This window comes from Triticum urartu, chromosome 3 (assembly GCF_003073215.2).
Source record: "Triticum urartu cultivar G1812 chromosome 3, Tu2.1, whole genome shotgun sequence".
NCBI lineage: Eukaryota > Viridiplantae > Streptophyta > Magnoliopsida > Poales > Poaceae > Triticum > Triticum urartu.
In genome coordinates, this window is record NC_053024.1 from 32,815,311 (window position 1) to 32,887,399 (window position 72,089).

The following is a 72,089-nucleotide window of genomic DNA, read 5'->3' on the forward strand; positions in this document are numbered from 1 at the left end:
GGTGGCATCCTCGACCACCGCCCCGGCCGCTACCCCGGCCCCGATGCGGCCGTTTCGGCGCCTCACTCAGGCGGAGCAGCTGGAACGCAGGCGCTTGGGCCTGCGCTTCAACTGCGATGCGCCCTATGCGCCGGGCCATGTTTGCCCGCGCCTCTTCTACCTGGAGACGACGGACGAGACCGAGGATGACACCCCGGAGGCTGACCTCGGCGCCCCGACTCTTGCAGAGCCCGCAACGGCACCCGCACCGGCCCCGGCTACCGCCCTCGTGGTGTCCCTTCACGCGCTGGCCGGCATCCGTGATGAATGGACGATGCTTTTACCGGCCATGATCCATGGCGAGCGCCTGGTGGCCCTCCTGGACACAGGTTCCACGCATAATTTCCTGCCGGAGGCCACCATGCGGCGTCTTGCGCTCCAGCCGGCCGGAGGGGAGCAGTTGCAGGTCACTGTCGCTAATGGCGACCGCCTACGCTGCCACGGGCTCACCCGCGATGTGCCCATCACTATCGGCGACGAGCACTTCACCATCACCTGCGCCGGCATCGATTTGGGCTGCTTCGACTTCATCCTTGGCGTCGACTTCTTGCGCACGTTGGGTCCTATTCTTTGGGACTTCGACGCGCTGACGATGACCTTCTGGCGTTTGGGTCGTCGCATTCGGTGGGAGGGCATTAGGGGGGCCGCACCCGCACCCCCTCTTCAGCTGGCCGCGACAACCACGGAGGCCGAGCATCCGCTCTTAGACGGGCTCCTGCAGCAGCACCGGGATCTCTTTGAGGAGCCACAGGGTCTGCCACCGGCCCGGATCTATGACCACCGTATTCACCTCCTTCCGGGATCGGCCCCTGTGGCCGTACGGTCTTACCGGTATCCACAGCTGCAGAAGGACGAGTTGGAGCGGCAGTGTGCACTCATGCTTGCCGCCGGCATCATCCGCATCTCCACGTCCCTGTTTACAGCACCGGTCCTCCTCGTTCGTATGTCGGATGGCACGTGACGTTTCTGCATCGACTACCGCGCCCTTAATGCTCTCACATTGAAGGACAAGTTTCCTATTCCGGTTGTCGATGAGCTTCTCGACGAGCTACACGGGGCGCGCTTCTTCACCAAGCTGGACCTCCGGTCGGGGTATCATCAGGTGCGCATGCATCCAGACAACATCGCCAAGACGGCGTTTCGGACTCATCACGGCCACTTCGAGTTCTTGGTGATGCCCTTTGGCCTCTCCATCGCCCCGGCGACATTTCAGGCCTTGATGAACAATGTCCTCCGGCCCTACTTACGTCGGTTTGTGCTCGTTTTCTTTGACGACATTCTTATCTACAACGCCTCTTGGGTAGAGCACCTCCAGCATGTGGCCATCGTCTTCAACGAGCTTCGGGCGCATCATCTTCATCTTAAGCGCTCGAAGTGCTCGTTCGGGACACCTTCGGTCGCTTACCTTGGCCACGTCATCTCGGCCAAGGGAGTGGCCATGGACGCCGACAAGGTGGCGGCCGTCGCCGCCTGGCCGATCCCGCAGTCTCCGCGGGCTCTTCGCGGGTTCCTTGGCCTCGCGGGGTACTACCGGAAGTTCATCCGGGAATTTGGCCTCATCGCGGCCCCGCTCACGCGTCTCCTCCATCGCGACGCCTTCTCTTGGGATGCGGAGGCCACTTCAGCATTCGAGGCCCTCAAGGGGGCCCTCATGACGGGACCCGTACTGCAGATGCCGGATTTCGACCTTCCCTTCACCGTCGACTGCGACGCTTCCGATGCGGGGTTCGGTGCGGTCCTACACCAGGGCGAGGGACCCCTCGCTTTCTTCAGCCGCCCCTTTGCCGCACGCCATCTCAAGTTCGCAGCGTATGAGCGTGAGCTCATTGGGTTGTTGCAGTCAGTACGCCATTGGCGACCCTATCTTTGGGGTCGCTCTTTCCGGATCCGCACGGACCATTACAGCCTCAAGTTCATGCTGGATCAGAGGCTCTTGACGGTGCCCCAGCACCAAAGGATCAGTAAACTCTTTGGCTTTGACTTCACCGTCGAGTACCGCCCGGGTCGCCTTAACACCGTCGCCGACGCCCTGTCTCGGCGTGACGCCGATGTGGACGACCGTGCGGCGGAGGGGGCGGCCTTCTGCATCATCACCGGGCCCTCCTTCGCCCTCTACGCCGACATCCGCCGGGCGACCGCTGCCGCGGCCGACTCCCTCCTCCTGCAGCAGCAGCTAGCGGCGGGAGAGCTGGAGGAGCCGTGGCGCCTCGCCGATGGCCTGCTTCTCCATGGGCACCGGGTCTTCGTTCCGGCGCACGACGATCTTCGCCAGCAGGTGCTGCGCCTCGCTCACTCGGCGGGCCATGAGGGAGTGCAGAAGACGCTCCATCGTCTCCGCGCCGACTTCTACATTCCTGGGGATCGGGCCCTGGTCCGTGATTGGGTTCGGTCGTGTGTGACGTGCCAGCGCAACAAGACAGAGACTCTACGGCCGGCTGGCATGCTTCAGCCCTTGGAGGTCCCATCTCAGGTTTGGGCGGACATCTCCATGGACTTCATCGAGGGCCTCCCCAAGGTGGGCGGCAAGTCCATCATTCTCACGGTGGTCGACCGCTTCTCCAAGTATGCTCATTTCATCGCGCTTGGCCATCCATATTCAGCGGCATCTGTCGCACGGGCCTTCTTCGATGGCATTGTCCGTCTCCACGGGTTCCCTTCTTCGATCGTCAGTGATCGGGACCCCGTGTTCACGGGACACGTGTGGCGTGAACTTTTCCGGCTGGCGGGCGTGAAGCTACACCTGAGCACCGCCTTCCACCCTCAGACGGACGGCCAGTCTGAGATCGTTAACAAGGTGATTGCCATGTATTTGCGTTGTGTTACAGGTGATCGCCCTCGCGCATGGGTGGACTGGCTTTCATGGGCGGAGTACTGCTAGAACACCTCTTATCACTCCGCCCTCCGTGCTACGCCCTTTGAGGTGGTGTATGGCCGGCCACCCCGGCCGATCCTTCTGGTTGATCCGGCCTCGGCACGGACCGAGGTAGCCGGGGCTCTTCCGAGGAGCCGTGATGAGATGCTCACGGAGGTCCAGGAACGACTCCTGCAGGCCCAGCAGTTGGCCAAACGTTACTATGATGGCCACCATCACGAGGCGGAGTACGCGGTGGGTGATTGGGTATGGCTGCGTCTACTTCACCGCTCTACGCGGTCCTTGGACCCACGCGCGAGGAAGAAGCTCGGTCCTCGCTATGCCGGTCCCTTTGCGATCCTGGAACGCATTGGGAAAGTGGCTTACCGTCTGCAGCTTTCGACAGGCGCGCGGATCCATGATGTCTTCCATGTCGGGCTGCTCAAGCCATTCCGCGGCGAGCCACCCGCGGCGCCGCCGGCCCTTTCACCGATCACGGACGGGCGTCTCCTTCCTGAGCCAGAGAAGGCGCTGAAGGCTCAGCTGCGCCGAGGCTCCTGGTACGTGTTGATCCGGTGGATTGGACTACCAGAGGAGGACGCTACTTGGGAGCAGCGCGAGGAGTTCCGCCAGCACTACCCCGACTTTCAGCTCGAGGACGAGCTGTTTGCACAGGCGGGGAGAGATGTTATGACCGGCCAGGTCTATGGCCGCAGGAGGCCCAACAGGCAGGCTTAGGCCCGCAAGTTATCTTAGTTTTATTTTCAGATTATGGTTATATATACGAGCTGTAAGACTATTTTGGAAATTAAGCAATAAGACTATTTCTATTGCCCGGCTCCCAGAGGAGCCCGAAACCCTAAACCCTAGGCGCCTCCTTCTCTCGCTGCCGCCGCACCGCGCCAGGACGGCGCCTCGGCGCCGGCCGCCGCGCTCAAGCCCTCGCCCTTCCCCCTCCTTTCCCTACTGTCTCCGGCCAAGACCGGGCAGAACCCTAGCCGCTAACAGAATTGTTGTAGTAAAATGCTAATTGCACAAAGCTGATTATGAGATATTTCACGCTATATTCCCACGAAACTTTTCTTGTAGGAACTGCCCAAGCCAAATGCTTCTCCCAGTTCTTCAGCCAGTGTTTTCCTTTCCTATTTATAATATCATCATATAGTGAGAAGAAAATTTCTTTATTCACATGTGTCAGTGTCAAGGCTTTGACGTCCATGGTGATTATTTTTCTCGATGTAACTAGCTACGGATAGCTGTACAATGGTGTAGTTGTGGTGGAGATAAGAAAGGTCACTGGGAGGAAAAATAATGTCTTGGGTAAAAACTTAGTTAACTCGCTACTCATGTCGCCATCACTATGTTCAGGGACGACAATTAGTTGCCTTAAATGTAGTCTGAAGACCTAGCGTTGTATCCAATTCACTTGGGTGAGAAAGGAACAACAGAAGTATGCCCACCACATGTGCAGATGTCCATTAAGTTGTACTGCTTGCTATACCATTAATTACTTTCGCCTTGAGGAACATAATTAATAAGATGACAAAGCTCAGGCAGTAGTGTAAATCACTCTTCTGGATCGCTATATAATTTTGTATTATTATAAAACAAATATGATTTTCTTAAAAAAACCTTCATATATTAAACAAACTGTCCTAACTTTTACTAAGGTCCCTATAGTCCCAGTGATGATAGCATAGTCTGAACCTAGCTGAATGTTTTGCGTCTCCTGGTGATTATTTACCTAAATCATTGTTATCATTGGTTTGATCGTTTTCTACCATTCATTGGATTACTGTTGCCAGGAAATTGAAGGGGGTGGAGGAGGGAGGTGTTGAACCTAATTTCCTTAATAACAGTTATACCTTACATAGTGGAGAAAACATTCGCTCATCGGCGGTGGAAGTATTTGGACGCATAATCACTTCTGGGCAGATGTTGTATGTGATAGGTTATTTGTTATCTCTAGTTCTCCATTTTTTTGCGGGGAATCTCTAATTCTCTATTAATTTTGTAGGTTGACGGGTATCTTCACTATAAGGAAGAGACACGATACAAAAAGATAATTTGGGAGGAAATGAACAAAGAATACCTAGGGGTAGGTATTGTAACTCTAGCAACATGAGGCGCTTGCTATTCTCACAAGAGCATGTAGTGTTACTGACTGCTGCTTTTTTTGCGGGAAAACAACTCAAGTCAGCATCGCGTGCCACAATTAGTCAAGTATTCTAACTGTGCTTGCATATTTTCCATGACACAAACAAGAAAATGAAAGAGGCGCATCTCTACCTGGCGCCGTCCTAATTTCCCCTCTCAAGAGGCCCGCAATAGCGGGCCCCAACCACTAGTGGGAAACCAAACCGGGAGCCCATCCACCAAGTCTCCGCACTCACTCATAGCCATAGGGCATCGGATTCCTCAAAAAAAAAAAAACCATAGGGCATCGAATTTGCTCAAAAAATAAAAAAACCTCATAGGGCAACGAAGATCAATCAAGGTAATGAATGCATGTACACAGAGACCCTATCTCTATGAGCACCTCCAAAAGATTGAGCCGATGGGTCTAAAGATTCACGAAGTCTTTATAAACGTCTCGCTACCGATAAAAACATTGCCTCTCATTGAAAGAATATTCCACCAGAATAAGACACAAATCAAATTTGCCATGTTTTGATCCCTAATGAGCTAGGGCATGATCCACACAAAAAAATACACCTCCCTAATCATCCAATCAATGGTTGGTTCTCATGCCCCGTTTCAACTAGCACACGCCCCCTCCATTTTTTCAACAAGAAAACAAAACACACTTACCCTACATTAAGTGATTGACCAATAAGATTAGTGATATTGCGCAGCAGCATCAGGCCCTCCTGCGCACAACTGTGTCATGCAGATTCCAAAAAAGAGATGCTTGGATAGAGTTTCAACTAATTGGAAAAATCGGTACCGATCTGCAAAAAATTGAAAACCAGTACCAATTCACTGACCTAGCCCCAATTGTTGGTACTATCTTTCCAAACTGGTTCATATGAGTAGCATTTGGTTAATTAATAGAAAATACCATCCGATCCATATTACTTGTCGCTGATTTGGAATCAGGGACAATTACTATGGATCAGAGGGAGTAGAACAATTCATGCTAAAAAAAGCATTTTCGTTCCTGCTTTTGGTTGCAGCTGCGTGTATGCTATCTCCTGTTGTTGCTGCGTTTGATCCCACCTGATGTTTGTGGGGATGGGGTCATTGTATTTTGGCTTTGTGCCTGCTGCCTGTCCACCTGAAGCTGATGGCGTTATTGCTGCTGAACCAGACCAGAGCCAGGTGTCGCTGTCACTGCTTGTGCTGCTACTGCTGAATCTCATTCTCTCGTAGTATGTGCTAAGTCTGATGCTACCATTCTATGCTGAACCAACTGTGAACTTAATATGTTCGACGTGCTGTTGATTTTTATACCTATGATGCATGTTGAGACGTCGCCCGTAGCTCGTAGCTCCTCCTGGGCTCCTGGCGAGTTAATTGTAAGGCAGTACCATACTTCGGCACATTGTGATGAATCAGTACCACTAGTCAATTTTTTGGCTATGCAGTACCAACTCTAAGCCTAAGTGTTGCAAAACGGTCTGACAGCCGTATAAGCGTGTATTGACTACGTATCTGACCTATCGGCCCCACGTGTCAGCTGCCACGGTGGCTTACCCGCGCGCACCCGCTCGGTAACTCTCGCACCCGCGCGGTCGCTCCATGTAGCTGGGTCCGGTCGAACCCAACCAGAGCCAGCCACACTCTGTCCCTCTCCTCGCCTCATCACCCTCGTCTCTCCAGCCGCCGCCGCCGCTTGCCGCGCAGACCGCCGCGTCCGCCACCGCCGCCGCGCCATGGTCTTCGAGGATGAGAGCAGCGACGACTTGTCCGGCCTGCAAATCTCCTCCTCCGACGACGGGATGCATTATCAGGTCAGTGGTAGAGCTAGGGTTAGGGTTAGGTGATTTGGGGATTTTGGGATTTGATGATCTGGTTTTCTGATTTGAGGATTTGCTCCCTGTAGATACCTGCTAGCATTGAAGACCAAGACTACAATGGCTTAGAGAATGCACCAGAGGGGCTCTGCGTGGAGCATCGTCTGCCAACTGAGCGCTGTGTAGCTTTTCAATCATTTGAGACGGGCAGGAGGTTTCTAGTATGTGCTCAGCCTGTAAGATTGATGCTCTCTCATGTTCACTGTAATATAGTTACTACTACTGATGATGAAGCACATTGTTTACCATTTAGTAGTTTTGATGAGGTAAAGCTCCAGCTTGCTGTTCAGTTGAAGTCACTGGAGAAGAGCAAAGAGAAGTTGAAGTTGATCCATGACATCTTGAAGGAATGAGGTAGATGAAGATGATCTAGGTAGATGAAGCAGAACATACCTATCATGATATAAGTTGCTTTGATAGAAGGCTTTGCTAATCTTTTGTGAAGGTTGATCCTTGTTAAGTGTAATGTATGGATGTAGTAGTTGTGAACAATGTTGAACTCCACTATGCTATGGTCTTTAGCTAATGTTGTAAGAATCTAGTAATTATGGCTGTAAGAATCTATGGTTATGTTGAACTCCGGTATGTATGCTACGTTATTTAGCTAATGCTCAAATTATATCTCCTCTTGAACCTCTGGCCAAATGCTCAAGTTAGATGACCAAATGCTAAAAAAACGTACATTAGAGCAACAAAAACGCTGACGTGGCCACTGTCAACAGGGATTGCCCTGAGTGGTGGCCCTAGTTATTAAAGCAATGCGCGGGGCGAACAGGAAACAGTTGAGTGAAACAGTTTGTGCATTTGGGCGGAAAACTAGGGTTACACGACGGCAGAGGCGATTCCTGAGCGGGCTTGTGGTGGAGGCGATCTCGCAGGCATCGGTGATTTCGCAGGCGGCGGCTGCGTCCAAGTGAATGTCAATGTCGTGGTCTTCGGGTCGTTCTCAGGTTCCCAGCTTCCATCGAGCCTCTGGAAGGAGAGGGGACGAATCGAGGTCGCCGGTGCCCTACCGTGAGAGCCCGATGGCGTATGAGCCGGAGAAGCTCTGCTGGTGCATGCCGCATAGGAAGGCGCCGAGATGGATCTCATGGAGCCGCCAGAACCCAGGCAGGAGGTACTATGCCTGCGTGGATGCCATGGTAAGTTTCATTTTTGTTCTACTTTTCTGTTCATTAGATCTTCTCCCCTCTCAAACCCTGATTTCTGTTGGTACAGCATGGTGGTTGTGGCTTCCTTGAATGGCATGATGATCCTCTGCCTAAGTTTTTGAGTGATTTGATTGGAGATTTGCGAGATGAAGTGCGTAGGCTGAGAGGTGAATCAAGTGTTGGTGTGTTTGAAGATGACAGTGCAGTTGTGGCTCTGCCTGAAGCTCAAAGAGGAAGAGAGGTGGTGGCTTTGGAAGATCAGCTCAGGGAGAAAAATGCAGAGCTAGATGCACTGAAGGCCAAATATCAGAATGTTGTCTTTCTTTTTCTTATCTTTGTGGTAGGTTTGGTGACAGCCAAGATGCTGCCGCAGAGCTAGATGCTGGTGCAGTAAGATGCTGCTGCAGTTAGTGTCAGTGGTTTAGACTCAAGCTTATTTTGGCACTGAAGATGCAAGTAGTGGTCAGGTTGATCCTTGTAAGTTAGTGTCAGGTTGATCCTTGTTAAGGAGAGATGCAAGTTAGTGTCAGTTGTGGTCAGGTTAATCTTTGCAAGTTAGTGTCAGTTGTGTTCAGGTTAATCTTTGCAAGTTAGTGTCAGTTGTGGTCAGGTTAATCTTTGCAAGTTAGTGTCAGGTGTTACTAGTTAGTGTCTTTGTAAACAATATTTGGTATGTTCATCCTAGTAATGAAGTATGTGGCCATTGTGGTAGTAGCATCCAGTACATGCATGGTTTCTTGACACATGTGCATTGTGTTGTTTCTTGACACATGTGCATTGTGTTGTTTCACAAAAGTCACATGAGCATGGTTTCTTGACATAATATTTACACGAGCATTGAGTTGTTCACAAGTGCCAAATGAGCATTGAGTTGTTTCAGAAATGCCAAATGAACAACACAAAAAGCATTGAGTTGTTCATAAGTGCCAAATGACCAAATATTGCAGTTCACATAAGACTCAACTTAGTTCACATCAGACTCAACTAAGGACACCTGTTATAACATACATCAGTTTTGTAGCATCACGCAGACTAAAGTAGCAACATTCTATCACTCAGAAGTTACCACTGGCAGTAAAGAATGACATCAAATGAGTATAATTCCCTGTGGCACTTGAAGGAGCACCAGAATTAGAAGGACCAGAAGATGAAGCTCCTTCGCCCAGTTTTGTTCTTCAACAAGCTGGTAACGGTCAGCGGCATCTTTTAACTCTACAACCATCTTGGCTATTTTTTTCCTGCTATCGCAATGCGCGGCCTATTCGGCCCTTAACTCTTCGGTCGCCTTTAAAGCGACCGCATTGCTACTCCTTGCTTGCTCCTTGGCTCGGGCAAGCTCCGCCCGAAGGGACTCCACGGTGGCAGCTCCATCTGCAGTCACAACATATTAAAGATACTGGCATCACGCTCCTCTTATTATGTGACGATTACCAGAAAAAATCACTCACCCTGTACCTTGTCAAGCCGCTTGTTGACAAGCATGATGTCGGCATTTGCCGCATCAAGTTGCCGCTTTAGCTCGGCAAACCCGTCAGTCCGGCTAGCCACCGGAGCTTCAGCCACATCCACATAAAGGCGGTCTGGTTGTTACCTGGGACTATGATCCTCTATTTGCCGCCGTTTTTGACAACAACCAGAGTCTCAGGGGATACTATCTGCATAGGGCATACCTAACGTATGCAGTATTGTTAAAAACATACATTATTTCACGTACCTCGAAGCCTTTCAGCAGACTCATAAAGGCTTCATGCAAACCGCTTTCAGCGGATGAAATCCTTTCAATTAACATACCCATTAGCGTACGATGCGCTTCCGAGACGGCCGCTTGCCCCAGAAGATCCTTCAGTGTGTCCGACCGCACACTATACGGACCCTTGCTGTCGCTCTCTTTAAGAGCCGGATACTGGGAATCCCGGGTAGCCAAAGGGTTATCCTCCGGCCTTAGTGGATTCGGAGATACCCTTCGCGACGACACTTCAAGGTCACCCGCTTCGTGAGGCGGGGTGTGGGGGGAGGCGTTTCGTTCTCCATCATCTCCGGAAGAAGGTCCCCCGAAGACGAACTCTGTTGAGACGGGCTACGATCCGGACTGCAATTTATAAGCAACGGTTATTGTCTTCGGAAGTAAGGTAGGACATTTCCACTATTAAAGTGCTTTTCGATTACTTACAGCTCGGTAGAGGGCTGATCTCCACGCGGACACTGTGCGGCAAGAATACCCTCCGAGGCAGGACACTCTGATGAAGATTTCTTCTCCTGCTTGGAAACCTTAGTTTCCGGATCTTCAGAGGTAGTCCTCTTCCTTCCTCGAGGAGAGAGAATGTCAGATTCTTCCCTTTGATTGTCCTCCCTCGAGGAGGTGCTTATCCCCCCGGCTGGAATAAGTAGCGAGTGAGGGCCTCTTTCGCCCTCTTTATTCCCCCCATCATCTTCCTTTGAGGACACTGGATAAGGCACCGGCTCGAGCATCTTGTCCAGTACCGGATTGTCCAAGCCCTCAGGAAGGGGGGGGCGAACACCTGATCATCATCGCCTTTGTTATCCGATCCTGGTCAAAAGGCGGCTCTTTAGAATGATGCCATGATAAATAAAAGGACAGCAGGTTCGGCATGGGATTACTTACTTGGGCGGCGGGGCGGTTGCAGCTCAGGCCCACGTCCTCACTGGTGTCCGGACACTCTATTTGGGGTCCGAAGAACGATTTGTACATCTCTTTGTGCGTCATGCCGAGGAAATGCTGAATAGCACTCGGTCCTTCCGGGTTGAACTCCCACATACGGAGGGGCCGGCATTTGCAAGGTTGGACTCGACGAACCAGCATAACTTGCATTACCATAACCAGACTGAAATCTCCCTCTAAGAGATCTCGGATACGGCTCTGCAGTATTGGCATGTCCTTGGCTGGACCCCAGCTCAGCCCCCTGCTGATCCATGACATCAGTTGTGGTGGGGGCCCAAGCGAAAGGTAGGGGCAGCTACCCACTTGGCACTTCGGGGAGCTGTGATGTAAAACCACTCCCGCTGCCACAATCCGGACACCTCTGAAAAGGATCCCTCTGGCCATGGAGCGTCAGCAATTTTTCTTATTAAAGCACCTCTGCACCCTGTGTGCTGCCCCTCGACCATCTTCGGCTTCACATCGAAGGTATTGAGCCACAGGCCGAAGTGAGGGGTAATGCGGAGGAAGGCCTCACATACGACAATAAATGACGAGATGTGAAGAAGGGAATATGGGGCCAGATCATGAAAATCCAGCCCGTAATAGAACATGAGACCCCTAACAAAGTGATCCAGAGCGAGGCCTAGTCCTCGGAGGAAGTGGGAGATGAACACAACGCTCTCGTTGTGTTCGGGAGTAGGGACGACCTTCCCTCAGCCGGGCAGCCTATGCAAAATTTCGGCGGTTAGATATCTGGCCTCTCTCAACTTCTTGATGTCCTCCTCTGTGACGGAGGAAGGCATCCACCGACCTTGAAGGTTGGATTCGGACATAGTTGAAGGTCCGAAGCAACTGACCTGAGCTTTGGATGTTAGAACTCGAGGCGGGGGAAGGATTCGATTGAGCGTGGGAGGGAAAAAAGAAAAAGCCTTGTCCCCTTTATAAAGAGGGTGAATATCAGGCATCCTCCTCGTGGCCGTTTGAGACTTACCTAAGATCTAGGGGTCATACCAACAGGCACGGTTGGGTTACCCACGTTTGTATTGATGAGAATCACATGATAAGGGGAACACGGTCTCTGCTTTGACAAGACATGTCAAGAAAACCGCCTCGCGTTATGTGCGGAGCTGGTTGAGAGAAATGGTTCGAATAATGACCGGGTCATGGCGTGATGTCATGCTGTCAAAAGGTGTCAGCAGATTAGATTTGTGGAAATATTATTCTCTCTACAGTGGTATATGGAACTTATTTTGCAGGGTTGGACACTGTCCTTGTATTCAAACTCTTCCATGGTGTATTCGGAGGAGGAACCCGCCTTGCAATGCCGAAGAAAACACTGCGCGCCGGACTCATCGTCATTGAAGCCTGGTTCAGGGGCTACTGTGGGAGTCCTGGATTAGGGGGTCTCCGGACAGCCGGACTATATCCTTTGGCCGGACTGTCGGATTATGAAGATGCAAGATTGAAGACTTCGTCCCGTGTCCGGGTGGGAATCTACTTGGCGTGGAAGGCAAGCTAGGCAATACGGATATGTATATCTCATCCATTGTAACTGACCCTGTGTAACCCTAGCCTCCTCCGGTGTATATATACACCGGAGGGTTTTTAGTCCGTAGGACAACATACAATCATACCATAGGCTAGCTTCTAGGGTTTAGCCTCTTTGATCTCGTGGTAGATCAACTCTTGTACTACTCATATCATCAAGAACAATCAAGCAGGACGTAGGGTATTGCCTCCGTCAAGAGGGCCCGAACCTGGGTAAACATCGTGTCCCCTGCCTCCTGTTACCATCTGCCTTAGACGCACAGTTCGGAACCCCCTACCCGAGATCCGCCGGTTTTGACACCAACACCCCCCCCCTTGGCGCGCCCCCTTGGTGGCCGGCCTCCTCCTCCCCTCCTTTATATACGGGGACAGGGGGAACCCCAAAGCACAACAGTTATTCTCTTAGCCATGTGCGGTGCCCCCCTCCATAGTTTACTCCTCTGGTCATAGCATAGTAGTGCTTAGGCGAAGCCCTGCGCGGATCACATCACCAACACCGTCACCACGCCGTCGTGCTGATGAAACTCTCCCTCGACCCTCTACAGGATCACGAGTTCGAGAGACATCATCGAGCCGAACGTGTGCTGAACTCGGAGGTGCCGTACATTCGGTACTAGATCGATTGGATCATGAAGACGTTCGACTACATCAACCGCGTTAACCTAACGCTTCCGCTTTCGGTCTACGAGGGTACGTGGACACACTCTCCCCCTCTCGTTGCTATGCATCTACTAGATAGATCTTGCGTGATCGTAGGAATTTTTTTGAAATTGCATGCTACGTTTCCCAACGAGAAATCATATGTTTGGCCTTTGCCGGGTCTAGCGACGGCGATGCCCGTGGGCGTCGTGCTCTTTCTTGGAAGCGTTGTTGCTATGTGGTGCTCCTCTCGGCCCGTCCCCGCGGTCTTGTCTCCGGAGGGAAAGCTCAGATCCTCAGGATCGGACGACAAAGGGGCCTTCACGTCTTCTTCCTTCTTTGGGGCATTGTCTCAGAGTCAGCCACTACCCGGAGACTGGTGGATGGCAGCATGTTCACTGCATGCTTTGCAGCATCTTCACCGTGTAGTTTGTTGAGGCAGCCATTTTGGGGGGGCGATGGTGTCTGTTTGGCAACGATGATGGAGTCAAGAGGAGCTTCATTCGTGGCTCGGGCTTCGGTAGTCAGATCTTCTCGACGTGTCTGAGATGCTCTTTCGCTGGTTGTTTGGTTGCTTTGAAGTCAAAGCTGCAGCGCCGCAAGTCCTTCACATTTCCCTTGTGATGCTCGTCGTCAGAGTCGGAGTTGTCGGTTGTCTGCGCGTGTGGCCTTCTGTTGACATCTGTCGTCATGGTTTTGGTGCAGCTACTTGCGGGGTTGGCTTCGACGAAGAAGGACTATGCTGAAGTCGGAGTTGCTCGTTCGGAGGTAACCGGTGATGACGATGACGCTTGCGACTAGTCGCCAGATGTCTTTTCCTCTTTGTAGCTTTATGTTCTATGTCGATAGCCAGGTTGGCCGGTGTACCGATGTTATGTGGGTTGGATATGTCGGTTTTAGCCTGGTTTCTCATCAATTAATGGGCAATTCTCACTCTCTAATCAATGAAAATGGCAAGTCTTTTGCCTCATTTCAAAAAAAGAGATAAAGGTGAATGTGGAGGAGGGATGACAAGAGATAGGCTGCTTTGTTTTTCACTGATGGTTAAGGAGATGCTGCCTCCGCGAGAAGAAAGACAAGGATAGAAAGAATTGGGCTGCGTTCGATCTGGAGGTATCCAAAACATAGGATTGGAAGCATGTGTCGGAATAGAAGATGATTGCAGCAATAAAATGGAGGAGCAAGAAACCAGAAAAAAGCTTACAACGAGGCCCGCGGCAACGTTTACAACGGAAGATGATTGTAGCTATAAATTGAGCATTGTTTACATATTCATTTTCGGCCCGTGGCAACGCACGGGCAGTCTACTAGTTCATGTAGGTTCAGACGAAGGGCATCTCCAACGTGGATCAGCAAACGGACTTCATCAAATGACAACATACACGTCCGGGCGTGTCTGTGAATAGGCCGTCCATCCAACCATGTCTCTCAAATCCAGAACGTGGGCTATGACTTAAAGTGGGCCAGGCGAGCCGATAGGAGAAAGAGATGAGTGGGAGACATGTTGTGGGGTGACGTGATCCAACCGACGTTGGAGCGAAGGAATGTCCGAACTTGTCCATAGCTTCTCCAATTTGAGAATGGTTTGTGGGATTTTGGGTGCTCTTTCCAATCCAGACCGAATTTGATGATCCGTGTTGGAGGCCTAATAAGTGTCCAGACCCTTTCGGCCCGACATTTGGGACGTTTTGAAGATTCGCATCCGAGATGCTCTAAAATCTAGAGCCCAGTAGGTGAGCATGTAGAATAATCGATCTTTTGGTGTGTGAAAGGTGTGAGAAAGGAAAAAGTAAAAAGTACGATACTATGCATGTGAAGAAATTAAGAGGTTTTTTTTGTGGCGAAGAAATTAAGAGGTTTCTGAAGTGGTGTCCGCTAGAGTGTAGTCTTTGTTGGCCAAAAAACTTCACAAAGGCTTAGCTCTTTTGGCCGATTCTCCCATAAACTTGAGAATCGATCCTCCACCCAGCTTCTTTCAGAATCTTGTACCCATTTTTTCTTACAATCCTAATTGTTCACATCCTAACTAGTTCGAATTGTAAAAAAAATATTTGGGTTCAAAATTAGGATGGTGCCGATTTGTGATGTCATCCGTGACATCAGCAACTATGTGTTCTCATTGATACAGGCTCTCTTTGCAAGCACAAAACTGTATTCTATCGAGCGAGCGCGTGAAATACCTTTTTCTCTGGGGTGAGCGCGTGAAGCCAACCACAACGTCGAGGTTATAAAAAACTAAAAAGCTGATGGCGCCAATAATAAATCATAAAGCCGACATGCTTTATTTTAAGCTGGCTTTTGGCATGTGGGTTCAACCAATAAAGCTCTAATCGAATATATTCCTAGTACTACTAGTACTACTATAATACCTAAAGTTCATGTAAAGTAGCACTCACATCGAAGCTGCTAGCACTAACATCGAAGCTGCCGAGCTGGTCACAGGCGTGCAGCCATTCGGGACCCAGCCTCTAGCTATAAGAGACAACTAACAGAGTTGGCAAGCCGTTCTTGTACATCAGCAAACCTTATTTTTACCACCATCTCATCCTCCTTAATTAGCAAGCCTTATTTTCCCTACTATCACCAACATATCATCCTCCGATTGAGATGCAGATCTTGGCCTCTTCACTCATCCATGTGCTTCCTTACTTTAACGTCGACGCCGGCCGTTGCGGGACACGGGGGCTGAAGAGCTAGAGTAGCAAGTCACCGGGGTACGTGCTGTGGCTGGCCGGACGTCCGGCGAGGGAGGCAACCAGAGGGATGCATGTTCTCTCTGCCGGCACGCGCACGAAAGCAGCAACACCTAATTTCGGATTACCATCGAGGGGGGCGACAATCAATTTGTAGCCCATTTATGTGAGTATTTCTTTTCCCTTTCGGTCCACTGGTTATACGATATATATTTTTCTTCTTCATTCTGTTGGGAGATATGAGGCTAGCTGTACGCCGGGTGATGCAAGTTTTTTGAATTAAAATTCTTTTGTGTCTGTATGTGTTCTCTATGCCTGAAAAAAATTTTGGTGACGATAGTTTACCATATTAATATTTGGGCCAGCTTAATTAATTTGTCAGATCTATCAAACTATTGAACCAGTAAAACACCTGCACACCATGCATGGTTCTCCGATTTGCTGTTACATCCACAGAATTACCAAAATATATTACTCCCTCAGATCCATATTATTTGTCGCTCAAACAGATGTGTCCAGACGTAGATACATCTGTTTGAGCGGCAAGTGATATGGATCAGAGGGAGTACATCCGTTAGATTTTCATAATATACATATTTAAACAGATCAAATATACTATATTTACGTAAAGTTACTTAAACGGAACACCTCGGTTGGATCTAAATGACCATACCTAAACAGTACTTAACTATATATGATAGACATAATTATACATAAATAGAAGCATCAATCTTCATAAATGTATTTGAAGTTCTGAGAAATTCATAACCAGTTCTTCTTAATTGTTACGAGATAAATCATGACAAATATATCATACGACTCCTAGTTGCAGTTAGACATATCTTCATACCTGCACTTGGACACATCATAACCTGTAAATGTCCCTAAATCTTCATTACTGGAGCTAGATAAACCACAACCAAAATATCATTATAGTTGCAGTTAGAGTTATATCATATAACACACGAAAATGTTTGAAGTATACATATCAGCTATTATTATTCTGAATGCAGAAAGTTGATTATTAGTTGAACTATAAATAAAATGTGCTTGTAATTTCATGCCAGATTTAAACATATTATTCCTCAACGCATAGGCAAATGTTAATTATTGTAACGGATACATGCACACAATGGGGGCCGCAATAAAAATATTATAGCCAATGGTATCTTTTGTTATGCCATCTAGTGTTCTACAGATAGTTTCTATATGGGTTATATCCAAATTCCCTACGGGTGATAAGCAAAAACTTATTCTTAGGAATAATACGCAAGAAAAAACAAATCAGGAGTGATTAGGAAGTAACATGAGCATCCGGCAGCGGCGCATGTAAATAAGCATTGATTACTAGAACCGGAGTTTATTAAAAAATCACTTAATTTATAAAAGATGCTCCAATTGGATATGCAAACAAGAATTTGAACACAAGCCAGCCATTTTTGAGAGAAGTGACAAGGATACGATACCCCGAGCAAGGTGTCAAGTCATCCACTGTACCCAGAGGAGACAAGGATGCAAGTAGCTATATGCGCATGACATGGTTCGGTTCGACCAAGGGGCGCGAGCCCACCAGTAGTCTGCCCCAAGCCATGTAACTCTAGCCTGGCCAAGTATATAAGGCAAACTAGGGGCCCTATCAAGCCGGACAAATCATTCTAGAGACATCTAGCTAGGGTTTCTGTTGCGCAATCTCAGGTCCGCCAACACCAGTATTTCGGACCCACTTGCGTCACCAGGCCCAACCGGAGAACAACACCGACTTATGAGAGGCCTTGGGCCTTCTCGCCCCAAAATACTAGCCTATTAGGAGGGGACACCCTGGCCCTTATAAGTCGTGTTATGTCTCCTTCACAACCGATGTGGTACTAAACCCAACAGCTTTCACCTACCCTCATCTTCTTCCCCGGTCGCCGCCGTAGCTCTGAGCTTGTAACACAAGAAAGACATCCCTTGGGAAATCTTCCCGATCACCAGTGAGCACTCGAGCAATACAACCACGGTAAGTAGGAGTAGGGTATTACCTCTCTAGGGAGGGCCTAAACATGGGTAGAACGTGTATCGCGTGCAACCATCTCAATCCGCCGCTCGCATCCCCTCCGAACAAATACAACTTCACTCGACGAACCACAGGTCTGAAGACACCAAGAGTTGATGTGCCAGGAAGTGGTTGTACAGATCCATTTGATCAGACCGAGGTCGCTTCCCCAACTTTGAAGATAGGTGGTGTTGCCTCCTGTTGAGATCTTCTCCTCGGCTACATGCACATGGTCTCCAAGAAGGGAGGAGTCTGATCCACGCCACCTCCTTTAGCCAGGCAAAGGCCTTGCTGCCCAGGCTTCATCTATTACAATCTTGGCATGTCAACAGCCCCGCCACGAGCCGTCTGAGCAAGCCTCTTCATCTTGTTCGTCCATAGATCTGGGTTTTCATCTAGTTGGCAAGATTGACTCATTCTTGCCTATCCTTGTTTCCGGTGCAGACAGAAGTGAAGGACCAACCAGCTATGATGCCTCTCATGAGGTCATCATGACAGGGGTTGTAGCCAGCGCGGCCGCCAACTTCGACACCTTGATGACCCCCATCACCGACCAATATCCTGAAGGGGTGAAACATGAGGCATTGTGCCTTTAACCTCCCTGTCAAGCGGGAAGAGCTCGAGTGCCCAAAGAACAAGCTCGCCACCTAGCGCGGTGGTCGTGTTTAGGAGTCGTGCAATCAAGGATGTCAAGTCAACGTCGAGTTTGGCTTGCTGAAGAAGAAGGGTGTCCCCGTCTTCGACTCTCTGGTCAAGAACCTCGTCGCCGCCACGATGGCATCCCACGCGATCGAGATCTCGAAAGGTGCGGAAGGCCATGACAAGATCCACCAAATCCTCTTCCAACTTGAGGAAGCCGTTGTTCAGCACGCGGCCATCTCTGGGGCTCAGGCCATCTCGGTCACAGCAAGCTCCAAGATCAAGCGCACAAAGGGCACGCAAAATTCGGGCTCCTCTCTCATCTCCCGGAGGCTTCAGCCAGTCCAGGATTGGCTAGCCAAGAGATGGGCATGAGCTCGTCATCGCTCAACGGTCTCAAGACCAGGAGGGGAGGAGAGGCGCCTTGCCACCTCAATCCATTAGCAGCTCAGGCCTTCCCGAGACAATGGGTGTCATGATCGCCATGTTAGTGGCCATCGAGTTGAGGACCCTGACCCTCAAGATCAAGACGATCATCCTCAAGACGATGACATCGCCTACATGGGATCGAGAGCTTATGGCACCTGCATCCGCAATGTCAAGTTCCTGGAACGCTTTCGGCCCTATGGTGTGGACAAGTACACTGACGAGGCCAGACCCAACATCTGGCTCGCGAACTGTACTACACCACATGCGTCATTGTCGGGGGGCAACGATTTGCATGGCTGTGAGATACCTTCCTCTTCATCTGGTCGTGATAAGAACGGCCAGAATAGAAGAAGTCAAACGGTTGCAAACGCAGCCTATGGGTCACATGCAAGCAGGAAAATATCCAGACCTCGGCCGATAGGAGGAGCAAACAGTACGTCGCCCAACGACAAACACCATCACCGGCGACAAAGCTGGATGAACCAGAAGCTGCAAAGCGAAGTGAGAGACAGGTGGATGTGCGCGGCATCTGACGTTGCGCCCCACTCGGCACATAAAACAACAAACTTAAAGAAAAACGAAACCAACTTAAGAAAATTCCCAAAAGCCCACGAAGCATCTCAATTCGCACAAAGCCGAGCACCATTCATGCCTTCATGGGACAGCCTTGGCGGTGCGGCCGGTCCGTCGCTCACGCCCTGAGCCGGGTCACCTGAACAAAATAGCCTAGCAGAGAGCGAACGTGTCGCGCCCGCTCGTACCCCGGGTCAGGCGAATGAAACAGCCCAGCTGGTGACGGACGACACTCGGCCCTAGCCGGACACACTTCCGGGCCCGGCTTGCGCGAACGACGCAGCCAGGCCGGTCTTTGCCCGGGCTGATATAATAATGCGTACATATGTATGATGGTCTCCTGTATCAACAACCATCAGTCTTCTATACTTCAAAGTATAATGTGCTCTACTAATTAAATCTTCAAATATAATGACATAGGATGGTAGGAGTATAAGATAGAACTGACCTATCGGTACAAAATGACACATCTGATAATGATATAAGGTTCGTGTATCGAATTTCTGAAACCCATTCTGGATAATTTCAGTCAAATAATTTATCCAGAACATAGAACACTAAGCTACTAGATTTCCTACCTCAGCAATGGTAGTTCAGCAAATATAAACAGTGTCTTTGTGACTTCTATTAGTGTTATTAAGCATGTCTATATTTCTACTGACTTGGAACCTATGTGCAATTTTATAGCTTCATGAAATGATTATGCAGGAGATCAAAGGAGAATTCCCTCAAGAAGACACGCCTAAAACTGAAGATTTCATGCAAAGGACAAAGGATAAAAAGCAGAGAATTAACCAGTTGCAGAATTTACTTGGTCACTGGACAATGATGGCTAATTTTATCAATACTGAAAACAGACAGAAATTTTACTGCCGCGGACAATGATTATGGAGACATACTCAAAGCAAACGAACCTATGCATGAAGAGCTCTTAACGGTATATATGCTTTGCTTGATCCCTCTGCACACGAACGTGAGAAACTGTGCACATGCACGGAGTAACAGATTACACAATATAAACAAGCATTGTAATGAAACACTGATAGTAAAAGACTTGGGCCGGGTCAGGTTAGCACGGCACAGGCCCGTCATGCCTCGGACCGCCTCGTCCTCAGGCCAGTCGGCCCGGCCAGTCCGCACGGCACGCCGGGCTGCCGTTGGGTCCTGCCGTGCTGCGGCCCACCATGGACGACGACGGCGCTGACCTGCGCTGGGAGCTTGCTGTGGGACAAGGATTGACACGACGGATTCCCGCCATGTACCCCGACTCCCCGTTTGGCTACGCACCATTCATTCGGCTCGGCCAGATCGCGGCGAGGAGAGGGGATGCGGGGGACAGAGCTCCGACCACGGGCTGATGAGAGCGGCGAGGTGCGGTGAGCACGGCGTGGACCGCCCGCGAAAGGCGGGGCCGTAAGCGCGGCCCAGAGGAGCGCCGCGGGGCGAGGGGATCCGCAAGACGGAGCTCCAAACGCGGGGGAGGGTGGGCGACGCGGGAGGCCGTGCACGCCTGCGCGGCCATGGGACAAAACTCGGAGCGTCGGAGCGCAGGCGGCTGCTATGGCTGCGGGCTGTTCGTTGACCTCGAGAGGCATACACGGGCTTTTCCCATGCCGTCCTGTGTGGGTGCCGGCTCTCATGTCGTGCCCATTTTCTCGGCCCGGCACGGCGTGGCACGCCAGCCACCGGATCAGGCCATCCCGTGAGGTCAGGCCCAAAAAAGCACAGCCCAACACTCCCAGGCTGTCCCAGGCTCCCAGCACAGAACCAGCGTGAAGAAACTCTCGCCGTTTCACCCCCATGCATGTGGTCGCTCCGGCAAATTGGCTTCATTCTCCCCTCTGTGATACCGAGGGGCGAGGGCTCCATATCCGCCAGACCTAGCAGATACCAGCAACTCCTCAGCTCCCGTGTTGTTATTGTATGGGCTGCCAATCTAGGTAGGCTTGGTCCAGTTAGTTATAGGAACTTTATGATGCTGGACGATTACATGGCTAATGGCCTAGACCAGTTAGTTAGGCTTGGTCCAGTAGTTAGGATGCCAACCTGCACCCTGGACCTGGAGGCATCCGGCGGCGAGAGTGTGAGGAACGTGCCACCAGGTCGGTGCAAGTAGTTACATGAGAATAGCTATTGGGTGCAGCCGTGCAGGTGGAGTAGCGCACGCTCGGGCTCGTCCAGGATTAATGGTAGACCATTGCAGCAGAAAATGCTATGGGCTCTAGCCGAGGAGCAGGAGCTTAATTAGGGCGACATGGCCAGCATGGCGTGTAGCTATCAAAGAGGGAGCTCAGCGGTAAGCATAGAGTTTTTATTTTTGTTTTTTCTTGGCAATGACGGTAAGCATAGAGGTTAACGTGTACGCCGTCAGGTACGAGTGCAAGAGATTAATTTGTTTATATGCTAGTATTAGAGGTTATAATTGCGCAACTAATCTGGAGTTTGCATTGGTCCAAGAAAATATATGGCCCATTAATTCGATTAGAAGTACATAGATGAAAAGGCCGAGATCATTTGCTTTCCAACTCATTTGGATTTTTTATATTGATATAGATATAGGTGTGTTCACGCCCTCGCGATGCATCAAGGATGCGGGCACTGGCTAACTGGCTGGCCGACCGTAGAGAAGAGGTCCATGGTGCATCTGATGGCTGAGGAGGCCGCCCTGCGCTCACATCAGAGGAACTAAAAAAATAAGGTGCTCTTTCTTTATCTAGAAAATAATTTTTCACTCTGAGTATATTATAGTTGCCACGGCGAAATTATCCTGCATTATGTGACGGAGAGTAGGCTCCCAACTGAGGAGATCAAGAGGCCATGCGAGGAGAAAAGAGAATCAAAACTAATTGTGTAAGGTGAACATTGGCCTTCTCGGAATGAATATACTCCTCCCACTCAGTTAAATTAAGTGGTAACAGAAATTCGCTCTTTCAACCGACAACTCACGAACTAGCTCAGGTAAGCGACCCCCCCCCCCCCAACACACACACACACACACCACACACACACCCACACACAGAGTAGCAACATGAGACTAAACTCGTTGCCCACCACATGCAAATTGAATGTGACTTTTGAATTATTGAGCTTTTTTAATTACACAGGTTCGTGCCCATAATATCTAGCTCTTTTTATAACTAAATTATTAAAAATATTTTTTCATAAAATCAAACATCTGTTAGCATAAAAAAATGACGAGAGCACTAATTTTTCTTGATTCGGCATCAGCATTCATAAGAAACGGCAAAACAAAGTTATTCAACAACATAACAGAAGCCCAAATATTAAAGTGTCCGCAATAGAACAAGCAAGAAAAGCCGCATATCCAACTCTTATGCCTTGTTTGGACCGGTTGTATGTTCTGTACAGGCTACATCTTGGTTCTTCTGCTTGCTTGATGGAGTGCACTGTTTAAGAAAAGATCAAAAAAGCATCGTTAGTCAAACAAAATTAAGACTTCAAAGTGCGGCTTCAAATAATTTCATTGCTAACCCCGTATGATTAGTAGCCCATGATGACACGGCAGCCGCCGATGCCAAGTACAAAGATAAGCGACACAACGGAAGCCCACCAAACAGCCTTGCCGACGGCGAAATGGCGCCCATTGGCGTTGCGGGAGCACGACAACCAATATGCAGTAAGAGTTTCTCCGACTCCTGCGACGAAAATAGCAGCGAGAGCACAGTAATATGCGAGCGGGTGGTGACGAAAAAGAACACCGCTCGCCGGCTTGTACAAGGCCGTGATTATTGCAATAACCAGGGTTGAGAGCTGATCCTCCATATGCCCCGGGAGAGCTGTTGCATCGGATGATCCATGCTAACAGACACCTGATCCGGAGGCATCTGAATAATGTGGTCGTCGTTGCTGTCACCCTGTCCAAGTAGATTTTAATATTTAATTTTTTTGTGTGTGTTATTTTGGGAGGAAGTTTTTTGTGTGTTTTAAGAAGCTATTTTCCCTAAGTGGCCTTTTTTGATAAAGGGTGGATTTTATTACGCAAAATGAAGTATCAAGAGAATATGACTAGAATGAGCATACACACGGCCTCTGCATAGCTAAGATGTGCACAGCCAAACATCAACACACACATAAAAAATCGCCAGCAAATAACAAAGTCATATAAGACCAAAGCTATGCCTAAGTGAGAAAAAAAAAAGCTCCGAAGTGATCAAATCCACAACCAACAAACTACAACAATGACCATATCCAGACCAGTCAACTCATGACACCACAAGGACCACAAGGTTCTTCAACAGTAACTTCTTCAAGAAGGGAACGACGCTCGAGCGTCACCGTCACCGGATCCAACCACCAAAGGTTAGAGTCTAGGTTTCACCTTAAAGAATCAATCCGAGTATATCCAAGCAATGCCTTCACCACAACATTTTATAGACTGGTCGATTAGCTAGTTTTTTGTCACCTAAAAAAAGGGTAGTTTTTTGTTCCTAAAAGGAAACTAGTTAGGGAAGCCTTCATGATTCACGATGATTTGTATTAGTAATTTGGGCAAAATAGGTATATCATCTGCTATTACCGAAAGAAGACAGTTTATCTCACGTTTCTCCAGGAAAAAGAAATGCTAGCGCTGGGGTAATAGATAATCACATACAAGATTCACCTGCAACTGCAGGACGGAATTGTTGTTGGCGACCTGTAGTTGTAGGCCGCTGGTCAGCTGATTTGCCACCTGTCCAAAAACCTGCAGCATGGAGCGAAACCAAATTCACGAATGTAAGCGAGCTTCATGGCCCGTCCACAACAAAATATATGTCTGATTCAACATACCACAAATTAAGTGGTCCATCAATGAATAACACTCTTTTAATGTATACATGCAGCGGCGCAGGTCAGTGGGTATTATAATCCAACAAAAAAAGCACAAAATCTAAAATGCCCAATCTAATCATCGACTGTTAGATTTTGCTACTCACCTATGCAGTAGCCAGTAAAATTAAGGTACATGCGCCAAGAAAATGTAAAATTAAGGTACCATGAAAAAATCTCCATAATTAGAGCTAATACGGTCCTAAACTAGCAAACTGTAAAATTTAAGAAGTGAAGACTCGCAAGGTGTGTCACCTGCGTGCTCAAGTTGAAGATGTTAGAGAACCCCAACCCCATCCCTGGCCCGGCCGTGAATTGTCCGGCAAAGTGCCGAACAACCTGCAGCAACAAGGAAGTTAAGCAACACCTAACGCAGTCGAGGATATAAGGACCGACTAATATTCAGTCGCCCGAAATTTAATTTGGGCCAGTCATTTTTTTAGCTGTGTCCAATAAATGGTTTAACCTTTGATCAAAAGAAGTGACTGAAAACAAAAGCCACTTGAGTTGATTTTGAGTTGGAGACCCAAATAAAAGAAGAAACAAGCCCAACTAATTAAGTCGGTGTTGATCTGGTCTAATGCAGCTATATTAACCGTAGTGAAGCCCAAGCCCAAAGAATATAGTCCATGTTAGCCAATGACATAAGATGGATACGCGCCACATTGTATGCATAATTATACGAGGTTTTTTAACATGCTCCCTCTTACCTGCCCTTTTCATATGAAGGTAATAGTACAAAGTAGATCTGAGCCGTTGATTGCAATAAATAGTGGGTCTGATTAACTCTTACCTTCTTATCGTCCATGTGAAAAGAGGGAGTAAGAGGAAGCATGTTAAAATTGCTTAAATCTAATACTTGTGGTGGTATGATCTTAAAGAATAAATGAAGGAAAATATAAATAAATAAGAACAAGTTTCTTTAAAAAAAATAAAGAACTCTATGAGTGGTGTTAGCTGACAAAAAAAGAGAACAAAGGAAAACAAGAAAAACAAATTTCTTTAAGAGAAAATGAATCAAGGAAGCAGATTAGCCCTAAATTAAGCAAAGTAAACTTAAAAAATAAAATAATGGGATGAATCTATGTGTAACACAATACATCTTCTAGCCTTCTTATTCCTCCCTTTATTAATATACTCAAACAAAAACTAAAACAATGACAAAAATTAAGTTTTCTAGAAAAGAATAAGTTAGTGGCATTTGTATTACCCTTAAATAAGAAAATAAATAAAACAAATAGTGACAAAATATGCACATAATTTGCCCTTTTATAATATGCAAGAATAAGCCTATATTAGTGGAATTTGCGCAAAAATGAAGTTTTCTAAGAAGCAATGAATTAGTGGCAGTGGCATTACCCTTGAAGAATAAACAAAACGAAATAAAAGCTAAACAAAAAATTCAAGAAAGAATGAATTACTGACATGGACAGAACATGAAACAAAACTAAACAAACTTGCACTGAAATTGCACTTTTATTAAATGCAAAGAATAAGCATATGCTAGTGCAGTTTTTGCACTTAGTGCAATTTACACACATATTGTATAATACTTGAGTGTTTACTAATAAACATAATAAATAATTAACTATTACCATTAGGATTACCCTTGAAAAAGAAATAAAATGACAAGAAAAATTTAAAACTAAAACTTGCACACAATTTGTAAAAAAATGTAATTTTTATAATATGCAAGAATAAACATATACTCTAATGAATGTTTCACACTCTAGTATAATTTATACACATGTTGTATAGTATTTGTGTGTATACTTGCAAACACACAAAAAAATATTTTTGTAAGAAAAAATGAATTAGTGACATTGATATTACCCGTAAACAAGAAATAAAATAAAATAAAAAATAAAAATAAAAAGCTGCACAGAATTATACCTTCTATAATATGGTAGAAAGAATGAACATATAGTAGTAAATCTTCACACTATAGTATAAGTAAGACACATGTTGTATAATACTTGTGCATATACTTTTAAACTAAACCAACATCCAAAATAATCATAAAATAAAATGAGACAACACAAATTTTGACAGAAAGAATGGACGAGCAAAGATTCATCTGACTCAAATTTCAGAAAACAGGCAACTTACATATAAAGTGAGGATATTTATATATATAGGTATATGTTTCTTTTGGACTTTGTCTAGCTGATCATGCGAGACTAAGAAAAGAGCACGTACGCTGGTCCACCCATGTTAGTGGTCTCAAGGAAGACCTAAACCATACTTAAATCAAAAAACTAGTCCCTTCATCCCAAACAGTGTAAGAATTCCGTTCATCAAATCCAAGCCAAACGAATCAGTAGAGGGAAAACTGGTGTTGGTGTGCTGTACGGTGTACATAGCGGGTGAGATTTCATGAAAATAACATATACAGTACTGTAATAGGAAAAAAAAAACTAGGCCAAGAAGAAAGGAACTGCAAGTGGTCGCCCTCAATTATTGTTGCATGTGCAAGAGGAGCCTGCTTCGGTTAGCAGATGGGCTGGGAAGCTCTGGTTGGAGAAGCTCGACCGGTGCTGTGCACCATGCTCGCCGTACCGTGTCTACCTCCTTGAGCGGCCGCCCAGCTCGCGCTCCAAGCCGGCGAGCTAGACTAGCAGAGGCCGATGATGTTGGAAGAGAAGCAGCTCATCTTCGATCACCTTTGTGTTTGTACTACATGCAATCATGTAGTAGTACATCGCGTGAACGAGCGAGCACGTCAAGCAGTACATGCTGCCCGCCTCCGTTCCGGAGGCAGCTTTGTTTGATGCATGCCCAACGCGACGAGCTTGCATTGGAGGCGCGGTTGTATGAAAAAAGACGGCCGAGGAAAGGATCGCAAAACAAGATTCACCTGCATTGGCACGATGGAGATGATGTTGGGGAACTGAGCTAGGCCGCTTGTCAGATGACCTGTGATCCGTAGCACAGTCTGCAACAAACATATTCGAGAAATTAATAACTAATCAAATGGGGAGAATATAGTACGTACTCCCAGCTTAGTGGATCGAATCGAAGATGTATGTACATTTCTTTCGGATAGATTTTAAACCTGTGAGATCGTGTCAACGTAGCCGGCCAAGTACCTAGGCAGGACGACTCCGATGCGATCCTCCTGGTCAAGTAGATAGATTAGTAATAACAAATGGATGGAACGTAAGTCTGCGCAGACACCCTTGATAAGCAAAAGAGCCAGTAGCCAGCTCGCGATGGGCCGGTAGCCGGAAGACGAACATATGTAACCTAGCTAGCCACCGCCGGACATGGTTTTTCTCGATCATGCCCTCCTCATCGGCGGCCGGCCGTCATCTCCAAAGGACCTGGCACGTAGGTGTAGTGCTGCTCTAACCCTGGAAGGTTGATGGCGCGGCCAATGCTCCAGTTTCTGCTGCTTGGAATCGAAGAGAAACGCCTAATTCACATCTCAAATATATTCTCTCCTTAACCCCAAACCATGCAGCCTAAAAAATCCCCACCCAACCAAACACAGCCTTGATCTTTGGATGAAACATGCATATGGGGAAAAAACAGCTAAAATTGACATTCTCCCAGCGCACAGTCATTTCAAATTCAGTTCCATACACCCGGGAGTCCGGGACGGTCTCATCACAGCGGCCAACACAAGCCAGCACCAAAACATCAACATCGGAGAAAAAGCTCAGTCGAAAATATGCAACCATGCATACATAGTTTGAGTTACCTCGGGTATCATGTTATTGTCGTTGTTGTTCTCCGCCATGAAGCTAGCCCGCCGCCTGGAACGGCACGGTACGTACGCGGCTCTCACTCCGGCCCGGCTGCTTCCTGAAATCGCGCTTGGCAGGGGATTTGAGAGGAGGGGGAGGCAGGGAGGAGGGATTTGAGAGCGTAGTTTGTGTGTTTGGTGGACTCAGGAGTGCCGGCTTAAAAGCCGAAGGGAATCTGCATGCCACTATGTTTGCTTTGACGCGTCCACCAATCAGCAATTTCGCTGCAATTTGGTGTAATTGCGCTAGGCAGCTGGCTAGTGCCGGGGTACGGCCCTGGTGTCGTACTTTTTCCATTAGATTGATGGCCTTGAGGAGCATGCATGCCATGTCTTTTCTGCACTACTCCAAAAATGGCGCCATACAAATAGGTTGATTTTAGCATCGGACAATTAATAAAATATGGGATCATTGCTTCTTTTCTACGTACGTATAAGATTTCGCCGTAAATTTTCGATCAGCTTTCTAGTGGTTCCCCTTGTATTTGCACTTCATGTGCAGAGTGTGATGTGGCAGCTATATATTAATGGACCGGGTGAGAGAGAGGCGGTGGCCGGCCGGGAACACATTGCAAATAATGTAGCAATGCATGTGGTGGACAGGTCACAGGTGCACGTGAAATGTACGTTAAATCTGACAGTTTGGGGCATACTTTTAGATAGAACCATTATACTGGGCCAAAGTAATGATGTACACCACTGTTGGTTTGTAGTACTTACATATTGAGACGAAATAAGGCACAATTAATTAGCTAATAATCCTTTTTTGACGGAGCAGTAATTAGCCAATCTGAAATTTTACCATCATACTACAGTTATAGAGTGTGCAAATAGCGAGTAATTAAGGTCTCAGGTATTGAATTGTTTGCTACTCGTATGAATAACATGCATTGATCATAAAAGAAAATGATTGCAATCCTTTTTCTTCCCGGAGTCACCCTTGGCATGACGTACCCGGCCCTAGCTTCCAGTACGTCATCTTGTTCCATAATGCCAACCGATCTGTCTTTCTTTCCTTTTACGTGTTCACTGCCAGTGCGCCCGTTTTCCCGAGAGTGTGGTGTGGTAGTGAGTAGTAGCTAGTACAAGTACTGGTTTTGATTTGATTGATCGCCGGTGAGGTTTGGAGGTGGGGCCAGCTGGGGCGTGGGTGGTTTGCGCCAATATATTTTTGGGGCCTGTCTGCCGCTGGCTAAACATACATCCTGCCGCTGCATTTTCTATCGATCTATCGCTACCTCGGCCCCACAAACTGTGCTCCCATGCTCACGCGATCCGGCACTACAGTGAACGACTTCTAAGTAGTCCACGTCTCCCCGCCGCGCGCGTCTGGAAAGCAGGTCCCCTGACGAGCGGATCATGCCCTTTTTATTTCTTTATTGCCATGCGCGTGTTTGATTAACACTTGCATTGATTTTAACCTCCTTGTATCTCTGACTCTGGTCTGACAAAACCTGGCCGACTAGATGCATGTTCTGAGTGATGTTTGTGTACTGCGTTTGGTTGTCCGCAAAGTTTCATAATGCATGAGAGCAAAAACACAAAGACGACGCCTGATTGCATGTATGCACTTTCCAGACGCAACGCGCGACTGTTTTGGTTATGTGTGTGTCGATGGTTTAATCTCCTCTTTTGCGCACGTGATGAACTAATCTCACGCCATAACTTTTTTTTTCACGCCACTTACAAGGTCATGTACGCATGCGGCATGAATGAAAGCGTCGGGGCAGAACAGAGAATGGAGTTGCTCAGACCCAAAAATAGTGGGCTAACTAAGCGCCGGGATGATGTTTTGTAGCCCAGCAGCGTCTGCCTTTGCCCACCCAAAGGCATGCCTCGTCTTTGATGTGTCGGAGAGGAGGGATATCTCACACCATAACACTTCAACAATTTTATTTATGAGCGTTGAAATAAAAAACTCACAACATGAGAGTTGTTCAGGACAAAGAGATGACGCTACTGTGTTCAAAGTAAAATTTCAAATGATCAACTAAGTGCGATAAATTTGCCAAAAAAATTCTAAACTAACATGCACACATGAACAGGTTTAGTACCATAAAAAAGGCCGAAACAACAAACGGTCAACGAGCGTTGAAACAACAAACCGGCAACATGAAAATTGTGTGAAATAACGAGATGAAGCTACTCCTCAAAGAAAAATTTCAAACGTTCAACTGTGAGCGATGAGATTGATAAAATTCAGTACCATCCCTCAAACCAACATAGCCACTCTGCACTGAAAGAATAAGTGATTTACTTTGCAGAGTTTCAAGTTCACTCAAAAGGACCAACTGGCCAATTCATTTTAACCTTGTTACTGGTTATAAGTACAACTTCTTGAGCTAGTAGCTATAAAATAATCTTGATTTTGGCAAGAAGCTTATTAATTGCTTTTTGAAATGAACAACTAGTTAGAACTTACCAAGGAATTGGACAACTGAGTAACCGAAGACCTAATAATTTAAAGGTATACATCTCAGATTGTTTTTTCCAAGCACAGCGAACCTTATAAATATTGGTTAGGGAAGGAACTGGAGCCACATTCGTCAAGATTACCAGGATTGAAAAATCTCATAAACTTAGGATATTAATACCTTATCCTCACTGATATCATACAACCCAGGGTGTACAAAAGCAAGGAAAAGGAAGACTCCCTTTACAATGCCATCGTATGCACTGAGTGGGTTGAGTTGGGTGGGATCAGGTATGTAAAGGAATAGGGAGAACATCCTGATCCAATTCTCTATTTACTTTGCATATTCATGACTACTGGCATTAGCTGCTTGAAATGTTAGTTGAAGTTGTGTGCAAATTTTCATGTCTTATTTGGCCATCTCGCAGCATTTATTTATATTCTTGGACATGTTTTTGATAAATTATTTCTGGACAAGAGGTACGAATTAAGCCGGCTGTGCTGTACACAAAGCATGTTGGCAGTGGTTGGCGGCCATCGGACACCGGCCACTGCGTCCTAAACCACGACGCGCGCCATCACCCGAGCGCGTCGCCGCCGTGAAACAAACCTTCTGTTGTAGTACTACGTAATAAAAATTTACCTCATCCCTGCATGCGTGCAGTTAATTAAGCGCTAGGAAATTAGTCGGGCACAATGATTAGAGAAACAGACCTGGTATTAGAAACTAGCCTTGCGCCCTCTTGTTCGGAATTTTGGCCAAAACAATCTACTGCCACATTCTTTTCGGGAAATGATGGATGGAGTATTTCCTAGCTCATTCCCTGCTCCTTAATTTCAGGGGAAAGGAGTTGTCTTCTTGTTCGTCGTTCTAGCCAGCCATTCCAAAGCTTTATCAGAACGAAGCTTCCATTCCACCGAGTTAAAAGCAGAGCAGATTGTGGCCCAACACCCACCATGTATGCTCATTCATTCACGCGCGCGCGCGCACACACACACAGAGAGAGAGAGAGGGGTGGGAGTTCGGGTCGATTTGAATTTGGAAGCTATTGAAGAAAATGTAAAATGAGTTCAGCTTTTTGGGAGTAGACGCTATTGCAGGTAATAGACCTCATGCAGTGGTGTATCATAGCAAGTATCATAATATGAAAGTAGGCAATTTTTCTAAGGTGTCATACAATTAAATGAAGAAAGAGACGGTTCAGGATCATATCATGATACTTCCTCCATTCCTTTTTACTTTGAGTATAACATCTGTATCAAGCCAAACTTTGCAAAGTTTGATCATATACCTTAATAAATGATGTGTTACTGTGTGTCATGCATGATAACATATATATGAAGTTATCTATGATACCAACTTATAATATTATACACTATGAAGGTAATATCGTATACTAGTAGCATATGCATTATCCAGTGTATGATACTCCCCACTACAAGTAGCCCGAAACATTTCATATTACGTGATTACAAGATACGAGACTCAATTCACCATGTCAGCATTTAATCATCTTGTTGCTCTACATTTAATAAAGCATTTTTTTAACCGAGATATCCATGTTTCCACTACTTTACATAACAGGAGTATGGGAAGTGTCTTACAGAACCAGTATTGCGAGTCCAACCTCTACCAAGACATCAGTAGGCCATGAGACGAAAACCTCGCAGAATGATAGCTGGTCATAACAGATTGCTCAAACACGAGAAAAGCAACAACCGGCATCCTAACAAAAAAACAAGTCCAAAAGCACAAAGCAGCTACAACTTAGCAATATCAGGCTCAGCAGAGAGACTGCAAGACGAAGCAGTGGCCTGAGTATCCTTCATCGCGTGACAAATCTTCATGGGGGGTCATACATTAATTTGGGCAATTGGAAATTAAGGTAATCATTTTCTTTCTCCAGAGAACATTATATTTCCCTTTGAATATAGTAAATGGTGCGACACAATGATCTTGCAATGTGCGATGGAGAGTAGCTTACGTTTCCCCTTATATAGCCTCCCAGTTGGCGAAACATCAAGAGGTTACACAAGGACAAAAAGGAATCAAAACTAATGGCAAATGGTGAACTGTTGGTTTTCTTGGAGTGAATTAAGCTCCCACTCAATTAAATTAAATGGTAACAAAAAATTCAGCATTCCAACGGACAACTCATGCACTAGCTAGGGTTAGCACGATCATGAAATAGGAGGGCGTCAGTGTGGTGGTGTCCCCCCCCCCCCTACCCACACCCACCCAACCAGTGGCAATGCGAGACTAAACTCTTTGCACACCAAATGCAAGTTGAATGTGCCGCTTAAGTTTTTTTTAATTACATTGGTTGGTGCCCGTAAAATTTAACTCTCTTTAGAACTAAATTATAAGAAGTGTATTAATAGAACACACCATGTCTTGGCATCAAACAAATGGCAAGATTGATTGGGCATCAGTGTTCGTAACAAGCAACAAAAAAATGGTTAACATAAAATTGTTCAATTATTTGCTGGGGCAACAGCATAACAAGAGCCCGGATATTAAGAAGTCCGCAATGGAACAAGCAGGAAAAGCCGCATATCCAACTCTCATGTCCTGTTTGGACCGGTTGTATGGTCTGTACATGCATCATCTTTGCTCTTCTGCTTGCTCGATCAATGGAGTGCACTGTTTTAGAAAGATGGCAAAAAAGCATCATTAGCCAAACGAGTTTGAGACTTCGTAATGTGGCTTCAAGGAATTTTGGTACTAACCCTGTACGATTAGTAGCCAACGATGACATGGCAGCCTCCTATGCCAAGTACGAAGATCAGCGGCACAATGGAAGCCCACCAAACAGCCTTGCCGGTGGTGAAATGGCGCCCATTGGCGTCACGCGAGCACGCCAACCAATATGCAGCAAGAGTTTCTCCAACTCCTGCGACAAAAATGGCGGCGAGGCCACAGTAATATGGGAGCGGGTGGTGGAGGAAAAGAACACCGCTCGCCGACTTGTACAAGGCCGTTCCAATAGCGATGACCAAGGTCGGGACGCTGATCTTGCATATGTCCCGGGCGAGCTGCTGCGTCCGTTGGTCCATGCTAGCGGACTCCTGGACCTGGTCTGGAGGCATCTGGATGGTGTGGTCGTCGTTGCCGGTGCCCTGTCCAAGTTAAAAAAAAAAGCTTAGTTATATAGAGGAGAAGAAAACAACAATATGGAAGGAGAGGTCTGGCTGGTGAGCGAGTCTTTTTTTATTTTTTTGCTCGTGAGCTCCATGTAGCCTAATTTTTTTTCATTTTAAAGTTCAAAAAAGTTCTGAAATATACACACCTGCATATAAATGTTTACTACGTTGCTGTAAATTTTCATGTTGAAATATATTTTTATCTGATATGCAGACAAAAAAGTCATTAACTTGTATAGTAAATAGTGTCTGACCTATAAATACATGTTTTTCATTGTGTCCCTCACATAAAAACCTATTTCAACATGAAACTCTGCAGCAATGTAGTATACATCCTTATATATGTGTGTATTTATGTCTGGCGTTTTTTTAAACATAAAAAAATGAATTTTGAATTGTTCAAAATTCGGGATCCAAGGAGCTGGCTACTTGCCTACGTAGGCTTAAATGGCCGATTTAATAGACCGATCGATTAGCTAGCTTGTTTTTTCCTCAATTTTTTTCTTGCAGGCAATGGTTAGAATTTCAGTAAAACAATGCTAATACTGGACGTAAAAATAGAGAATCGCAAACAATTTTCACCTGCAATTGCAGGACGGAGCTGTTGTTGGCAATCTGTAGTTGTAGGCCGCTCGCCAGCTCATTTGCCACTTGCCCAAAAACCTGCAGCTAGCAGCGAAACCAAAATGATGAATATAGGCGAGTTTCATGACCCGTTTACACCAAAATATATGTCTGATCCTACATATCAACAAACCAAATGGTCCATCACTGTACCCTGCTTCTTGTGAAAAGATAGCGTTGCATTCGATTATTTTTGTCAAAAAAACGGTGCACATTTTTTGCTAATGACGGCACACTTATGATAGTTTTATGCATTTCATCACTCCCTTAAACCTATAGAAAATCCAAACGAGTGTCACCTGCGCGCCGGAGGTGAAGATGTTGGAGAACCCCACCCCCAATCCCAACCCCGGCCCCGGCGCGGTCGTGAACTGTCCTGCAAATTGCCAAACAACCTGTAGCAACAGAAAGGAAGTTAAGCTACCCCCTACGCAGTGGAGGATATAAAATATATGTTTCTTTTGGACATTGCCTAGCAGATCATTGAAAGAGCACGTACATACATATAAAGCTAGCGTCCGCCACCATGTTATATTACTGGTCTCCGAGCAAACTTAGACCAAAACGTAATGAGTAGCCAGACCAAATCAAGTAAATTGTCCCTTTAACCTAAACAGTGTAAGAATTCCGTTCATCCAAATCCAAACCAAACGAATCCGTCTAGGGAGAACTGCTACTTATGAACTTGGTGTACTGTACCATGTACGTAGCGGGTGAGATTTCATGAAGAAAATATACTCCTACTAGAGCAGAGAAGAGGCTAGGCCAAGAAGACAGGAACTGAGTGGTTGCCCTCAAGTAGCGTTGGCCGTTGGCACAAGCGCGAGGAGCCTGCTTCTCCAACCAAAGGGGCCGGTCGAGCAGCTCGATCGGTGCAGCCATGCTCGCCGTACTGAGTCTACTTCCTTGAGCTGCTCCAGCGAATGAAACGTACGTGGAGGCTGCCAGCCTCGCGCTCCAAGCCGGCAGGCTCGGCCAGCAATGGCTGAGGACGTTGGAGTAGTCGGAGACATAGCTCATCGTTGGCCAGAGCCGGAGGTCACCACGTAGTGCGCCCACCAGATACACGCATGGAAGGCACGGGAAGGAGGATCCGGTGACGGGTCTGCCGGAGAGACAGCCGCCGGAGGGGCAACCCACCAGCACATACGCACGTTGTTGAAGCCAGCAGCCTTTGTTCTGTGCTACATGACATGCAATCATGTAGTAGACCGCGTGAACGAGAGCGTACCTTATGCCGCGTGCATTCCTGAGGCAGTTTTGATGCGTCCCAACGGGACCCGCTCTATGAAAAGACTAGGGCAAACACGGACCGTGGGGAGGATCGCAAAACAAGATTCACCTGCAGTGGCACAACGGAGATGATGTTGGGGAATTGAGCTAGGCCAATTGTTATGTGACCTGCGATTCGTTGCACAGCCTGCAGCAACATACTAGTATTATTTAAATGAACTAATTAAATGAGAAGAATACTACATATGTGTGCCTCTCTTTGTTGATCGAATCGAGGATGTATGGATATTTCTTTTGGATAGAATTTAGACCTGTGAGATCGTGTCAACGTAGCCGGCCAAGTACCTGGGCAGGACGACTCCGAGGCGATCCTCCTGTTTGAGTCGATAGATTAGTAATAAGAAATGGGTCGAATGTAATTGTAACTATGCACATATACACCCCTTGATCAGTGATCACCGAAAGAGTAAGTAGACAGCTCGCGATCGAGTCGCTTCCCCTAATCTCATCAGGACCGAGAGCTGGGAAACGAGCATATGAGCCGCCGGAATAACTTTTGTCGATTGTGTCTCGTCTCGTCGATCGGCGGCTGCCGCGCTGCTCTCCATAGGAGCGGTCACGTGGGTGTGCTGTTCAACGACTTGGCCAGTTGGAGGGCGCGGCCAATGCTCAAGCAGCCTCTAATCACAAATCAAAGTTACAGTAGAAGATTGTCTCCTTAACCCCGAACGGCACAACTTAAATAATTCCAACCCAAATAAAACAGACCGTCAATTGTGTATAGTCCATTGCGAGGCACGAGATGATCCTAGCTAGGTAGCTAGTATAGTATACTGACTGACTCAATGAAAAAAGAGAAGAGGTGCGATTGACATTCTCCCTGGGCCCAAGTATATGTAATTGGCTACGATCCATCGAAAATATGCAACCATAGATGTTTTGAGTTACCTCGGGAATCACGCTGCTGATGTTGTTGTTGTTGTTGTTGTTGTTGTTGTTGTTGTTGTTGTTGTTGTTGTTGTTGTTGTTGTTGTTGTTGTTGTTGTTGTCCGCCATCGCCTTGTTGTTGTTGTTGTTGTCCGCCATCGCCTTGAAGCTAACCCACCGTCGCAGTATACCTCTCGCTCCAGCCGGGCAGCCTCTTGGCAGACGCGCTTAGCCGGGGATATGAAATGGGGAAGCAGGTAGCTAGCTAGATGGGCAGCAGCAGCGCGTGTGATTCAGTGTCGTACTGTGTGTTTGCTTGGTCGGAGGAGACGGCCCGGGGACTGCTTATAATTCCCCACCCCACCTTCATGTGGCCTAATAAAATGGGGCAGGGGCAAAGCTCTTTGTATCTAAAATAAACTTTTGCAAAAGTTGATGGCATACTCCAGTGGTCAGTGACCCCAACAGGCCTCGTCTTTTCCTCCTTGGGGCACCTTTCTATTTCCTCTGGCGCGGAACCACTCGGCCTGGTCTTTGCGCCATCTACTTTCCTCTCCTCTCCTCCATGTGACCTAGGAGATGACCTGGTGGAGGGGACAGAAGATGCATTTGGTAGCGGCGCCCCTGAAGCCCAAGTTGAGAGCTGCCTTCCGGTCCGCACCGAAAAGTAGAAAAACGAAACAACAAAATGAGAGCTAGGCTAGCTAATAGTGGCATTCGTTCGCCCCATGATAGAGCTAGTGCATTATTGTTGATGCATGATAGGCATGCATGCAGCGCAATCATGCGCACCTCCGTCGTCGCGAGTCGACCTGGCCGAGACCTCCTTGTCTTGCGCCATTCCTTAGTTGACGCGTCCATGAATTCGGAACCGGTGGTAGAGGCTAGTAGTAATTCGTCATAGCTCTAGTTGTAGTACATTCTGAAAGAGCGAACCGGCGATCGGCCGATGCGACGCGCTAGTACATTAATTCTGAAAGGGCGCAGCTGACGTTTGATGCTGACGCACCATGGCTTACGTCGGAGTCGCGCTAAGCCCCCTGGCGCCACGCGCCGTTATGTTTTGCACTTCAGTTTGACGCTAGTGATGGGATAGATGCGTCGTCGTATCAAAGCTACATATCAAAGCTTAGTTCGTCCCACTGCACTCTTCCATGACGGGTGTGTTTAAGTCTTAATTTTAGAGCAATGCATGCATGCACTTCTGTGAGACTATGACAGTACGTACGTGTAAGCATTGGGGTAGCTTGCATAGTTTTAACTTGCAACAGCTCATGGACATTTCTCGTTCCAACTTCTTATATCAATGAAAAGATACACAAGCTTTGTGTATTCGCGAAAAAAAGCTCTTGGACATTTTTCATGGAAAAGTGCTATGTTCTGCTCCCTCGAGCATGCCTCGTCTAATCTTAATGGTTCGTGACAAGCTCGATGGCCTTGTGTTCGTTCGGTGCCACTGCCCGGCAAGCTTTGTGAAGAGGCACTAGTAAGGCATCTCCAACATGTGCCTTCAAACAGTCTGCATACATTCGGACCGTGTGGTCTGGACGTGTTTTGCCGTCCAATGCAGTTCCGTATCCGCCCGCTGGCTTGATCAGACGACCTTTTTTCCTGCAAACCGAGAAGCAAACCAAGGGGGCTTTTCGGGCATTCAGGCCGCTGCCAGAGGCATCCGACAACCATGGCCCACCCGAAACCATCTCACTCACCAATGGAGGTGGAGGTGGAGATGGAGGCCAAGAAGGACGCGGTGCCGAAGGAGGAGGACGACAATGACGCGGGCGAGACGGATCCAGCCTTCTGTTGTTGGCTTTGCCATGGCGGAGTTGGAGGTGGCCCAAGTGGAGGAGGCGGCGGAGTACCATGCCATCCTAGACTGCATCCAGGTGGAGGCCAGCAGCCGCTTCCTCCACTAGTGGGAGGCGGAGATCGATGAGATGTTCACCAATCTGGAGCGGGACGAGGAGGAGCCGGAGTTGCAGTAGGCGACCATCTACCCGAAGCCTAGCAGAAGATTGTTGACATCTCCGACGATGAGTAGTGCAGGCTAGCTTAGGTTATCTACGTAGTACATAGATTTTATTTTGCATGCTTTGTATGGATTTGAAATTTCTAATGTGAGGTAGTTGGATGTGGTGAAGGAAATATAAGGGGTGACCCGACACTGCCCGCGGACGCGCCCGTTGCTTCCACGGACGTATAGAGTGTCGCATTTGCCAAGTCTAGCTGTAGATATTCTAATAGGCCAGCATACGGCTTTGCACAACGCTTATGCGTTAGTTTTCGGGGAAAGTACCTAGTACTGTATACAACATGGAACGTAAACTTGTACTTTTCCATTTATATTGAGATACTGAAATCTGGAAGGTGAAATTAATTAGCTAATCCTAAATAGTATTGCTACCACTTCTGAGAAAGAGAGAATAAGGTATCAGGTATGCATCAATAACTGAGAGGCGTTGACAGAGTGAAATAAACGGAGGACTGTGTTTAATCTAATAGTATATTATTACACCATATAAACTTCTGTGTAGACTGAGAAGAATAGATTGTCTGCTTGGTTGGTAAGGGCATTTCTAACCGATTCCCAATCAATACTGGAGTATTCGGTGAAGCAAACCTTTAATGGAGTAAATTTACTTCAGTAAGTTTTGACCGGACATAGCCGAACTCCTAAATTTAGTGGAGTAAACTTACTTTTTGGTTTATGCATTACGTCGAACATCTACTATGTGTGTCCGCGACGATGGTGACCGCACAGAAAATGCCTCGATGCGCAAGCTGCGAAGTTCCTTTATGCAGCGGAGGAACTGCTCTAGGAGCCCATCAACACTGCGGAGACCATCTACACGACTTGCTCGAGGTCGTGTCATGTGGCATGGATTTGCTCCTCCTTGGCCCCGCCACCAAGATCGTCGACAACCTCTTCAATGGCCCTGGGCCCACTGGAGGAGCTTAGTGCAAGCAAAACTGGGCTGTGGCCCGCCCAGTTTGCTGCAAACCAATGGGCCTTTAGGCAGAAATGGGCCATGGAGGAAAAAATGTTGGGCTTTCTTCAAGCTGGCCTGCCCAGTCATTTTGATGTAGCTCCGCTACTGCCTGGGCCGCTCGCGGGCGCCATTGACGTCACCTTCTACTAGCCAAGGCTGGAGGCGGGCCACTCTAGGAGGGCCGACACGAGCTTGGGTACCTCGTCGATGTAGATGCCGGCCACCACTTCAGCCTCTACGTCATGACTCTCAGTCTTGATGCCCTCCCCAGTGGCCACGGCGCGCTCGAGCTTTGGGTCGCCATCCACAACCAGATCAACACGCAGGCAAGGGTGGCACTGCAGAGGCTGAACGTCGCCGTCGAGAGGAGCCTTGCGGCTGACTTGGTCCGTCAGTCTCTGCGGGATCAAGCCCGCGTCACGGGTGCGAGCCGGGGCCGGGCCACTCGTGTCGTTGGTGGTGCTGAGGCTGCAGTTGACCATTGGCGCAGTCGACGACGTGTTGGTGGTGCTGCACAGAGCGCAGGAGCAGGGGAGAGGCAAGCAGGAACAACACGGGCTCGTGGGGGCGTCGGTGGGGGCGCACAGAAGTATGGTGCGCCGTCGGAGCTCGTCCATGGCGGTTGCGGGTGCGGGGGGCGTCAACTCGCACGGGGGGGGGGGGGGGGGGGGGGGGGGGGGGGGGGGGGGGGGGGGGGGGGGGGGGGGGGGGGGGGGAAGGAGGGCGGACGGGCAGATAAATTTTACTCCGGACTATTTCGATGGAGTATATTTAGGGAAATGGTTGGGATCGAAGTATAATTTTTACTCCCTTACGGCGGACTGGGGATCGGTTAGGTGTGTGTTAGAGGAGTAAAATCAAAATTTTATTCCTCTACCGCCGGATAGGGGATCGGTTAGAAATACCTTAAGTGCTCCCTTTGTAAAGAAATATACAACCTTTAAGATCATTAAAAGTGATCTTAAAGGTCTTATGTATTTTTTACAGTGGGAAGTAATAATAATATAAGCTATAGAAGTTGTGCATACACCTCAGAAGTAGTTCCATCAAAAGAAGCTTAATTAGAACAATTTGTTACCTCTACAGTACTAATGTGCATCACAACACTAAAATGCATTTCAGTTTGTTGTGCTAGCATACAGGTTGCTTAAGAGCCATTTATGCATGTGGAGTGCAACGGTTTAAGCCCCCGAAGTGTAAACATAGGGGGCGGCGAGAGACAATTATAATAAGCTTAAACATTTCGTGCTACTGCTACATGGTCAGCTGTCTGTCTTGTGCGTGACACGGAATAACAAACAACTCCAACTATGAGCAATCTTTTTCTTCCCCCTCGTGGCCCACGCTTCTTGTCCTGTTTCATGCATGATGCCGATCGGCCTGCTTTTCCCTTCCTTATACGCGTTAGAATTACACACACTCACTCATATCGCTATCGAACGTCGACTCCATGGGTAGCCAGCCAGTGCATGCGCCCTTTTTCCGTAGATCCCGGCATTCCTCCGCGGACCATGCATGTGATGTGGTCAGGCGCAGACGCGTTGCCATGCTCGAAAAGGGAACAATATGTGGGTAGTAAACTGTGGCACGAAATCACCTGTACGTCGATCGGGTGGAGTTGCCTCTGCATGACTAGGCTGGGGAGGTCACGGTCATCGGTCGTCCTGATGCTGACAGTTGTTTCTTTGAGGGGCCGTGTCGGCGAGCCAGGGAGCCGTCAGGGTCGCGCGCCAATATTCTAGGGCGTATCTGTCGTGCCGGTTAGCCTGGTGGGGTATAATTATTATACTCCTTTTTGCCACTGATTTCTTCCGATAGATCTATGGTGCTCCAGGTCACATGTTAACGCACTCCCAAGTACTGTACTATTTCACTACAGTGCACGGCTCCCAAGTATAGTTCTCCATGGGCCACGGCACGGTTTTACACTTTTAATTAAGCACCAATTTTCCCCGCCGGGGCCGATCGATTATTGGCTTCCTTCTTGTTTTTCCTCTACCAAACACCCCGGCACTATGATATTGTTGTTTTTCCTCATCTACCAAAAGCCCCGGCAGTTGTATATGCTTTTTGCTCCTCTGCCAAACAGCACCGGCACTTGTATATTGGGTACCTCCTCAATCAAACATCCTCATCACTTGTATATTGTTCTTTTCTAAATAAGATCAATCTACCATAATCTAATGTGTACGTATCTAAGGATTGACGTTTCAATAACAACTCAATGGCATGCCATGTGGACGTGATGCTTATAAAAACTTTGCACTTCAGTTGGGATAGACGCATATCAATCTGCCTCGCAAAGCAAAGTGCCGCCAGAATATGAAGAACTGACACAAAGACCAAGGAATAATAAGATAAGTTCCAAAACATGCCGCTACAATCGACCAAACCACCTTAGCGACAGTGCACTGAAAGAATAAGTTAATTTTTTTATTGTAGAGGAATAAGTGATTTGTATTTTCATTTCATTGCAGAAGGATCACCCAGCAACTTTCTTTAGTTATGTATAATATTTCGTCTGTACAGCTTCTTGTGCCAATAGTCACAAAAATAATCTTGATTTTGGCACGCAACTTGTGACAAGGTTTTACTTCCCACCAAGTAGGCCATAATGACATAAGAACCAACTAGGCCCAGGCAAACCCAACCCTGTAACCATTATGGCCCGTGGAAACATCAGTAATGAGGGTGGCTTAGCAGTCGGTGTGCACACCAGTCAGGAAAAATTCTTCAGTTGGTTATGAGTGAAGTCTGATTTAAACCCTGAGGTTATAGAGCTTGTGGAAAACGAACCCTCACCTCTGAATTTCTGAAGTCTGTACCCTGTACTCTCTAATCCCGATCGTTTTTAACCTTGCGGTCACATCCAAACAGGGATTACGTATTTGGCATCGGGAATGGCCGGGATCGGTGGGTTAGGCAGCACACATATTGAAGTGCGGAAAATGCGCACCAACCGAGCTAACGAGTTTTCGTCTCAAGTGAACAGAGATAGCTCTTCTATAGGAAACACACACAAGAAAAGGCATCGTCCACGGGTTTGCTTCAGTCTGATCTGCTGCGGCATGAAGGCATCGTAGGAAGAATACACGGCCCCGAGTAGCTGCATCAGGGGTAGCGAGGAAGGAAGAAGGTGCCTGGTGCAGCTTCGATGGCTGCAGCGCTGCGGCCGCCTCGCGCGCTCATAGATGTGCTATGGCGAATGGGTGTGCTGCAGTATGGAGAGTTGGAGACCCACCCAGCGACGTGCGTTGCGTACATGATGCAGTCATGCAGAAGAAGTAGGTGGAGGGCAGCGCGGAAGCCCCGGCGGAGAGGTATGCTCGCTCGCCGGTGGCCAAGCCGACGTTGTACGTGGCTGACCTGACGTCCATGGAGTCCTTCAGGTCCCCAACAACGGTGAGGGACGGCATGATGTGATGGCCAGTAGGCACGCGACAACCCCGGCGATGCATGAGCATGAGCCGGCGAGACGGCTGTCAGCTCGCCAGTGTATGAAGCCGTGTATAAACAGTCGGAAGTCGGCGAGCAAAACGATGTTGCCAGCAGTGCACATGTAGGTACACAATCCTCAGGTGCGTGTGCGAGTATGCGTACACACGTATCTTATTTTGCGCTGCTCGTACATGCATACCCTTGTGTTCAAGTAGCTAGCGTAGATACGCTGCGTATGATCGACCGGCGCCCCTGTGCCAAAAGAAAAAAAGAAAAAAGAGAGAGAACAGGAAAGAACGACCAACCGACACGGTATGTACTCACGCTGCCACGCACTAAGACATACATGCATGCACTCGTTTAAACAAACCCACTCTTAAAGAAGCATCATGGTTAAAAATGATCAGAATTAAAGAATACAGGGTACAGACTTCAGGGATTCGGAGATGAAGGTTCATTTCCGACAAGCTCTACAATCTCAAGGTTTAAATCAGATTTCACTCGCTATCAGTCAGTCAGGTTAATTACCAGTCGGTTTAACTATCGAACGACGCACCGTCAGTCGGTTTATACTCACTCGGTTTAAGTGAAGACCAGCAGCCAGAGGAATCAATGGAAGCGTTACCCGAAGCACTCCAACAAATATTGAAGCCTGGCGTTACCTGACACTACCATTGACGATTATGAGCGTCCGTTACCACTAGTAAGGACACGAATTAATCCATATTATTACACCATGTAACGTAGCTAGCTCAGGGTACGGCACACTCTATATAAGCCTGCCTCTGGAGTCCGGCTACTCTCATGTCATACGCAAGAAAACGGTTACCTCCGCCGCCATGGGGCCCGGACCTGTATATATTTTTGTGTCCCTCATCCCATCTCGATAGATCAAACTTATTTCTTCTATCTCTCGTCAGATTTAGAACCACGATGTTGCGCATCTGTCGATCTACACAAATAGTTCTTCTTTGACTTCCAGCATTGAGCTGATCCCAGGAAGGTCATCTTCTTCAAGAAGATTCCGCTGATGAGTCGGCGTGGGTTCCCTTGGTAGTTATCTCCGCTGATGATCTAGCTCACTCTGCACGCCTTAATTTCCTGGCAAAACTAGTTGTCTCCTTGCCAGTCGTTCCAGCATGCCTTATAGAGCAATTTTAATATGGTCCTTCTTACCTCCTCTTTTCACATGAAAGGTAAGAAGATAAGGGTTACACAGACTGAAAATACATGTGAGCACTCGGGTGCATCACCCTCCGATATTCAAAAATAATTTAGTAATTCAAAAGAAGTCAAAAAATACCAAAACTTTTTATGAAAGAAAACATGACCAAGTATTACACTCTTATAAAAAGATTAAATAGAGAATGACATTCATTTTATCCGGGGTTAAAGATTTGCTGAAAAAAAGGCTAGATAGAAGTAGTATTCATGCTATATTGTCATCATTATTTTTTTTTGCCCTGAAGTCAATGGGAATCATTCCTTGGCCAAACATTTTATACGAGTACAATACCTAGTCATATTTGATTCCAAAAAAGTTGCGTGATTTTTGAACTTTTTGAATTACTAAATTCTTTTGAATATAGGGGGGTGGGGCACCCTAATCCACTTCCTTACTCATGCCCACTAGTTAATGAAATCAACGGTTTAGATCTATTATATTCTCTTACCTCTCGTGTGAAAAGAAGGAAGATTACATTCCACCGAGTGACAAGCAGAGAATATTCTCTCCGGGCTCCAATTCTCGTGGCCACCCACATGCACTCTCGTCTGCCATGTGGTAACTGAAACACATTCATTCATGCATGAAAGAGAGAAATAGGGACAAAAGCAAAGATACAGGGGGAGAAAAGCAGCAAAGTGAGGAGGTAAGGAGAATGGGAGAGGGAGAAAGGCAGGAGAGAATGCATGCAAGATGAGACACAATTCACCGTGTCTTCATTTAATCATCTTATTGCTTACTTTTATATATCTATAATACCTAAATAGTTCATCCCCACTATCCTATTTTTCTAGACATGCAGCCTATCCACCTCATCATTGTGCCACATCAGCGTATTTGTCTTCCACATTAGAGTTTTTCTTTCCGCTGCTGTCCGCACGGTGGAGGAGTAATCCCGGCTTAGTTCTCCCCAATTATTCCCCCACCCATCTCCAAATTAACTCTCCCACCCATTGATGCTCATAACTAGATCGTATTCATCTTCCCCACCGAATAGCAGATGGAGCGACTCCCCCCTTTAAGCTTCCATCTTCATCAGAGTTCTCCCTTTAAGCTTCTGCCTTCACCACATCGACTAGCGCTTTTGTTGGAGTGGAAGTCCTGACGGTCCATGCCCTTCGTCTGATGGCAAATCACGAGGAGGAGGCGGGGTGTGGAAGCTTCTAGACCCAGATGACCGTCCATGGGAGATGCCCGCCGCCTCCATCACTTAGCCACAGCCCGCAGGGTCGCCATCCTTCTCCTACCTGAGTACCTGACCATGTTCAACAACTGTCCAGTCGTCGCCATTGTTCTTGATTCGCGATCACCGATCCATCAAGATCTGCACCACATGGTATGCCTCATCCACCCTATACCTCGGGATCTGCCGCCAACTGTACCTGATACGTGCTTGCGTACACTGATCCCAGCCCTTGGAGCCACAAGTAATGACCAAATTTATGCTTCCACAACTCCCCACGAGCAATGACTACCTAAGTAGCTATCGTTCATGTACTGATGTTTGGGTATTGTATTCTCAAATCTTTGTGTGCGTGCATACCCTTCCTTGCAGGTTGATTCTCCCAATTGATTACTTTATGTTTTATCAAAAGTTCTGAGTGGAAGCTTTGCTTTCTTGTAGATTGTAAACTCATTTGCAGATTCGCTACTGATCTCATTTGCTCAAGCAGGTTGCGTCAGTTAGAGTTACTGAATCCCTTTGAGATTGGCAATGCTACCATCCACTTGAGGCAACTCTTGCTCCGCCATTCTGTAAGTAGGATTGCATTGCACAGATTGTAGTATTGTACATCGCTAAAGAAGACCTCTGAAGAAATTACCTTCCAAAAATGCGCAATTTTTTTATGGTATCACGCCCATAATCTTCTTTGTGGTTCAACACATCTTCTATTTGTAATTACTGGTGTGTGCTTAATGTATTTCTGAATAATCAAAATATCTTGATGTTTGCAGGTTACTTTTGTTAGAGTTTTGCAACTGTCTTCCAGTCATTTTCATGTGTTAATGTCGTGAGTTACTCAGGATATATGCGCACCTAAGAATAACAAGTATAGGTCTGAACAGTTGAAGGAAGGTGAAAAAAAACAATTGAGGAATATCAACATATCTTTTCTGTCCATTCTCATTAGTCTTGCGTGAACCTAAAAATTGTATTGTGAAACAGGATACAGATTGTTTGAAACATGCCAAAACTCCAATGGAGAAGCATCAGTAGTGATCACTCCTTATTTAACTTTCTAATATCTATCTTCGGTATTTTTCATATGATTTTTTATTTGTTATATATGACAACAAATTTGGTGGATGTGCTCTCAAATGCTCATTTCCCTATCTGTCAAAGTAAGAACATGTCCTTATATGACAACAAATTCTTTGATTGCTATTGAATTTCTTCAGTTCGACTTTGCGGAATTTGTAAGATTCATTTTACTATCTCTCTTCTTTGTGGGTAGATGTTTTGGATGCAAAGATGGATGTTTTCTTAGCTTATAAAGGGTCACTATATATTTAGTCATTGTAAACTGAAGCATGCACCGATCGACTTATGTTCATATTTCTTTAGTAGCCAGTCATGCATTGTTTTCTTTTTGCATCGAGATGATGTGCTTAACAAGTACATTCAAATTGTTTATATTTCATTTGTCTAACATATATCCATTTTTCTTACTATAAATCCCGCAACAACGTGCGGGGAATCATCTAGTTATTGTAAAAGCCAGACCCTTTTAGAATACTTTCTTCAAGAAAAAGCGATATCTTCTTGTTGCTTCTCCCCCTTCATCCTTCTGCTCGTTTAGCTGTGTTTCCTTGCCTCTTTCCAGTTGTTTCAAATGCAAGTGGAAGCTATACATCGATTAACTAATCTGATCTTTTTTAGGGGGTGATTAACTAATGTGATCTTAATGCATGCCGACCACGGCAAGTCTACGCAGTAGTACACCATTTTAGTGAAAGAAAGAAAAAAGTTGCACAACTGCATCTCGTGGGTCTTACCTCAACTTCTCACCACGCGTTTTTACCCCACAATTTATGAATAACTTTGACGTATTCTGAAGTACTTTCAATGATTTTTTTAAGGGTAATCGAGCTCTCTTTATTATTTAATGTCATGAGGTACAGCCGAAGTACCAGGGGAGTTCAAAAGCCACACATGGCGACAATTTATACTGTATAATTAAAAGAAAATTGCAAGCTAGATTAGGAGCATGAGAGTTCGACGCCCTTCCTTCATGGACGTAGACAACTTCAGGGAAGTATTTTCTGCGGTGATTGATGCCCATACAAGGACGGGACGGTGCAGTAGCTGGAGCGGCACTTGATGTCGATTGCTTTCACGACTTCCAGGCAGTCCGAAGTGACAACGCATCTTAGACTTGCAAATCGGCAGCTAATGCAATAGCTTAGTGGTAGGCTAGCGGTTCCAGTGTAGCAGGGTCTGAAATACCTGAAAATGTTAGTACAGACGGTCCCATGTACGTAGCTTCTGCATTCGGAGAGATAGCAGCGACCACACCCTGGTAATTCTCTGACTTTAGCACAACAACATCAACATTTATCTTCGCATAATCATCTGGAGGAGGAATCCAACTGGGCATACTTGGGCGGGAAACCAAGCATCGGGGTCGTGTTTGAACAATGACCAGTGGCCCCTTTACATCACATGGACCATAATCAGCTCATGGATTCGAGGCCCATCGAGAAGCATTAACGTGTGCATCATGAGTGATCTCGTGCGCTAGCCACGTCGGCACAGATACGACAAAAGAAAAATCGAGCTGGCGAACAGGTTGGGCAGGAGCGCCTCGCTTTGATTGGAGAAAATATTCTTTGTGTGTCAGTGGCAAGATAACACCCTCCCGATTTGCCTTACTCACGAAGGAAAACCTCACATCTTCCCTTCCATCGCCGCAGCCACTCCCTCCTCTTCTCCGCCGCCGCCCCGCCCCGCCCCTCCCCTCATCTCTACGCCATGGTGAAGCAACGCGGACCTCATCTCGTTTCACACGTCAACACAGCCGCCGCCTCTTATCCTCCTCTCTCTCACCGTCGTCGGATCTAGGGAGCCACCGGGAGGAGATCAGAGAGGCCGCGACCTCGCAGAAGCAGCATCCTTTACCAGATCCGGCGCTCAGCGCTGCCTTCGCCCTTTTCTCTTGTCTATTGCCGGTAAGGTGAGACGTCGTCCCCCACGATCACCGACGGCAACCGCGTCACCAGCGAGGAGGCGGCAACATCAACAGTTCAACACGCATCGCCCGGCCAGGTCTTCTCCCGCACACCACCTTCCAAGCCGTTCTGCTATGCGCGGGCCCTCGTGGAATCGCTCTTCCTCCCCCATGACCTCGTCCAGGACCTCACACAGGCATCTGCGGTACAAGATCAACATGGATTTCTGCAAAGAGCCGCGCCATGCCATCTTTCAGGACATGGGCTCAGGTAGCACCTAGCCGCGTTCGTCTACCACTCGTCCCCTACAGCGTCAAGGAATTCAAGAAGACTATGTCTTTCAACCAGTTGCAGGTAAAAATTCTCACCCCATGTCCTTTAGCTGTTCAATTTTGATTCTCTCAAGTATATGCCTGCTTGTAAGAACTCTGAAGAAAAATGTGTCACTTCTGCTTGTTGCAAAGATTAGTTCTGCAAAGCTCTGGATTATCTTTGCAACTCCAGTTGAGTCATTTGTTATGATTTTTCCCCATTAGTATCGAATATTTTGGCCTTCACTTTTTAAGTGTAATTTGCAGGATGATGGTAAAAGAAATGAAAGGTATCGGCTGTAATACCATCGAAGTGTGGTTTCTACACTATGGCCTTACTCGAAAGACTGACTCGACCATATCTATGAGGTGAGTGGCAAACTCATGCACCTAAGTGATGATGATATTGCCGTGTAAGAGCATAATGGTCATACTATATTTGTTGCCAGCTGCAACTATCATGTAAATCACAGTTCTTTCAGGTTGGTTTGGCAAGTTGGAACCGCCTGTGAATTTTCTGTTCGGTCTTTACATATGAAGGGATTTAATTGGGTAACCACTATACTTTGTTTAGTTATCCCATGGATAAAGCGGATATATGTTCTCTTAGAGATCAGAGATTGACATTGCTAACAAATATGAGGTGGCCACTGAGATTACAAATATGTAATCACTCAGACACAACACATCGTTTCCCTTGCCATTGATGGGCACTCAAATCAGTGTACCTTATAGTTTTATTTCTATCCCGGCACCATGAGTGTTATACAGCAGCCATATAAACAGTGGTGCGCCTCAGCCTGAGAAGCTTCATGTCTGTGCACTGCTATAATGCTGAAAGCTCATGGTGTACATGCTGAAAAACTAACGGTTCATCCTAAATGATGATGATATTGTTGTATCCTCTTTGGAAATAGCTCAAAATTGGTAACCATGGTACTACTGTAACTATAATAGATGCTTAACGTAAGCTGTGACTTTTTTTTTGCGCAAACGTAAGATGTGACTTTAATAGGCAGTGCAACAAAAGTACCATAATTTATATACCTTCTGAATAGAGAAGATATTCACCCCATGGTTTATTTGGTTATATCTTTAAGATCATAAATACTTCTTCTATTTTAGGAAGAAACTTCATTCGCTGCTGAGGAACAAATCGTACATAATCGATCGATTTACTTGGTGGGAAGAAATTTACAAGGGAAGCAGATTAGCCAATATCTGACTCTTTGTGCTTCTATTTGTATTCAGCATATCAAAAATAGTACGTAAGTATTATCTGAGTGATGCTAACAGTTTGGGTCCGGCGCTGAACTCCTTTAGCTATAGCTCAGATATCCAATCTGTTTGCTTCATTTCACTCGACCTCTTGCCATGTTTGCAAGATTTTGTGGGCGTATTTTGTTTTGCTGGTGCACACAATATGTTTGTTCGAACGCCAGTTTACAAAGTATTTGGTACTATGAAGTTAGCACTCTCATATTTTCATATCCATTTTTCAGACGTGCAAAACTCCAGCCTATGCACTCTGACTTCATTTATTTGCACATTACAGATTGCTCAAAAGAAGCAGAGACAATATACTGCTATACCCAATTCCTCTTGCATTGTCATGTAGCTTTAAAGGATCTTGACACGGAATGTTTACTAGTTACATTTAGCATTCAATGGTAATTTCAGTTCAGTCTACCTGGATGCTTTTGGGTTCATGTTGTCAAGTTGATTCCTCCTAAGCAAGTTCTAAATGCTATTTGTCATCCTTAGGTGAAAACAGTAAAGCTGATGCTGATCTAGAAAGTTTTTCTGATATTGATGAGATGGAGGTACCTTTTGTTAGGTTGATCTCCTCCTGATCGAGCCCAACGGCTCGACGGGTCCTTGACTCACGCCCTGATCGGGGGCGCCCAACCAAACCATGGTTGGTGGGCCCCTGTGACCCGCGCTATATAAACAGAGGTGGGGGCCGATGCACGTTGCACGAGGTTAATCGTTGCCACAAACCCCACCGATACTCCCTACCGATCTAGGGTTAGCGCGGTGCTCACGGGAAGCTCCACCACCTCACCATCTCTCTGCCATCACCGCCGTCGCCATCCACCATGGCCACCTCGGCGGCCACCTCGGCGGGATCATCGACTCAGAGAAAAGGTAAGTTCACCGAGAAGATCTAACCGACTCGATCCAAAGCACTCTATCACCTTTTATCCGTCCATCTTTGAACGTGTTTGATGATATTATTCAACTTAAATAGTGAATTGATAGTTTTCTGGAAAGCACTAGGGGGGCCTATCCCCACCTGAGAAACCGATATCCACTTCTGCTCACTTCGTCTCTGCATCAGTTACCATATTCACATATGTTTATTAGAAAGGGAACATATTCTTCCATATTTTGTTTCAGAGGTCAGAATTTGTTATGACCGGCCAGGTCTATAGCTGCAGGAGGCCCAACAGGCAGGCTTAGGCCCGCAAGTTATCTTAGTTTTATTTTCAGATTATGGTTATATATACGAGCTGTAAGACTATTTTGGGAATTAAGCAATAAGACTATTTTTATTGCCCGGCTCCCAGAGAAGCCGGAAACCCTAAACCCTAGCCGCCTCCTTCTCTCACCGCCGCTGCACCGCGCCAGGACGGCGCCTCGCCGCCGGCCGCCGCGCTCAAGCCCTCGCCCTTCCCCCTCCTTTCCCTACTGTCTTCGGCCAAGACCAGGCAGAACCCTAGCCGCTAACACCTTGGTATCAGGTACCCGGGTTTCGACCATGTCTTCCCCGCCAATCCCACCACCGCCGCCGCCGATCCCCCACGCCTCCCCCACCGCCGCTGCCACCGATTCCTCCACCACCGCCACCATCTTCTGGTCCTACACCTGACAATGCTTCCGATGCGGGGTTCGGTGCGGTCCTACACCAGGGCGAGGGACCCCTCGCTTTCTTCAGCCGCCCCTTTGCCGCACGCCATCTCAAGTTCGCAGCGTATGAGCGTGAGCTCATTGGGTTGTTGCAGTCAGTACGCCATTGGCGACCCTATCTTTGGGGTCGCTCTTTCCGGATCCGCACGGACCATTACAGCCTCAAGTTCATGCTGGATCAGAGGCTCTTGACGGTGCCCCAGCACCAAAGGATCAGTAAACTCTTTGGCTTTGACTTCACCGTCGAGTACCGCCCGGGTCGCCTTAACACCGTCGCCGACGCCCTGTCTCGGCGTGACGCCGATGTGGACGACCGTGCGGCGGAGGGGGCGGCCTTCTGCATCATCACCGGGCCCTCCTTCGCCCTCTACGCCGACATCCGCCGGGCGACCGCTGCCGCGGCCGACTCCCTCCTCCTGCAGCAGCAGCTAGCGGCGGGAGAGCTGGAGGAGCCGTGGCGCCTCGCCGATGGCCTGCTTCTCCATGGGCACCGGGTCTTCGTTCCGGCGCACGACGATCTTCGCCAGCAGGTGCTGCGCCTCGCTCACTCGGCGGGCCATGAGGGAGTGCAGAAGACGCTCCATCGTCTCCGCGCCGACTTCTACATTCCTGGGGATCGGGCCCTGGTCCGTGATTGGGTTCGGTCGTGTGTGACGTGCCAGCGCAACAAGACAGAGACTCTACGGCCGGCTGGCATGCTTCAGCCCTTGGAGGTCCCATCTCAGGTTTGGGCGGACATCTCCATGGACTTCATCGAGGGCCTCCCCAAGGTGGGCGGCAAGTCCATCATTCTCACGGTGGTCGACCGCTTCTCCAAGTATGCTCATTTCATCGCGCTTGGCCATCCATATTCAGCGGCATCTGTCGCACGGGCCTTCTTCGATGGCATTGTCCGTCTCCACGGGTTCCCTTCTTCGATCGTCAGTGATCGGGACCCCGTGTTCACGGGACACGTGTGGCGTGAACTTTTCCGGCTGGCGGGCGTGAAGCTACACCTGAGCACCGCCTTCCACCCTCAGACGGACGGCCAGTCTGAGATCGTTAACAAGGTGATTGCCATGTATTTGCGTTGTGTTACAGGTGATCGCCCTCGCGCATGGGTGGACTGGCTTTCATGGGCGGAGTACTGCTAGAACACCTCTTATCACTCCGCCCTCCGTGCTACGCCCTTTGAGGTGGTGTATGGCCGGCCACCCCGGCCGATCCTTCTGGTTGATCCGGCCTCGGCACGGACCGAGGTAGCCGGGGCTCTTCCGAGGAGCCGTGATGAGATGCTCACGGAGGTCCAGGAACGACTCCTGCAGGCCCAGCAGTTGGCCAAACGTTACTATGATGGCCACCATCACGAGGCGGAGTACGCGGTGGGTGATTGGGTATGGCTGCGTCTACTTCACCGCTCTACGCGGTCCTTGGACCCACGCGCGAGGAAGAAGCTCGGTCCTCGCTATGCCGGTCCCTTTGCGATCCTGGAACGCATTGGGAAAGTGGCTTACCGTCTGCAGCTTTCGACAGGCGCGCGGATCCATGATGTCTTCCATGTCGGGCTGCTCAAGCCATTCCGCGGCGAGCCACCCGCGGCGCCGCCGGCCCTTTCACCGATCACGGACGGGCGTCTCCTTCCTGAGCCAGAGAAGGCGCTGAAGGCTCAGCTGCGCCGAGGCTCCTGGTACGTGTTGATCCGGTGGATTGGACTACCAGAGGAGGACGCTACTTGGGAGCAGCGCGAGGAGTTCCGCCAGCACTACCCCGACTTTCAGCTCGAGGACGAGCTGTTTGCACAGGCGGGGAGAGATGTTATGACCGGCCAGGTCTATGGCCGCAGGAGGCCCAACAGGCAGGCTTAGGCCCGCAAGTTATCTTAGTTTTATTTTCAGATTATGGTTATATATACGAGCTGTAAGACTATTTTGGAAATTAAGCAATAAGACTATTTCTATTGCCCGGCTCCCAGAGGAGCCCGAAACCCTAAACCCTAGGCGCCTCCTTCTCTCGCTGCCGCCGCACCGCGCCAGGACGGCGCCTCGGCGCCGGCCGCCGCGCTCAAGCCCTCGCCCTTCCCCCTCCTTTCCCTACTGTCTCCGGCCAAGACCGGGCAGAACCCTAGCCGCTAACAGAATTGTTGTAGTAAAATGCTAATTGCACAAAGCTGATTATGAGATATTTCACGCTATATTCCCACGAAACTTTTCTTGTAGGAACTGCCCAAGCCAAATGCTTCTCCCAGTTCTTCAGCCAGTGTTTTCCTTTCCTATTTATAATATCATCATATAGTGAGAAGAAAATTTCTTTATTCACATGTGTCAGTGTCAAGGCTTTGACGTCCATGGTGATTATTTTTCTCGATGTAACTAGCTACGGATAGCTGTACAATGGTGTAGTTGTGGTGGAGATAAGAAAGGTCACTGGGAGGAAAAATAATGTCTTGGGTAAAAACTTAGTTAACTCGCTACTCATGTCGCCATCACTATGTTCAGGGACGACAATTAGTTGCCTTAAATGTAGTCTGAAGACCTAGCGTTGTATCCAATTCACTTGGGTGAGAAAGGAACAACAGAAGTATGCCCACCACATGTGCAGATGTCCATTAAGTTGTACTGCTTGCTATACCATTAATTACTTTCGCCTTGAGGAACATAATTAATAAGATGACAAAGCTCAGGCAGTAGTGTAAATCACTCTTCTGGATCGCTATATAATTTTGTATTATTATAAAACAAATATGATTTTCTTAAAAAAACCTTCATATATTAAACAAACTGTCCTAACTTTTACTAAGGTCCCTATAGTCCCAGTGATGATAGCATAGTCTGAACCTAGCTGAATGTTTTGCGTCTCCTGGTGATTATTTACCTAAATCATTGTTATCATTGGTTTGATCGTTTTCTACCATTCATTGGATTACTGTTGCCAGGAAATTGAAGGGGGTGGAGGAGGGAGGTGTTGAACCTAATTTCCTTAATAACAGTTATACCTTACATAGTGGAGAAAACATTCGCTCATCGGCGGTGGAAGTATTTGGACGCATAATCACTTCTGGGCAGATGTTGTATGTGATAGGTTATTTGTTATCTCTAGTTCTCCATTTTTTTGCGGGGAATCTCTAATTCTCTATTAATTTTGTAGGTTGACGGGTATCTTCACTATAAGGAAGAGACACGATACAAAAAGATAATTTGGGAGGAAATGAACAAAGAATACCTAGGGGTAGGTATTGTAACTCTAGCAACATGAGGCGCTTGCTATTCTCACAAGAGCATGTAGTGTTACTGACTGCTGCTTTTTTTGCGGGAAAACAACTCAAGTCAGCATCGCGTGCCACAATTAGTCAAGTATTCTAACTGTGCTTGCATATTTTCCATGACACAAACAAGAAAATGAAAGAGGCGCATCTCTACCTGGCGCCGTCCTAATTTCCCCTCTCAAGAGGCCCGCAATAGCGGGCCCCAACCACTAGTGGGAAACCAAACCGGGAGCCCATCCACCAAGTCTCCGCACTCACTCATAGCCATAGGGCATCGGATTCCTCAAAAAAAAAAAAACCATAGGGCATCGAATTTGCTCAAAAAATAAAAAAACCTCATAGGGCAACGAAGATCAATCAAGGTAATGAATGCATGTACACAGAGACCCTATCTCTATGAGCACCTCCAAAAGATTGAGCCGATGGGTCTAAAGATTCACGAAGTCTTTATAAACGTCTCGCTACCGATAAAAACATTGCCTCTCATTGAAAGAATATTCCACCAGAATAAGACACAAATCAAATTTGCCATGTTTTGATCCCTAATGAGCTAGGGCATGATCCACACAAAAAAATACACCTCCCTAATCATCCAATCAATGGTTGGTTCTCATGCCCCGTTTCAACTAGCACACGCCCCCTCCATTTTTTCAACAAGAAAACAAAACACACTTACCCTACATTAAGTGATTGACCAATAAGATTAGTGATATTGCGCAGCAGCATCAGGCCCTCCTGCGCACAACTGTGTCATGCAGATTCCAAAAAAGAGATGCTTGGATAGAGTTTCAACTAATTGGAAAAATCGGTACCGATCTGCAAAAAATTGAAAACCAGTACCAATTCACTGACCTAGCCCCAATTGTTGGTACTATCTTTCCAAACTGGTTCATATGAGTAGCATTTGGTTAATTAATAGAAAATACCATCCGATCCATATTACTTGTCGCTGATTTGGAATCAGGGACAATTACTATGGATCAGAGGGAGTAGAACAATTCATGCTAAAAAAAGCATTTTCGTTCCTGCTTTTGGTTGCAGCTGCGTGTATGCTATCTCCTGTTGTTGCTGCGTTTGATCCCACCTGATGTTTGTGGGGATGGGGTCATTGTATTTTGGCTTTGTGCCTGCTGCCTGTCCACCTGAAGCTGATGGCGTTATTGCTGCTGAACCAGACCAGAGCCAGGTGTCGCTGTCACTGCTTGTGCTGCTACTGCTGAATCTCATTCTCTCGTAGTATGTGCTAAGTCTGATGCTACCATTCTATGCTGAACCAACTGTGAACTTAATATGTTCGACGTGCTGTTGATTTTTATACCTATGATGCATGTTGAGACGTCGCCCGTAGCTCGTAGCTCCTCCTGGGCTCCTGGCGAGTTAATTGTAAGGCAGTACCATACTTCGGCACATTGTGATGAATCAGTACCACTAGTCAATTTTTTGGCTATGCAGTACCAACTCTAAGCCTAAGTGTTGCAAAACGGTCTGACAGCCGTATAAGCGTGTATTGACTACGTATCTGACCTATCGGCCCCACGTGTCAGCTGCCACGGTGGCTTACCCGCGCGCACCCGCTCGGTAACTCTCGCACCCGCGCGGTCGCTCCATGTAGCTGGGTCCGGTCGAACCCAACCAGAGCCAGCCACACTCTGTCCCTCTCCTCGCCTCATCACCCTCGTCTCTCCAGCCGCCGCCGCCGCTTGCCGCGCAGACCGCCGCGTCCGCCACCGCCGCCGCGCCATGGTCTTCGAGGATGAGAGCAGCGACGACTTGTCCGGCCTGCAAATCTCCTCCTCCGACGACGGGATGCATTATCAGGTCAGTGGTAGAGCTAGGGTTAGGGTTAGGTGATTTGGGGATTTTGGGATTTGATGATCTGGTTTTCTGATTTGAGGATTTGCTCCCTGTAGATACCTGCTAGCATTGAAGACCAAGACTACAATGGCTTAGAGAATGCACCAGAGGGGCTCTGCGTGGAGCATCGTCTGCCAACTGAGCGCTGTGTAGCTTTTCAATCATTTGAGACGGGCAGGAGGTTTCTAGTATGTGCTCAGCCTGTAAGATTGATGCTCTCTCATGTTCACTGTAATATAGTTACTACTACTGATGATGAAGCACATTGTTTACCATTTAGTAGTTTTGATGAGGTAAAGCTCCAGCTTGCTGTTCAGTTGAAGTCACTGGAGAAGAGCAAAGAGAAGTTGAAGTTGATCCATGACATCTTGAAGGAATGAGGTAGATGAAGATGATCTAGGTAGATGAAGCAGAACATACCTATCATGATATAAGTTGCTTTGATAGAAGGCTTTGCTAATCTTTTGTGAAGGTTGATCCTTGTTAAGTGTAATGTATGGATGTAGTAGTTGTGAACAATGTTGAACTCCACTATGCTATGGTCTTTAGCTAATGTTGTAAGAATCTAGTAATTATGGCTGTAAGAATCTATGGTTATGTTGAACTCCGGTATGTATGCTACGTTATTTAGCTAATGCTCAAATTATATCTCCTCTTGAACCTCTGGCCAAATGCTCAAGTTAGATGACCAAATGCTAAAAAAACGTACATTAGAGCAACAAAAACGCTGACGTGGCCACTGTCAACAGGGATTGCCCTGAGTGGTGGCCCTAGTTATTAAAGCAATGCGCGGGGCGAACAGGAAACAGTTGAGTGAAACAGTTTGTGCATTTGGGCGGAAAACTAGGGTTACACGACGGCAGAGGCGATTCCTGAGCGGGCTTGTGGTGGAGGCGATCTCGCAGGCATCGGTGATTTCGCAGGCGGCGGCTGCGTCCAAGTGAATGTCAATGTCGTGGTCTTCGGGTCGTTCTCAGGTTCCCAGCTTCCATCGAGCCTCTGGAAGGAGAGGGGACGAATCGAGGTCGCCGGTGCCCTACCGTGAGAGCCCGATGGCGTATGAGCCGGAGAAGCTCTGCTGGTGCATGCCGCATAGGAAGGCGCCGAGATGGATCTCATGGAGCCGCCAGAACCCAGGCAGGAGGTACTATGCCTGCGTGGATGCCATGGTAAGTTTCATTTTTGTTCTACTTTTCTGTTCATTAGATCTTCTCCCCTCTCAAACCCTGATTTCTGTTGGTACAGCATGGTGGTTGTGGCTTCCTTGAATGGCATGATGATCCTCTGCCTAAGTTTTTGAGTGATTTGATTGGAGATTTGCGAGATGAAGTGCGTAGGCTGAGAGGTGAATCAAGTGTTGGTGTGTTTGAAGATGACAGTGCAGTTGTGGCTCTGCCTGAAGCTCAAAGAGGAAGAGAGGTGGTGGCTTTGGAAGATCAGCTCAGGGAGAAAAATGCAGAGCTAGATGCACTGAAGGCCAAATATCAGAATGTTGTCTTTCTTTTTCTTATCTTTGTGGTAGGTTTGGTGACAGCCAAGATGCTGCCGCAGAGCTAGATGCTGGTGCAGTAAGATGCTGCTGCAGTTAGTGTCAGTGGTTTAGACTCAAGCTTATTTTGGCACTGAAGATGCAAGTAGTGGTCAGGTTGATCCTTGTAAGTTAGTGTCAGGTTGATCCTTGTTAAGGAGAGATGCAAGTTAGTGTCAGTTGTGGTCAGGTTAATCTTTGCAAGTTAGTGTCAGTTGTGTTCAGGTTAATCTTTGCAAGTTAGTGTCAGTTGTGGTCAGGTTAATCTTTGCAAGTTAGTGTCAGGTGTTACTAGTTAGTGTCTTTGTAAACAATATTTGGTATGTTCATCCTAGTAATGAAGTATGTGGCCATTGTGGTAGTAGCATCCAGTACATGCATGGTTTCTTGACACATGTGCATTGTGTTGTTTCTTGACACATGTGCATTGTGTTGTTTCACAAAAGTCACATGAGCATGGTTTCTTGACATAATATTTACACGAGCATTGAGTTGTTCACAAGTGCCAAATGAGCATTGAGTTGTTTCAGAAATGCCAAATGAACAACACAAAAAGCATTGAGTTGTTCATAAGTGCCAAATGACCAAATATTGCAGTTCACATAAGACTCAACTTAGTTCACATCAGACTCAACTAAGGACACCTGTTATAACATACATCAGTTTTGTAGCATCACTCAGACTAAAGTAGCAACATTCTATCACTCAGAAGTTACCACTGGCAGTAAAGAATGACATCAAATGAGTATAATTCCCTGTGGCACTTGAAGGAGCACCAGAATTAGAAGGACCAGAAGATGAAGCTCCTTCAGCAAATCTTGGGGCGGTGAAAGGCCTTGCAAATCTTGCACTTGCACTTGCTGACCCTCTAGCAGTTCTTGAAGCAGATCTAGCAGTAGCACTTGCACTAGCTGACCCTCTAGCAGTTCTTGAAGCAGATCCAGCAGATCTTGCAGTAGAAGATCTTGTAGAAGAAGTTCTTGCAGAAGCAGACCTTGCTGGTGGCTGCTATGATCCTGATAGAGTATCTTCATTCCTCGATCTTGCAGGTGCCTTGCAAACATACAAGGAAACATGATAGTTTAGGGTTTAGGTTTAGCACAAAAAACATAGAAGGAAAGAAGACCAAATAGCAAGTACAATTCACAAGGGTTTACCACATGCTTGTTTTTCCTCAAAGCCAACTCTGGTCTCAACTGTTGCTTGCAGTTGGTGTACCTATGGCCTTGGAGCCCACAATTGCTGCATGTTATAGTGGCCATTCTTGAACTGTCCTTTGGTTTTGGAACCTCAAATTTGCCCTTTATTCTCTTCTCTTTTCTTGTTCCCTTCTTCACACGAAATTTGGGTGGCTCTATGTCTGGTCCACTTGTCCTTGTCCAATCATGTTCACCAGGAACTGGATATATCATTGGTTCATATGCAACAAGGTAAAAAGGTTTTTTGAAGAAATTGCAGACATAGTCCTCTAGAAATCTTTTTGCCTTGTTAATTACTGATATTGCATGGTTACATGGTATGCCATACAGGTCCCACTTTCTGCAGCCACATGTATAAAGTTCCAAGTTTACAACATGTGTTTGCTGCCCACTGGTCACTTGCCAAAGATTTACACCAGCTTGAATAGGTTTGCAGAATCTGGCCCTTTCCTTTTCCACCTCAAGCTTCTCAGCATAATGTGGTGTGATCTCCCACAAAGATGCCTTTCCCCTCTCTTTGTTATTATGCCACCTCACCATCTGCTTGTACTTGATACCATCAATCATAGTCCTAATAGGTTTTTTTCCCTAAAATCTAGGATGTGCTTGTTGAACACCTCAGACAGGTTGTTAACAACCAATTCTGTCTTGCAGTTAGTGTCAAAAGCATGCCTAGCCCATGTGTGCTTAGGTATTCCACTTAGCCACTTCCAAGCTTCCTCAGTCTCATTTTTCAAGTCATTCATGGCAATGTTAAACTTGTGCTGGTTATAAGCATAGCTGGCATTATCCATGCATTTCTTAAGATCTTTCCCCCTAAACCCAGCATTCTGGAAATTTGCGTAGAGGTTTCTAAGGCAAAATCTTTGATGACAGTTTGGAAAAACTTGGTTTACTGCATTTAGTAGCCCCTGTTCACATAGCATGCTAGACTTAGCTGTTGTACTATTACATCTAGAACATAACATGCTAATACAGAAGAACACAAAAGCAATAACATAACAGAAAGATGCATGCATACCTTCTGTCTATCAGACATGATTGTATAAGGCCCAAATTTGCCAACTTCTCCTCCTAGACATATCTTCAGTTAGTGTAGAAACCAACACCAGTTAGCTGTGTCCTCTTGTCCAACAACAGTAAATGCAAGTGGAAAAATATTATTATTCCCATCTCTTCCAGTGGCAGCTAGGATTTGAGCACCAGTGGTGAGCTTAATAAAGCATCCATCAACACCTGTTGTTGCAACCAAAGAACAATTTAAACTTCTACAAAGCATTACTAAACTATATATTTAAGTATAAAGAACTATAAAGCACCACTACATCCACTGAGAAAGAACTATAAAGCATTACTAACCAATGAATGGTCTGCATCCATTGAGAAATCCCTCCCTTGCTCCATTTATGCAGAAGAACATAGCATGAAACCTTGGTCCTGGATGTGGTATTTTTGTAGTTGGTCTTGGAGTAACTGTTGCAACTATAACTCTAATATCAGGGTTTGTATCCATGATGGTCTGAGCATAATCCCTAAGTCTGGGATACTGAATCTTGTGCTCTCCTAGCACAGCTTCTACATCAAGGTTGTTGGCCCTATAGGCCATGTGCCTTGGCACATCAACACCATACTTCTCATTGCAGTTGTCAATTAGAGTGTGTATGCTGGTGGTTGGATCAGACCTGAACAATGACTCATAGGTCTTTGCAAGCCACTTGGCACTGATCCTTGATGACTCAGTGCTTCTAGGGCAAGTGTGCTCCAGCCTCATTTTCTTAATAGCAAAAGTCTTCTCCCCTTTGATAACCGCAATAACTATGCAAAACTGGCAGTGCTCTTGCTTACAACAGGCAATGATCCTTTGGTCTGAATTCCTGTGATACCTGAAGTCTCTGGCCTGTGTGATGTGCAAGCTCAATAAAGCATCTCTGAATTTCTGCTGATTCTTGAAGCACATGTACAAACATAACTGCTGATGTGGTTCCTAAAGTTTGTCATTGTACCTGATCCATGGTTTCCTTTTCTTGACCCTACTCTTCCTCCCTTTAGGTAGAACAAAGGAAATTGGCTCATGTCCATTATCATCCTCAAACAGCAACCCATCGTCTTCTTCATTTGATGAAGGAAAGAAATCAGGTTGCACCTCCTCCAACACACTTGAATGTGTCCTAGTAGTAGGGCCTCTCCTAACTGCCAGCTTCTTCCTCTTTTTTGGAGGTTTTTGCATTGGTGCTTCTTCTGTTGCAACAACATTGACCTCATCCTCTTTCTCCTTCTCCTGCTCCTCCTCCTCCATCTCAAACAAGTCCTCAACCTCAGTGTCACCCTCATAATGTAATTGTTCCTCTTCTGAATCCTCATCATCTTCATCTGAATCTCCATCTTCAACTTCTTGCTCTGCTAGTCCATTCCCCTCAATTATCTCTGTGTCTTCAATTATCATGTAGTTCTCCATGCATAAGAGATTGTTATCACTGTCATATGCAACAGCCTCAGAGTTATCACTATCATCACTATTATGTCCCTCCTCTTCCTCCATTACAACTTTGAGCTTGCCCTTACTCAAATTTCTACTCTCTTGTGTGCACTGACTAGTAAAAACAACACCTAGTTGATCAACAGCTAAAACTGCAGGCTCACTGAGATCAGACACAACAGATGGTTTATACAATATAGTTGCTAAATTTTCTTCTCTCCTCTGACAGACATTGCTGTAGTTTGATCTCACTAAATCTTCTTCTATCTGACATACAAAAGGTGTTGTTGCTCTCACTAGCAAATTCAGAACTAAACTATGCTCATATTCCTTCTTAAGTTGTTGCAGTTTGATGTTTCTGCCAATTAACTCTAACCCATGCTCTCTTTCCTCTCCTCTGCCCAAATTCTTCATGTGATACAATTCATCAAAGAAAGAATAACCTTGTGTGTGCATCAGTGCATATAAGTTCAGAAATGTAACATCTGAACTGCATATCTTCCTATCCAGATTGTGTTGTGCATCAAAATGAATCCAAACATCCCAAACAGCATCATCCAAACTACAATTGACAGCACAAATTTATACTGTCATGAGCAACACTAACCCTAGCCCCCTGTTTTGGAATATACAGAAAGAAGCAGAAGCAGAGAAGAGAACGACTTACAGCACGCCGCCAGCAGCTCCACTGGTCTACTGATGGCTACTGGTAGGGTGGGCCACCCATATCTCTGCCAGCTTCACCCTGTCCTCCATGGACAACGCAGCCTCCTCCTCCAAATCCTCATCGCCTGCGCTGGAGTAGTATGAACTGGAGCCGTCAACGTCGTCCAGACCTAAGTGGTCATCGGGGCCTAGGCCAGGAAGGTCCCCGTACCTGCCCGCGCCGTCGACGCCGTCGAGAGTCGCTGTCGCCATCGCCTGAGAGGGGAGAGGGAGACGAGGGAGGGGGGAGAGGAAACTAGGGTTCATCGCATACGAGTTCGATTGGACCGGACCATGCTACTTGGTGCGACCGAGCAGGCTGGGACGAGTGACCGCGCGAGTGCGAGTGCGCGCGGGTAAGCCACCGTGGCAGCTGACACGTGGGGCTAGTAGGTCAGATACGTGGTCAATACGCGCTTATACGGCTGTCAGACCGTTTTGCAACACTTAGGCTTAGAGTTGGTACTGCATGGCCAAAAAATTGACTAGTGGTACTGACTCGTCACAACGTGCCGAAGTGTGGTACTGCCTTGCAATTAACTCGCTCCTGGCCACTTGGCTTCTGTTCAAGCTGCCTATGTTTGTCAAGCTGTTGGTCTGGTCTAGTTTTCCATTGACGCACACCGACCACAAGTCCACTGTCAACATTCGCCTTTCTACAGAAGGAGGCTTTTGCCCGTCAGCTGGTCATGCATGTATAGATAGGCATCCTGTTTTACAGTAATCTATCAATTTTTTTGGTGACATACTACATAAGGCGCAAAAAGTTTCTTTTCAGATGTCGTTTTAAAATGGACAAAACAAGATATAAAAATAAAGTTTTGAACCTAATGTCAAATAAAGTGCTGAAATTTTCTAGGCCGCAGATGGAAGCCTTCATTTTAACTTTTTTTGCGGGTGTTAAATAGGAAATTCCTTTAGGCGGATCGAACCATAATGGAAACGAAATATGACTTTTTTACCATAATAGCTGGCGAATGTTTGCTGGGAGGGGTTTGCAAACGATTTAGATGGCGGTTTAGTTCTGTAGGTTGGTAGTTTCTTTACAAATGCATGGCAATTTTTCTTGGAAGAAGAGATATTTTGCTGCAAAAAGGTGTCATCTCTTCATGCGGAGAAAATCACTTCTTCCCTTCATCATCCAGAAGTTTGATGTCCTACAACATGATCCTTGACTCCTCCGCCTCTCTCGCGAGTCGCAACTTCTCTTTCTCAAGCTCAAGACCATGCATTGTCACCGTTTGTTCAAGCTCTCATTTTGCAACCTTCTCTTGCCTCTCCAATTCAACTTTGTTTTTCTCCAAGATCAACCTCTCCCAGTCGAACTCCATCTTATCCTTTTGCACATCGATGAATATCTTGTACCTTTCCTCCTTCACCTCCTTGGCAGAAAAATGCCCATTCAAGTGGCAGACATTTTGCATGTCGCTCTTTCATGCGCCACCCTATCATTATCCCACTTGTTCCCCAACATTTGTTGATTTCTGCTAGGCATGGTTGCTTGCATGTCCGCGCCCTCATTTTCTTTTTTCTTCCTTGTGCAATCCAATTTATTGAGCAAAGCTAGAATCATCATTTTTCTTTATCATCTTCATGCAGTTTCAATATCCTTGAGCATGAACAACATATCAGCCCTAAGGATAGAGATCATCATCAAGTCCACTCTCTTTCGGGCTCTCGTGCTGCTCCCGCGGGTGGCTCAGGAGCAAACCCTAGGCACCGCCGCCGCCAGAAGCCCACCCACCATCCTCTCCTTACCTCACTGCCGCTGGCGAGCCACGCGGGCTTTGCCCGGCGACCGCTGCCGGCGGCGGGGCCCCTTTCCCCCTTCCGTCCAGAGGTGGCTGGCGCGGGCCGGTGGCCTCGGCGGGAGCCCGAGCTGCTACACGCGCTCAAGGCGGCATGGCTGACCGGTGGAGTGGCGCACGGAGGAGCGAGCGCGCATTGGCGTGGGGGTGCGGGCACGGATCTAGCGTGCGGCGGGGATCCGGTGGTGGGCTGCGGCGCTGGAGCTCCTCTGTTAGGGTGCTGCGGGCGCGGATCTGGCGTGTGCTGTTGAGCGATGCGGGCGGCGAGGCGTGGCTGGAGGCGGTGCGTCGAGATGCGGGCTATGAGCGCACTGGTCGCACGGGACGCGGGCTGGCCGTGCGCCGGTCGCGCGGGACGCTGGCTGGCCGTGCGCCGGTCGTACGGGACACGGGCGCGCCGCGCCGGGCAAGCACCAGCTGGAGCTACGGAGGGAGGTGACGGTGTCCTGGACTAGGGGGTACTCACCACGTCATCTCCTGATCTGTTAGATTGGGCCGAAGACCCCCATGGCCATATATTCATGGGCCAGTTCGGACAGATGCCGCATACCAGGAAGATTCCACAAGACTTGGCGATCAAGACAAGGACTCCTCCCCACCGGCGTATTCGGCTAGGACTCTTGTTATCCTAGGCCTCTAGTGCATTATATAAACCAGGGCCAGGCTAGTCGATAGAATATACATACAATCATACCATAGGCTAGCTTCTAGGGTTTAGCCTCTACGATCTCGTGGTAGATCAACTCTTGTAATACTCATATCATCAATATCAATCAAGCAGGACGTAGGGTATTACCTCCATCAAGAGGGCCCGAACCTGGGTAAACATCGTGTCCCCTGCCTCCTGTTACCATTGATCCTAGACGCACAGTTCGGGACCCCGTACCCAAGATCCGCCGGTTTTGACACCGACATTGGTGCTTTCATTGAGAGTTTCGCTGTGTGATCGACAAAAGGATCGATGGCTCGCCTGCAGATCAACTGCGACTTCGGCATCTTCGTCACCAGTTCGACTGGTCACCTTGGTTCGACCAAGGATTGCGCCCCATGTTCGGATCACCATGTTCGGACGAGGGCCTTCATAAAACATCAACTCCGATCTCTATCAAGATCACGGAGGAATCATCTATGGAGCTCGGGGGCTCAACGTCAACATTGCCCCCAAGCGACCGTGCTGTTTTGTTTTGGACAGCGAACTCGTATCTGCTTCCACCACCTCCTCGAGTATCGCTTTCACGATCTCTTTGGTGGAATTGTGCGGAATTGAGTCTATAACAAGCCTGGAAAATTTCGTCGAGTTCTGATGGAGGAATCTCTGTCAATCCACGATATACCGGAGCCCTGTCAAATCTCGATGGGAATTTGGATGAGTTTAGGGCATGGTGTCCAGATTCTAGCTCGGACGTCCTTTCGAAGATCCAACCGTTGATCGGCTGCGGAATTCCTATATCTATCAACTCTCAAATTTTCAGCTCGATCCGACCATCCAAACTCCAGGAACCTTCCGATTAGTGCATCACTTTTCGGATATGTTTTCTGCGCGAAAACGAATCCGACCCGAGTTCATCTTTTTTATGAATGGGATTTCGGACATCCCTTTTGAAGGAAGTTTTGTATGGGGTATTGTGTTTTGTTCCCGAACACATCCCACTAACTTTAAGATCTTTTGAACATGATCTTCAACATCATGCTGGTGTCAAACCAGTCCGGCAATATTACTCCACGGCTGCCGACCTGCGCTAGACACGTCGTCATTTTAGCCGAGCTCAACTTCTTCGGATCATCATCTCGGCAAGCCGAACAAGAGTCCGGCATCGCGAAGGATAAATCATCATCAACATCACCGCCCCACGGATCACACGGAGCGGGCATACCGACATCGCCGCACGGTCGCTTCATCAAGCCAGCATCGACCACGTCACGACCTGCATCGACAGGGCCGCACTATTGCTTCTTCAAGCGGGTGTCCATCACGCCGACCTACTTCGACTCATCGGCTGACGTCGACGCTTCGACATCTCGGCTGGACCGGGGGCTTCGCCATCTCTTCATCAACCTACTCCGGACACTTCGCGTCACTAGCCGACCAGCTCTGTCACGTTAGCTGGGCCGAGGGCTTTGCCTCGGCGAGTCAACCTTTACCAGCATTGCCATGCCGTCGTTCTATCGCCCATCAGGCAATGGGTGTGCGGAGCGAGTCCCAATTTTGGGAATCACCTTCCTTCGGATTGCTACAACAAATAAACCAGGTCTATCAAATGGTGACCGCATTAACGAGTTCGCGTGGTGGTTCGATCAGTTTCCGACCTGTGAATTCAGGCTTTGCCACGCCTTTACTACATCACGCCGACGCCCTGCATCGATATTGACTTCGGCGCCAGGCCATATTTCTTCTATTCCTCACTTTGCATAAATTATTTATTATGCAACATTTTTTTAATTATCATTATTACTATTATCTCCGGTTTGCACTATTTTTTGTGCACAGGAAAATGATCCGGAGACTTCGGCGTCACTCTGCCGGTCTGCATTGACTGTGCTATGTCACCACTTCGGCGTGTCGAGCTCTCCGCTCCGCCACCTCGGGACCAGCTTGGGGGATGGAACCTTGCCCCGCATCAAGCTCGGACCGCGTCATCAATACCGAACACATTAACCAGCTAAGTCGCTTTCATGCTCAAAGCTTTAATTTCTAACTTGTGTTCGGTTCGACCAAGCATTATACTTTTTTAGAAAAAAGTTGCTTGTAAAAAATTTCCTTGTCCAAACTTTGTTTGTGACGCATAAATTCAAATACCCAATTCATTTGGGGGCTTCCTTCATGAAGCTTTTCCACTTGCATATGATTATACTTGTATGGCTTCGTTCCTTGTTCGTGTATTACGCCACAATATGCACCATATTGACTTAAGCGATTTGCAAGCTGGGTTGCCTCGCTCCTGTGTTTACCCCTACGTTCCTGATTTTTTGGCTAGGGAGTAAAGGGAGCACCTCTGCGATTGTCATGATCTGGTCGCCCGAGCCGGAGCTCAGAATGGGTGAAGCCGAAAGCTAGCGCTCTTATAGTTTTCAATGATGGTCGGCACACAACGGAACTCATGAGTACAAATAATCTATTGCACAAGTCTCATAATAACAATGAGCACCGAATAAAGGTATCGATGGGGGTACTATTTTCTTCGAAGATGCTTCTTACACTTCACAGTAATATAGCATAAGTTCCCTGAGCGCGCTTTGTCTGTTACAGCCTTATGGCCTGATTGCCTGGTTATTGGAAACACCGTCGATATTCTCGACCGACGGGGTACATAACACTTTTCGGTCTTTGACCAAAGAGGGAGAAGCTGACGGTCGGTTAAGACGCGTTTAAAGTTCGGTTGAACATAGATATGATATAAGTACTTCGTTACATGCAATCATTCTTCTACCCAAGTCACTTGGGGGCTCTTAAGTTTATTTGAGCCGTTTTATAATAAGTGCTCTTCTTCTTAGTCATTGCAAAATTTTTATTATTATTATTTATCAATCCTTTTTTCGACACGAGTGTGCGGTCACTAGCTGGGGAGCCTAATTTCTCTCTCAAAGCCGCTAGAGTTTAGTTTGCTAAACTGGCCTGATGAGAAGTACTCCGCCCTTGGGATAGGAGGTTGAAGCCGTAGGCTGACCCGCTCGAAGTCTTGAGATAGGATGTATCATGTTAAAGCACGATAGAAGCACTTCTTTTTTCTAAGACCAACTTTCGGATTGGCACCGAACACTTGATATTGTTCGGACGTCATGTTTTTACTGACGTTTCTTGTTTTTCCAAGCTTTTTGGCACTTTTAAACTATTTGTGCTTTTCCAGCATTAGTCTCGCAGTGCAACGCCGGACACCTTCAGGGATTCGGCAAAAACATTCTCAGATATTGCTATATATGCATCGGTTTCGAATTGTGTCTTCGGTCAATAGTTGGGTTGCCCGGCTCCTGCACTTGCTTCCTACATTCCGTTTTTCCGGCTAGGCGTTCAAAGGGAGAACCACTGCGATTGTGCTTCCAGCTCACATGGTCAAGCACCTTAGTGGAGAAAGCCGAAAACTGACTTTCACAATAAGCGTACACTGGTCAGCGATCTGATGACTATGTTAAATGATGGGCCGTTCATAACATTGGCCGAAGTGTTTACGGCTTGACCCCGACTGTCGCCGAACACTACCGGGGGCTATTAACTGGCCTCCCAAACAAAATCCTCAATATTTTGCTCTTACATTAGAGCTGAGATTTAATGATCATGCTTAGCATGACAACCCAAAGAAAGGAACCGATAGCGGGACTATTTTCTTTTGAAGACACTTCTTCTGTTAAATAGTAATATAACTCTCTGCGTACCTTTGTTTATAAAACCGTATGACCAAATTGCCTTGTTTGTTGTAAATCTTTGCCCTCATAAAGGCTTTATAAAGTAGAACAAACACTCCTCGGCTACTGGCCGAGGAGGTGGAAGCCGATGGTCGGTCAACAAAGTTTTGTACAATGCAGATCCAAGCATTAATGACGTAAAGTACTTGGATACATAGAGTCATTACACATAATTTGTGATTTTACTATGGATATCGATCCTTAATTCGGCCACCCGTGCCCGCATTAAGGCTCGGGGGCTACTAGGCTTCGGCCTTATTATTTACAAATATTAAAGGGGCACATCGATCCCCTGATCTGGTGTTGCCACCCGACCAGTGTCTCGGGGGCTACTGCATTGCCTGTCCAATGCAGAAAATTTTATGTGCAATATAGTTTCCAAGGAGATTTTGATCCTCAGGTTGGTCGGCCGCACCCAACCTGAGTCTCGAGGACTGAGCACGCCTGTCGGTGTCAAAACCGACGGATCTCGGGTAGGGGGTCCCGAACTGTGCGTCTAAGGCGGATGGTAACAGGAGGCAAGGGACACGAAGTTTTACCCAGGTTTGGGCCCTCTCGATGGAGGTAAAACCCTACGTCATGCTTGATTAATATTGATGATATGGGTAGTACAAGAGTAGATCTACCACGAGATCAGAGAGGCTAAACCTTACAGCTAGCCTATGGTATGATTGTATTTATATTCTATCGACTAGCCTGGCCCTGGTTTATATAATGCACTAGAGGCCTAGGTTAACAAGAGTCCTAGCCGAATACGCCGGTGGGGAGAAGTCCTTGTCTTGATCGCCAAGTCTTTGTGGAATCTTCCTTGTATGCGGCGTCTGTCCGAACTGGCCCATGAGTATGCGGCCATGGGGTCCTCGGCCCAATCCAACTGATCGGGAGACGATGTGATGAGTACCTCCTAGTCCAAGACACCATCAGTAGCCCCCTGAACCGGTCTTCAAGTTAGGGACGCTCCTCGATTCTTCCGAACTGTTCTTCATCTTCAGTTGACGGTCTTGATAACTGGTTCAACAAATCTTCTCATCTTCGATCTTGAGGATCGCCGAAATGCATTCAGTGAGTTTACACGTCGGGTATCCGAGGAGCCCCTTTAAGTTACCGGCCTTTATCAATGCCTTGTTATTTTTATGCCACACCTCGGGTTTGAAGTTGTTCCCGGGCGGCAGCGTCCTCGTGCGTCCGAGCTCCAATGACGGACTACACTCGAGGTATCTTTTGCAGCCGAGCACCAACGCCGGACCGCTTCCCAGCTCTAACGCCGGAATGTATCCGAGCTCCAACGCCGGACTATGTCCGAGCTCCAACGTCGGACTATGTATTCGAGCTCCAACGTCGGACTGTATCCGAGCTCCAACGGCGGATTGTATCCGAGGTGTCGTAAATCACCTTGGTTCAAAGAAGTTTGAAGGAGTTTAGCCGAGCTTAATGCCGGAAATGCCCTCTATGGAGCCAGCCAGTAGCGCCCGAGCTTTATGCTGGGCTGCTTCCGAGGTGGTGCACCACCCCGAATGTGGGCCGATTTTTGTATATTTTTTTATTGGTGCAATTTATTCTCTGCCGAGATATATAGCCAGTAGCCCTCAAGGTGTGTATCGGTCTAAAACCCGAGATGCACCTGAAGGACGACGTAAGACCGCTGATCCCAGTAGCCGCTGAGACTCAGGTTGATTTGCAAAATCGGCCTAAGGATCAAGTCCAAGCTCGGCAGAATACTTCAGGACACTAAAAGCGGCGTGCTCAGTCCTCGAGACTCAGGTTTGGTGCGACCGACCAACCTGAGGATCAAAATCTCCTCGGAAACTATATTGCACATAAAATTTTCTGCATTGGACAAGCAATGCAGTAGCCCCTGAGACACTGGTCGGGTGGTAACACCAGATCAGGGGATCAATGTGCCCCTTTAATATTTGTAAATAATAAGCCCGAAATCCAGTAGCTCCCGAGCCATAATGCGGGCACGGGTGGCCGAATTAAGGATCAATATCCATAGTAAAATCACAAATTATGTGTAATGACTCTATGTATCCAAGTACTTTACATCATTAATACTCGGATCCGCATTGTACAAAACTTTGTTGACCGACCATCGGCTTCCACCTCCTCGGCCAGTAGCCGAGGAGTGTTTGTCCTACTTTATAAAGCCTTTATGAGGGCAAAGATTTACAACAAACAAGGCAATCTGGCCATACGGTTTTATAAACAAAGGTACGCAGAGAGTTATATTACTGTTTAACAGAAGAAGTGTCTTCAAAAGAAAATAGTCCCGCTATCGGTTCCTTTCTTTGGGTTGTCATGCTAAGCATGATCATTAAACCTCAGCTCTAATGTAAGAGCAAAATATTAAGGATTTAGTTTGGGAGGCCAGTTCATAGCCCCCGGTAGTGTTCGGCAACAGTCGGGGTCAAGACGTAAACACTTCGGCCAATGTTATGAACGGCCCATCATTTAACATAGTCATCGGATCGCTGACCAGTGTACGCTTATTGTGAAAGTCAATTTTCGGCTTTCTCCACTGAGGTGCTTGACCATGTGAGCTGGAAGCACAATCGCAGTGGTTCTCCCTTTGAACGCCTAGCCGAACAAAACGGAACGTAGGAAGCAAGTGCAGGAGCCGGGCAACCCAACTATTGACCGAAGACACAATTCGAAACCGATGCATATATAGCAATATCTGAGAATGTTTTTGCCGAATCCCTAAAGGTGTCCGGCGTTGCACTACGAGACTAATGCTGGAAAAGCACAAATAGTTTAAAAGTGCCAAAAAGCTTGGAAAACCAAGAAACGTCAGTAAAAACATGACGTCCGAACAATATGAAGTGTTCGGTGCCAATCCGAAAGTTGGTCTTAGAAAAAAGAAGTGCTTCTGTCGTGCTTTAACATGATACATCCTATCTCAAGACTTCGAGCGGGTCAGCCTACGGCTTCAACCTCCTATCCCGAGGGCGGAGTACTTCTCATCAGGCCAGTTTAGCAAACTAAACTCTAGCGGCTTTGAGAGAGAAATTAGACTCCCCGGCTAGTGACCGCACACTCGTGTCGAAAAAAGGATTGATAAATAATAATAATAAAACTTTGCAATGACTAAGAAGAAGAGTATTTATTATAAAACGGCTCAAATAAACTTAAGAGCCCCCAAGTGACTTGGGTAGAAGAATGATTGCATGTACCGAAGTACTTATATCATATCTATGTTCAACCGAACTTTAAACGCGTCTTAACCGACCGTCAGCTTCTCCCTCTTCGGTCAAAGACCGAAAAGTGTTATGTACTCCATCGGTCGAGAATATCAACAGTGTTTCCAATAACCAGGCAATCAGGCCATAAGGCTGTAACAGACAAAGCGCGCTCAGGGAACTTATGCTATATTACCGTGAAGTGTAAGAAGCATCTTCGAAGAAAATAGTACCCCCACCGATACCTTTCTTCGGTGCTCATTGTTATTATGAGACTTGTGCAATAGATTTTTTGTACTCATGAGTTCCGTTGTGTGCCGACCATCATTGAAAACTATAAGAGCGCTAGCTTTCGGCTTCACCCAGTCTGAGGTCCGGCTCGGGCGACCCGATCGTGACAATCGCAGAGGTGCTCCGTTTACTCCCTAGCCGAACAATCGGGAACGTAGGGGTAAACACAGGAGCGAGG

General features: G+C 47.2%; 1 long non-coding RNA gene across 4 annotated transcripts; it reads left to right on the top strand.

Moving 5' to 3' along the window:
* Positions 1-15,364: 15,364 nt before the first annotated feature.
* Positions 15,365-46,038, top strand: LOC125542558. 4 transcript variants are annotated; one of them, XR_007297946.1, is made up of 5 exons: positions 15,365-15,762; positions 19,981-20,209; positions 21,826-21,970; positions 31,846-32,146; positions 45,515-46,038. It is a non-coding gene; the product is annotated as an uncharacterized LOC125542558 (long non-coding RNA). The 4 variants fall into 4 exon arrangements; XR_007297947.1 differs by lacking the exon at positions 45,515-46,038 and adding an exon at positions 30,471-30,551 and having other exon boundaries at positions 31,846-32,406; XR_007297945.1 differs by lacking the exon at positions 45,515-46,038 and having other exon boundaries at positions 31,846-32,311.
* Positions 46,039-72,089: the final 26,051 nt, after the last annotated feature.